This window comes from Nicotiana tabacum, chromosome 18, assembly GCF_000715075.1.
Source record: "Nicotiana tabacum cultivar K326 chromosome 18, ASM71507v2, whole genome shotgun sequence".
NCBI classification, from domain to species: Eukaryota; Viridiplantae; Streptophyta; class Magnoliopsida; order Solanales; family Solanaceae; genus Nicotiana; species Nicotiana tabacum.
In genome coordinates this window covers 6532883-6604971 of record NC_134097.1, presented here as the reverse complement: position 1 = coordinate 6604971, position 72089 = coordinate 6532883, and the positions used below count along the sequence as shown (strand labels likewise).

The 72089-nt window shown below is 38.2% G+C and overlaps 2 protein-coding genes across 4 annotated transcripts; both read right to left on the bottom strand.

Moving 5' to 3' along the window:
* Positions 1-40968: 40968 nt before the first annotated feature.
* LOC107761192 (uncharacterized) lies at positions 40969-49664 on the bottom strand. 2 transcript variants are annotated; one of them, XM_016579382.2, is made up of 13 exons: positions 49277-49664; positions 47910-47972; positions 45742-46185; positions 45177-45248; positions 44905-45030; positions 44600-44815; positions 43621-43668; positions 43001-43162; positions 42672-42833; positions 41979-42072; positions 41775-41893; positions 41640-41684; positions 40969-41494 (listed from the first exon to the last, which is right to left on the bottom strand). In XM_016579382.2, the coding sequence occupies exons 1-13, from the start codon at positions 49619-49621 to the stop codon at positions 41261-41263; spliced, it is 2130 nt and encodes a 709-aa protein (XP_016434868.2). In that variant the 5' UTR covers positions 49622-49664; the 3' UTR covers positions 40969-41260. The 2 variants fall into 2 exon arrangements, with proteins under 2 accessions (XP_016434868.2, XP_075092661.1); XM_075236560.1 differs by having other exon boundaries at positions 45742-46048; positions 49277-49660.
* Positions 49665-54051: 4387 nt separating this feature from the next.
* Positions 54052-68859, bottom strand: LOC107761191 (replication factor C subunit 1). 2 transcript variants are annotated; one of them, XM_016579379.2, is made up of 24 exons: positions 68672-68837; positions 68452-68532; positions 67218-67331; positions 65061-65636; positions 64915-64982; positions 64610-64685; positions 64476-64537; positions 64251-64387; positions 61804-61967; positions 61519-61707; positions 61284-61405; positions 61006-61213; positions 60748-60840; positions 60591-60644; positions 58891-59060; positions 57934-58024; positions 56830-57011; positions 56681-56720; positions 56175-56299; positions 55455-55527; positions 55288-55380; positions 54956-55199; positions 54544-54591; positions 54052-54429 (listed from the first exon to the last, which is right to left on the bottom strand). In XM_016579379.2, the coding sequence occupies exons 2-24, from the start codon at positions 68452-68454 to the stop codon at positions 54272-54274; spliced, it is 3090 nt and encodes a 1029-aa protein (XP_016434865.1). In that variant the 5' UTR covers positions 68455-68532; positions 68672-68837; the 3' UTR covers positions 54052-54271. The 2 variants fall into 2 exon arrangements, with proteins under 2 accessions (XP_016434865.1, XP_016434866.1); XM_016579380.2 differs by lacking the exon at positions 60748-60840 and having other exon boundaries at positions 68672-68859.
* Positions 68860-72089: the final 3230 nt, after the last annotated feature.

Sequence of the window (72089 nt, the reverse complement as noted above, 5' to 3'; positions counted from 1 at the left end):
ATCATCCAGGTAAAGAAAATGTAGTTACAGATGCCTTGAGTAGAAAGGCGGAGAGTATGGGTAGTTTGGCTTTCATTTCAGTAGAAGAGAGGCCATTAGCTTTGGATATCCAGTCCTTGGCCAACAGACTTGTGCGGCTAGATATTTCAGAGCCCAGCCGAGTTCTTGCATGTGTCGTAGCTCAGTCTTCACTATTTGAGCAGATTAAGGCTCGCCAGTATGATGACCCACACTTAATGGTTCTTCGAGAAACGATACTACGAGGTGGTGCCAAGGAAGTTACTATTGGTGCGGATGGTGTTCTGCAACTCCAGGATCGTCTGTGTGTTCCTAATGTGGATGAACTGAGGAAAAAGATCCCGGAGGAGGCACACAGTTCTCGGTATTATATTCATACAGGTGCTACGAAGATGTATCGTGACTTGAGGCAGCATTATTGGTGGCGACGAATGAAAAAGGACATAGTTGAGTATGTAGCTAGGTGTATAAATTGCCAGCAAGTTAAATATGAGCACTAGAGGCCAAGTGGCCTACTTCAGCAGATGACTATACCAGAGTGGAAATGGGAACGAATTACTATAGACTTTGTAGTTGGGTTGCCGCGGACCTTGAGGAAGTTTGATGCAGTTTGGGTGATTGTTGACAGGTTGACCAAGCCGGCACATTTTATTCCTGTTGTGACTACGTGCACTTCAGAGAGGTTGGCCCAGATTTATATTCAGGAGATAGTTCGGTTGCACGGTGTGCCAATTTCCATTATATCAGATAGAGGCCCTCAGTTTACTTCACATTTCGACATGAGCTTCGCAAATGCGAAGGAACACTCGCAATTGCGAATCCCTTCACAGTCCCGCTGTCTTCGCAAATGCAAGGAAAGTATCGTATTTGCGACCATTGATTCTTCGCAAATGTGACTAAATAGTCGCATTTGCGATCACTGCCCTTCCCCGACTCCCTTCGCAAATGCGAAAGAAAACTCGCAATTGCGAGAACCGCTGGCCTAGGCTTTTCTTAGCAATTGTGATAAAAACCTCGCAATTGCCATACCTGCTTGGTTCGCATTTGCGATGCCTGATCTCGCAATTGCGAGATCATAGGCCTGCAACAAGTTCAGTTATACCATCAAATTTTTCTAAGTTCAAAACATCTCGTGGCCTATCCGAAACTCACCCGAGCCCTCGGGACTCCAAACTAAACATGCACGCAAGTCTAAAAATATCATACGAACTTGGTCGCGTGATCAAATCGCCAAAATAACACCTAGAACTACGAATTTAGTAGCAAATCAAATGAAATTCTCAAGAACACTTTTTAAAAAAAAATCTCGACTGGACGTCCGAATCACGTCAAATCAACTACATTTCTCACCAAACTTCACCGACAAGTCTTAAATATCATAATGAACATCTACCGGGCTCTGGAACCAAAATACGGACCCGATACTACCAATGCCAAATATCAATCAATTCTTAAAAACAATTAATTTTTAAACTTTTAATTTTCATCTAAAATTCATAACTCAAGCTAGGGACCTCCGAATTCAATTCCGGGGATACGCCCAGGTCGCATAATTTGATACGGACCCACCGGAACTGCCAAAACACGGATCTATGCTCGTTTACCAAAAATGTTGACCGAAATCAACTAAAATTAACTTTGAGGGCATAAATTCTTATTTTCATCAATTTTCAACATAAAAGCTTTTCGAAAACCTGCCCGGACTACGCACGCAAACCGAGAAAGGTAAAATTGAGATTTTTAAGGCTTAAGGACGCATATTCGAGTTCTAAAACATAAGATGACCTTTTGGGTCATCACATTCCCCACCTCTAAAACAACCGTTCGTCCTCGAACGGACATAGAAAAGTACTTGGGCTGATGAAAAGGTAGGGATATCTACTCCGCATATCGGATTCGGACTCCCAAGTATTTGCCTCATTAGGATGACTGATGTTGGGCATATTTCGATATGTGTTGATGTTACTTTACCCATGTTTTAACCGCTTTTTGATGCTATTTGATCTTTAAAATGCCCAACATGGTTTAATTATTGGTTTTATAACTAATTGAGTTGTGTGTGGTGAATTAGGGTGTGTGGAGTGTAAAAATATGAAGAAAAGGTGCTCTAGGTAGAGGAAGAGAGATTGGATGCGTCGCATCCAATCTAGAAAAAGATCAGTTCGCGCACCCTTAGCAGTGAAGTCAGCCCATAGCATCCGCCATAGCATCCGCACCTGGGCAAAGCTGAGATGGAGGAACTAGGGGTGGATGCGTCGCATCCACCCTCGCATGCAAAGCTGAGAAATAGAGGACAAGGTGGATGCGTCGCATCCACCTTCGCAGGCAAAATTGAAATGGAGGACGAGGTGGATGCGTCGCATCCACCTTAGCATCAATCCCTGAAGCCGATTTGGACTAGGAATAGGAGAGCTTTGGCCCACGACTTTTGTACGCAATATATAAGCTAAAAACGCCTCTTTTAGGTTATCGAACATATTGGGAAGGGGAAAAAAAGCCACGACAAAGCTGTGGAGGCCGGAATTCATCAAGTTCCATCTTTCTCCCACCAAACTTAGTAATTTTTATGTTTCCGTATATGATTTGTTGTTTGGCTACCATGTCTATGTGGAGCTAAACTTCACGTTCTAGGGTTGTGGTTCTTTCATGACTATTGTTATTCGGATATTGATTTTGACTTCTTGATTTATCATATTAGTTTATTTATTCAATCTTGCACTTAATTATTTAATTGCTTGATCACCAATTGAATATTATCTACGAATCTAGAATTGAACTCGAAAGTAGGAATTCTATATTGCATATAGGATTGAGTAGGGCAAGTTCTTGAACTCGGGCATCGGGGAACGGATTCGTGGTTAGGATAGACATATACCTAATTGCCTTGCTTGGTTGATTTACAGGAATTATAAATGCGTTCTTGTTGATTCTAACTCCATAGACATATAGGCGTTAGGTTAGCTTGAATAGGCAAGTAAGAACTCGACAGATTCTTATGAGCATTAACCCTGTCAACCAATAAGCTAGATAAATTAGTCGGTCAATTCAATTGAAGAATACAATAGGATTGTTAGATAGCCCATAACCCTAGATCGTTTTCATTACATTGATATCATTAAAATCTGCTCTTTCTCTGTTCAAAGTTTATTATTTATATTTTTCTTATTTAATTAGTTGGAATAAAATATTTTTAGGTTTAATTCTTGTTTAGATAATTAGGATAGTCTAATTTAGTTAATAGCTAATCATAAGTCCTCGTGGGTTCGACATCCGACTTTTAGTCACTTTATTACTTGACGACCGCGTATACTTGCGTGAGTGTGTTTGGTCGCAACAAGTTTTTGGCGCCGTTGCCGGGGACTTAGAAATTAGCTACGTGACTAAGTTAAGCTTTTATTAGATATTTGTTTTTAAGTTTTAATTTTCAGTTTGCCTGGGTTGTGTCAACGCAGGGTCTTCTCTCGAATGCAGAGGAGTAGAAGTGCAAACAACCTCATTCCTCTTGATCCAGAAATCGAACGAACACTACATAGAGTGAGAAGGGAACACGAAGCTAGAACGAGAATAGAAAGAGAGTTGGACATCGCAGTCCAACCACAGCCAATAGATATGGCAGGCAATGAAGAGCGTCCGGTAATTGAAGCCGCAAGGCCCAATCTTGCGAATATGACTCAGGCTATTGTGAAGCCTGATATCACTGGGCATTTTGAACTCAAACAGTACATGGTACAGCTGATTCAGTCCACAGGACAATATGTGGGTCTATCTCATGAGGACCCGCAGAGACATATTCAGAACTTCTTGGAAATCACGGACACTTACAATTATCCGAACATCTCCAAGGACTATGTCAGGCTGACACTATTCCCTTTTTCACTGTTGGGGGAAGCTAAAGAATGGTTGCAAAAGGAGCCCGTGAACTCTATCCACACTTGGGATGATCTAGCAAGGAAATTCCTGATCAAGTTTTTCCCAACTAAGAAGACAAAGTTGCTGAGGAGCCAAATTCTTGGGTTCCAACAACGGGATGGCGAGACACTTCATCAAGCTTGGGAAAGATACAAGAACCTACTCAGAGACTGCCCACATCATTGTCAAACTGATGAGGTATTGGGTCACACTTTTGTTGATGGGTTAGATGAAGCATCAAAGATGAATCTTGACTCAGCTTGTGGGGGTAGTTGCATGGCAAGACCGTATAGTGAAATACAACTCTTGCTAAATAATTTCACTGCTAATGACCATAATTGGCAAGGAGAGGGGGATTCACGAAGGGGAATTAAACAGAAGGCCGCCGGTTTGATTGAGCTTGATGACTTTTCCGCCATGAGAGCCGATATAGCAAAATTGGCAAATCAGATGAATAGAATGACAACACAACAAATGCAACATGTACAGCAGATGTCTATTTTTTGCAAACTATGCGGAGACAGTCATATGATTGACATGTGCCCCACGAATCCTGAATCTATATACTATGTGGGGCAACAAAACAGAGGTCCTATGAATCAACATGCGCAATATGGGAACACTTACAACCCAAACTGGAGGAATCATCCTAACTTCTCATGGGGCGGAAGTCAACAGAATCAGTATAGGCCTCAAGGGAATTTTACTCAACCTCAGAAGCCACCCCAACAAATGGAAGAAAGTACGAATGACTTGCTGAAAAAGTTGTTACTAGACAATCAACAGCTCAGGACCGATTTCAGAAATCTTGAGAGGCAAATGGGGCAGTTAGCAGCAAACCAAAATACTAGACCTACAGGCTCACTTCCCAGTGATACAGAGAAGAACCCTCAAATTAATGCAGTTACACTTAGAAACGGGAGGGAACTAGAGGAAGTGCCAAGGAAGATAAAAGAAAAACCTATACCTGGGGGAGTTGACACCTAAGGCAACACAAGAGTCAAAGGAAGATGATGCAAGTTCAGAGCGAATGGAGGTTACAAGGCCACCACCACCTTTCCCCCAAAGATTGCAGAAAAGGAATGACGATCGCATGTTCAACAAATTTCTCTCCATGTTGAGTCAGGTTCAATTAAATATTCCATTAGTGGATGTACTTCGTGAAATTCCAAAGTACGCTAAGTACATAAAAGACATAGTGGCTCATAAGAGGAAATTGACTGAGTTCGAGACGGTTGCACTTACTGAGGAGTGCACATCAAGGGTCCAAAACAAGCTTCCCCAAAAGCTTAAGGATCCTGGCAGCTTCACCATTCCAGTACAAATCGGTAATATTGACGTGGGACGTGCTCTGTGTGATTTGGGTGCAAGCATAAATCTGATGCCTTTATCCTTGTTTAAGCAATTAGGTCTGGGAGCTCCGAGACCAACCACCGTGATGTTGCAATTAGCTGATAGGTCCATAGCCTACCCCGAAGGAGTGATTGAAGATGTGCTGCTGCAAATTGGAAAATTCATCTTCCCAGCTGACTTCATTATTCTAGACTTCGAGGCTGATGAACAAGTTCCAATCATATTGGGACGACCTCTCTTGGCTACTGGCGATGCAATAATTAAAGTGAGAGAAGGGAAAATGATTATGAGAGTGGACAACGAGGAAGCAGTCTTCAATGTCTACAAAGCAATCCAACTTCCCCGCCACTATGAGGAGCTCTCTATGATATCTGTGATGGAGGTGGATGAGAAACTTCTTGACACGAGTGTATATCTAGACGACTGTTTAGAAAAAGCAATCATGATGTTTGATAGCTTGGAGATGGATGATGAGGTTGAGGAGATGATGCATATCCTAGATACATCATGTGGTTACATGCAAGGAATAATCCCGTTTGAGCCCCTGAATAGGCCAAGTGGCCCCCCACCAAAGCCGTCAATTGAAAAAGCTCCAAATTTGGAACTTAAACCCCTACCCCCTCACCTTCAATATGCTTATTTGGGAAGTTCTGACACTTTACCTGTTATTATTTCTGCTCACTTGTCTAAATTACAGGAAGAAAAGCTATTAAGGGTGCTACGTGAGCACAAGCGAGCAATTGGGTGGACAATGTCTGACATTAAAGGCATTAGTCCAGCTTTCTGCATGCACAAAATCCTCATGGAGGACGGACACAAGCCAAGTGTAGAACACCAACGCCGACTAAATCCAATCATGAAAGAAGTGGTAAGAAAAGAAGTGATTAAGTGGCTTGATGCAGGTATTGTATTTCCAATCTCTGATAGTAAATGGGTAAGCCCCGTTCAATGTGTGCCGAAGAAAGGGGGGATAACCGTAGTAGTTAATGAAAATAATGACTTAATTCCTACAAGAACTGTAACTGGATGGAGAATTTGCAAAACTGAACAATGCCAGCCGAAAAGACCACTTTCCCCTTCCTTTTATTGACCAAATGCTTGATAGATTAGCTGGCCAGGAATACTACTGTTTCCTGGACGGTTATTCGAGGTATAATCAGATTGCTATAGCCCCAGAAGACCAAGAGAAAACTACATTTACATGTCCTTATGGCACGTATGCGTTCAAGAGAATGCCCTTCGGTCTTTGTAATGCACCTGCGACTTTTCAAAGGTGTATGATGGCTATTTTCACTGACATGGTTGAAAGATTTGTAGAAGTATTCATGGACGATTTTTCTGTGTTTGGATGTTCTTTTGATAGTTGTTTGATGAACCTTGATAAAGTGCTAGCTAGGTGTGAAGAGACGAACTTGGTGCTAAACTGGGAAAAGTGCCATTTCATGGTACGTGAAGGTATAGTTTTGGGGCACAAGGTTTCAAAAGATGGTCTACAGGTGGATAAAGCGAAGGTGGAGACGATTGAAAAATTGCCCCCGCCGACATCCATCAAAGGCATTCGCAGTTTCTTGGGTCATGCAGGTTTTTATCGTCGTTTCATTAAAGATTTTTCGAAAATTTCTTCCCCTTTGTGCAGGCTTCTAGAGAAAGATGTTACCTTCAAGTTTGATAATGCATGTCTGAAAGCATTTGAGGAGCTGAAGGGAAGATTGGTGACTGCACCAATTATCATTGGCCCCGATTGGGCACAACCATTTGAGTTGATGTGCGATGCAAGTGACATAGCAATTGGAGCGGTGTTGGGGCAAAGGAGGGATAAAATCTTTCACTCCATTTATTATGCAAGCAAAACTATGAATCCAGCTCAGATGAATTATACAGTGACTGAAAAGGAGTTGCTTGCAGTGGTGTGGGCGTTTGACAAGTTCAGATCCTATCTAGTGGGAACCAAAGTCATCGTCTACACAGATCATTCAGCTATCAGATACCTATTTGAAAAGAAAGACGCCAAGCCGAGGCTGATTCGTTGGGTCCTCCTCTTGCAAGAATTTGACTTAGAGATCCGAGATCGAAAAGGGACAGAAAATCAAGTGGCCGATCATTTGTCCAGATTAGAAAGTCGGGACCATGTAGCTGAAGGAGGGTCAATTAAAGAAACATTTCCGGATGAGCAAATATTAGCAATCACCTCAGGTGAAGCCCCATGGTATGCAGATTATGTGAATTTTATTGCAAGTGGGGTGACGCCACTAGAATGGACAGCTGACAATAGAAGAAGATTCCTACATGATGTAAGGTTCTACGTGTGGGATGAGCCATTCCTATATAGGCAGTGTGCAGATCAGTTGGTGAGAAGGTGTGTTCCTGAGGAAGAGATGAAGGCTATACTACATGACTGCCATGCGTCACCATATGGAGGTCATCACGGCGGGGATAGAACCGCCCAAAAAGTGCTACAATCAGGTTTTTATTGGCCAAAATTGTTTAAGGATGCACATGCCTTCGTTAAAAATTGTGATAGATGCCAAAGAACTGGAACTATCACGAGGAAGCACGAGATGCCCTTGCAAAATATACTGGCGGTAGAACTTTTTGATGTTTGGGGGATTGATTTTATGGGACCATTCCCATATTCTAACGGACACAGATACATCTTGGTGGCGGTCGACTATGTTTCTAAGTGGGTAGAGGCCATAGCTCTTCCTACTAACGACGCAAAGGTTGTGGTAGGCTTTGTAAAGAAGCACATCTTCACACGTTTTGGGACCCCAAGAGTGTTGATAAGCGACGGGGGAACTCACTTTTGTAACAAAATGCTGAATAATATTCTTGCAAAATACGGAGTCAAGCACAAAGTTTCCACTGCCTATCATCCCCAAACGAGTGGTTAAGTAGAAGTTTCCAACATAGAGGTCAAGCAGATTTTGGAAAAGACAGTAAGTATGAATAGAAAGGACTGGGCCGGGAAGCTGGATGACGCATTATGGGCATATCGCACTGCGTACAAGACCCCAATAGGCACTTCTCCGTACAGGTTGGTTTATGGGAAGGCCTGCCATCTGCCCGTCGAGCTTGAACACAAAGCATATTGGGCGATTAAAAAGCTAAATATGGAGATGGACTTGGCCGGTGAGAAGAGATTGCTACAACTCAACGAGCTTGATGAGTTTCGATTGCATGCGTATGAAAATGCCAAATTGTATAAAGAGAAGACCAAAAGATGGCATGATAAGCATATCCAACATCGTGAGTTTGAACCAGGTCAAGAAATTCTACTGTTTAATTCAAGGCTAAAGCTTTTTCCAGGAAAGCTTAAATCTCGATGGTCGGGTCCGTTGAAGTGGTTAGTGTGAAACCTCATGGTGCGATAGAATTGTGTGATAAGGGGTCCAATACGACATTCTTGGTAAATGGCCAAAGAGTAAAACACTATTGGGGTGGTGACATTGCACGTCACAAGACCACAATGGATTTAGTGGAGGCATGAAGAACATGTTGCGTCGTACCGCGACGTTAAATCAGGCGCTTCTTGGGAGGCCACCCAAGTTAGTTAGTTTATTTTTATTTTTATTTTTATTGTTTTTGTAGGACATAGATCTTAAAAAAAAAAAAAACGTGGCGGATGCGTCGCGTCCCTCTCAGCAAAAAAAAAAAATATATATATATTTTTTTTTTGACGGGCCAATTGCTCAAGGCAGTGAAGTCTGCCTATCGCGTTCGTGTCGCGTCCAAAAATTTTTGAAGGAAGACAAGGGGATGCGTCGCGTCAAAGCTCGGACGCACAGGTAAGTAATATATATTTTAACACATCTTAAGATAACGAATTCGTAAAAAACGCTTCTTGCGACGCATCCACTCGTCTCTTTTTGGCGACGCCTACGAACGCAGAACAGAATTCTTTAATCGAAATTGTAACGCATACAAACGCGACAGGTACGCATCATCCTCTTCGTTCTTCCGTTGGATTCTCTCCTAATTCTTCTCTCTTCCCTCCCTCAATGGTAGCAACAAGTAGGTTTTGCAATTTCAAAATTTTTTAGGGCTGTCGTTCTTGGTCGTTGTAATGGTTGCGAGATGATAAACTATAATTCCCTTCATCTCGTCAAACTTTGGGAGGGTAGTCGCATTGCTCAACTGATAGAATGAACTAGGCACACTTGTTGCATACCACATGTTCGACGAATTGTCCCTGAGGAAAAATTAGGCGTCGGTGAAGTCTGAGTAACCGAGCAACATTGGTGTATGCTTGAGAATAAGTGTGGGGTCGAGTGAGGGGCTATGTGAAATTGAATTTTTGAAGAGAGTTATCACATACTTGCTGAAAGTCATGAGCTACAATTCCATGAAGTAGTGAATGGCATGACTTTACGAATAAATTGAAGTCTGCAAGCTGTTGCAATTGCTTTCAAGCTGAACTTCGCTGTTTCATCTGCTAATTGTTGAATTCTTTGCATTGCAGGTACTTAGATTCGTAAAATGACAGCAGTGAGTAAACCATCCAAGCAACAAGACAAAGATGGTAACAAGCAACCGCCCAAAAAGCCTACCGGAAGGGCAGCGGGCGGTCCAAATCCACAGAAAAAAAGGAAGCGGACGGAGAAGGAAATGGAACTGCTGCCTAGGCAGTTAAGTGATGATTCAGAGCAAGAGGAGGAGGAAACATTAGTCAGGAGGACAGTGAAGAAGGGTATTACACCAAGCAAAGGAATAGAGATAAGAGAGCCTGTGACATACCAAAGAAAAGCTTCGAAAATGAGTGATCCGACTGATAAAGGGAAGGAGAAGATTACTACAGAATCTGAATCCGATTCTAATTCGGACAATGACCACCTACAGGTCAACATGAGTGATGAAGACGAGGGTGAACCCATAGACCGAGTTAATTGGGAGAAATACTTTGTTAATGAGAAGGCATTCCGAGCCTATAAGAAGATACTGGTTTCAAAGAAGTATATTCCGGAAAAGCCGATAAACATCGGACCACTTAAGACAAAGTACTCAGAGTTTCTAAAGTCAATTCGAGAGGTGCAAAAATGGGGACCCATTCTGAAAGGTCACGGCAAAGCCAACCTTACCATTGTTAGAGAGCTCTACGCCAATTGGCGTCACGCAAGGGGAAACATTGGGCGAGTAAGAGGGGTAGATATTGATGTGTCAGCTGAAGCTCTGAATAACTTCTTAAGGGTGCCACACACACTTACAGACAGGTTTGACTCCATATGCAAAACACCAGATTATGCACACATTAAGTCTGTCCTATGCCCTACCAGGAAGGATGCAGAATGGAAGCATGGGAGTATGGAGTACCACTCTATAGCCAAGGAATTCATGAGTGCGTTAGCACGTGTGGCTCTAAATTTCATTTGTAACCGCCTGCTGCCATGCCAACATAAAACTGATGTCCCTCGTTACCGCGCACTCGTATTATATGCTTTATTAGAGGGGATACCACTCAACTTCGGAGCCATCATGCATGATCAAATGCAGCGAACCAGGATGAATTACAAGTGGAGGCTGTTCTTTGCTAATACCCTAACGGCTTTTTTAACAGAGATGGGAGTACTATGGGACAAGGAGAATGACGACATTGAGGCTAAAGCTCCAGGACCATATGATGTCACTCATGTTCTAGAGCCGAACAAGGGAAGGTCTTCTAAGCTCACCATTCAACAATTATTTGAGCATATGCAAGCAGATATGCAAGAGAACAGGGCTGAGCTGATAGCGACTCGTGTCGAGTTGAGTGCCACCAGGGATGAGTTGAGACAGACTCATGCAGATCTAAGCCGAGTTCAGACCGAGCAGACCACGATGATGAAGGAGATATCATTACTCCTCAGAGCTCTGGTTCAATGTGCAGGTACAGACATCTCCCAGCTGATTGCATCATCCACTGCCGGACCATCCACTCCTGTTCCTCCCATAGTCACTGAGGCTCTACTCAACAGGCCTACTGAGGTCGCTGTAACACCTGATACAGAATCCGCACTAGTTGTTGATGATAGGAATGCTGTGGATGCAGATGCCCCTCCACAGACTGCGGATGAGCCCTCCACCTTGACTTGAGGGAGTTCTTCTCACCCTACTTTACCTTGTTTGTGTGCGTTGGGGACAACGCACAGTCCTAAGTGTGGGGTGGGGGTGATTCATGTTTTGATGTATGGATGAATGTACTAAAATATTCACTGGATTAATGGCATAAAATAGCAGTAAATTCATCTATATGGAGTAACTATCAGTTTATCTATCAGTTTATCATTATCAAAAAAATATATATATATATATATATATATATATATATATATATATATATAGTATCTTTGTAGATAGTAATAATCCCCTGTGGTTTTTCTTTGTGCCTCGGTTCTTTTCCATGGGATGTAGTTTGAACCGGGTAATTTTGTTTTCTTTTTAGAGTAGAGTAGGAATGTAGGGAATAAAAGGAGGAAGAATGATGAACCTAGGTGACCTTGACTTGGTTGATAATGGCATATTTAGGCTTTTACATATGTAATATCTTCCCTTCTCACTCTGAAATTATTGATGATGCCTTGTTAAAATGGATAGCATGTTTTGTGGCGCCTATTTCTCATTTACATGACTTATGTTCACCTTGTGTTTAATACTTAATATCTCGTGGCTCCGTGAATACTTGCATTGCTTGAGAGTCGGAATGTGATCGTCCTTAGTGAGTCATGTGCCATGTGTGGTGAGGTTTTTTGTGTTGTCCATGTATTGTACTTGTGTCTAGAACTTGCCCGGTATGTGAGTTGAAGCGAAATTTTAGGTGATGCTCGGTTTGAAAAATGATTTTAGGCTTTCTTTGATCTTTTTGAGCTTATTGCTTATCACAAATAAAATCTATCCCTAGTTAACCCTTTTGAGCCTGTAGACCTTTTATTTGGTACCCACATTACAAGCCTATACCTTTTTTATTCTTAATTGACATTGTTTTGATCCTTTTACCTCTTAAAGCACTTTAATTGTTAGATGAGCGCTAAAAGAAGTAAGAAGGGACTAAGTGTGGGGTGACTTTTGAGTGGAACCAATGAAAGAAAGAAGGGTGCACTTATTTTGTAAAATAATACACCACTAGCGGAAAGTGAAAAAAAAAAAGAAAAAGAAAAATATAAATGAATAAATTGTTATCTTGTTCTTGCTAGTGGGTATGAACTAAAGTAGTGCTTAAAGAAAAAGGGACTGTTTTGGGGGTGATATTGTTTGTGAAATTGAAGTGGGGTTGAAGAAAAAAAAAATGCTTAAAGTAATTTTGTGATGTATTAAAGTGCTTAGGAGGTTGAGTCACTATTCCTAAAATATATCCTACTCGTCCCTTAGCCCACATTACCACCATGAAAAAGTCCTAATTGATTTTAGATCGAGCGAGCTTACATTAGTAGAGATTTACATTAAGGGCAAGCCTATGGTACCAACTACATGCATGTGACTTCTTTTGTGAGAGTGAGCGATTTTCTTTGTGAGCATGAGATTCGAATGTGTGGATTGATTTCACTCTCTCTGCTTTTGTTGTGAGGGCACATGGTTTCACGAGGGATAGGTAACGTTATTAGACTTCTCTATGATGTTGGGTGTTCAAGCCATGAGTGCATTGTGACATTGAGTCGGTTTTTGAGGTTAGGATTGTTGTGAGCATGTTGTCTTTGTTTGAATATTTTTAAAAGAATGACACAAGTAAAGGTAAGTGCATATGATGCATATTCTAGAGCCTAGTTGTGGCAAATGACCATGGTCATAGGTGTAGTATGCTTTGAATGATAAGAGCTTAATTTTGTTTCGTCTACTATAGTGATGGTTTGTTCGAGGACGAACAAAGGTTTAAGTGTGGGGTGGTGATGTTGGGCATATTTCGATATGTGTTGATGTTACTTTACCCATGTTTTAACCGCTTTTTGATGCTATTTGATCTTTAAAATGCCCAACATGGTTTAATTATTGGTTTTATAACTAATTGAGTTGTGTGTGGTGAATTAGGGTGTGTGGAGTGCAAAAATATGAAGAAAAGGTGCTCTAGGTAGAGGAAGAGAGATTGGATGCGTCGCATCCAATCTAGAAAAAGATCAGTTCGCGCACCCTTAGCAGTGAAGTCAGCCCATAGCATCCGCACCTGGGCAAAGCTGAGATGGAGGAACTAGGGGTGGATGCGTCGCATCCACCCTCGCATGCAAAGCTGAGAAATAGAGGACAAGGTGGATGCGTCGCATCCACCTTCGCAGGCAAAATTGAAATGGAGGACGAGGTGGATGCGTCGCATCCACCTTAGCATCAATCCCTGAAGCCGATTTGGACTAGGAATAGGAGAGCTTTGGCCCACGACTTTTGTACGCAATATATAAGCTAAAAACGCCTCTTTTAGGTTATCGAACATATTGGGAAGGGGAAAAAAAGCCACGACAAAGCTGTGGAGGCCGGAATTCATCAATTTCCATCTTTCTCCCACCAAACTTAGTAATTTTTATGTTTCCATATATGATTTGTTGTTTGGCTACCATGTCTATGTGGAGCTAAACTTCACGTTCTAGGGTTGTGGTTCTTTCATGACTATTGTTATTCGGATATTGATTTTGACTTCTTGATTTATCATATTAGTTTATTTATTCAATCTTGCACTTAATTATTTAATTGCTTGATCACCAATTGAATATTATCTACGAATCTAGAATTGAACTCGAAAGTGGGAATTCTATATTGCATATAGGATTGAGTAGGGCAAGTTCTTGAACTCGGGCATCGGGGAACGGATTCGTGGTTAGGATAGACATATACCTAATTGCCTTGCTTGGTTGATTTACAGGAATTATAAATGCGTTCTTGTTGATTCTAACTCCATAGACATATAGGCGTTAGGTTAGCTTGAATAGGCAAGTAAGAACTCGACAGATTCTTATGAGCATTAACCCTGTCAACCAATAAGCTAGATAAATTAGTCGGTCAATTCAATTGAAGAATACAATAGGATTGTTAGATAGCCCATAACCCTAGATCGTTTTCATTACATTGATATCATTAAAATCTGCTCTTTCTCTGTTCAAAGTTTATTATTTATATTTTTCTTATTTAATTAGTTGGAATAAAATATTTTTAGATTTAATTCTTGTTTAGATAATTAGGATAGTCTAATTTAGTTAATAGCTAATCATAAGTCCTCGTGGGTTCGACATCCGACTTTTAGTCACTTTATTACTTGACGACCGCGTATACTTGCGTGAGTGTGTTTGGTCGCAACAATGACCTCTCCACTACACTCGAATTGAAGGGAAACTCTTTGATCTCAACTGGTGAACTTGCCGGGCTAGAATTGCCACCGGCTCCTCCTCGTAAGTCAAATCCTTTCCAACTAGACAGAGCTGAAATCTAACACATGGGACGGATCGCCGTGATACTTTCGAAGCATGGACACATGGAATACCGGATGAACAACTGCTAAACTAGGTGGCAACGCAAGCCTGTAAGCCACCTCTCCCACTCTCTCCAGAATCTCAAAAGGTCCGATATACCTAGGGCTCAACTTGCCCTTCTTTCCGAACCTCATTACACCCTTCATGGGTGATACCCGAAGTAACACTCTCTCTACGACCATGAATGCAACATCACGAACTCTACGGTCGGCATAACTCTTCTGCCTGGACTGAGTTGTGCGAAATCAATCCTGAATAATCTTGACCTTATCCAAGGCATCCTGTACTAAGTCTGTGCCCAACAACCGAGCCTCTCCCGGCTCGAACCACCCAACTGGCGACTGACACTGCCTACCAAATAATGCCTCATAGGGAGCTATCTAAATGCTCGACTGGTAGATGTTGTTGTAGGCGAACTCTGCAAGGGGCAAGAACTAATCCCACGATCCTCTGAAGTCTATAACACAAGTGCGGAGCATATCCTCCAAGATTTGAATAGTACGCTCGGACTGCCCGTCCGTCTGAGGATGGAATGTTGTGCTCAACTCAACCCGCATACCCAACTCACGCTGTACTGCCCTCCAAAAATGCGAGGTAAACTGCGTACCTCGATCAGAAATAATAGACATGGGTACACCGTGAAGATGGACGATCTCAGGAATATAAATCTTTGTTAACCGCTCCAAGTAATAGGTAACTGCCACAGGAATGAAGTGCACTGACTTAGTGAGCCTGTCCATAATAACCCAAACTGCATCAAACTTCCTCTAAGTCCGTGGGAGTCCAACAACAAAATCCATAGTGATACGCTCCCACTTCCACTCAAGAATATCTAACCTCTGAAGCAAACCACCAAGTCTCTGATGCTCACATTTTACCTGCTGGCAATTTAGGCACCGAGCTACATAGGCAACTATATCCTTTTTCATTCTCCTCCACCAATAATGTTGCCGCAAATCTTGATACATTTTGGCGGTACCTGGATGAATTGAATACCTGGAATTGTGTGCTTCTTCAAGAATTAATTCACGAAGTCCATCCATATTAGGCACACAAATATGACCCTGCATCCTTAAAACTCCGTCATCTCCAACAGTAACCTGCTTGGCACCACCGTGTCGCACTGTGTCTCTAAGGATAAGTAAATGAGAATCGTCATCTTGTTGATCTCTGATGCGCTCAAACAAAGAAGACCGAGCAACAGTACCTGCTAGAATGCGGTTGGGCTCAGAAATATCCAACCTACACGAACTGGTTGGCTTAGGCCTGAACATCCAATGCAAGCGGTCTCTCACTAACTGGAATATTTGCAAGGCTACCCATACTGACTGACTTTCTACTCAAAGCATCAGCCACCACATTAGCCTTCCCTGAATGATACAATATGGTGATATCATAGTCTTTCAATAGCTCCAGCCATCTCCGCTGCCTCAAATTGAGTTCCTTCTGCTTGAACAAATACTGCAAGCTCCGATGATTAGTGAATACCTCACATGGTACGCCGTAAAGATAGTGCCTCCAAATCTTCAGCGCTGGAACAATGGCTGCCAGTTCTAGATCATGAACAGGATAATTCTTCTCGTGAACCTTCAGCTGCCGTGAAGCATATGCAATAACCTTGCCACCCTATATCAATACCGCACCCAAACCAACACAAGATGCGTCATAATATACGGTATAAGATCTTGAACCTGTGGGTAATACCAATACCGGTGCTATGGTCAAGGCAGTCTTGAGCTTTTGAAAGCTTGCTTCACACTCATCTGACCACCTGAATGGGGCACCCTTATGGGTCAATCTGGTTAACGGGGCTGCTATGGATGAAAAACCCTCTACAAATTGACGGTAATAGCCCGCCAAACCCAGGAAACTACGTATCTCTGTAACTGATGTGAGTCTAGGCCAGTTCTGAACTGCCTCAATCTTCTTAGGATCCGCCTGAATACCCTCTGCTGATATAACGTGACCCAAGAAAGCAACTAAACTCAACCAAAACTCATATTTTGAGAACTTAACATATAACTGGTCGTCTTTCAGAGTCTGAAGAACGATCCAAAGGTGCTGATCATACTACTCTCGACTGTGGGAGTAGATCAAGATATCATCAATAAACACAACCATAAAGGAATCCAAGTAGGGTTCGAACACCCGGTTCATCAAATCCATGAATGCTACTGGGGCATTTGTCAGCCCAAATGACATCACTAGAAATTCATAATGCCCATACCGAGTCCGAAAAGTGAGTCTAGGCCAGTTCTGAACTGCCTCAATCTTCTTAGGATCCACCTGAATACCCTCTGCTGATATAACGTGACCCAAGAAAGCAACTAAACTCAACCAAAACTCATATTTTGAGAACTTAACATATAACTGGTCGCCAAACTTAACTGCTATGGATGAAAAACCCTCTACAAATTGACGGTAATAGCCCGCCAAACCCAGGAAACTACGTATCTCTGTAACTGATGTGAGTCTAGGCCAGTTCTGAACTGCCTCAATCTTCTTAGGATCCACCTGAATACCCTCTGCTGATATAACGTGACCCAAGAAAGCAACTAAACTCAACCAAAACTCATATTTTGAGAACTTAACATATAACTGGTCGTCTTTCAGAGTCTGAAGAACGATCCAAAGGTGCTGATCATACTACTCTCGACTGTGGGAGTAGATCAAGATATCATCAATAAACACAACCATAAAGGAATCCAAGTAGGGTTCGAACACCCGGTTCATCAAATCCATGAATGCTACTGGGGCATTTGTCAGCCCAAATGACATCACTAGAAATTCATAATGCCCATACCGAGTCCGAAAAGTTGTCTTAGGAACATCGGATGCCCTAATCCTCAACTAAAGGTAGACAGATCTCAAATTAATCTTTGAAAACACCTTGGCACCCTGAAGCTGATCAAATAAATCATCAATCCTCGGCAATGAATACTTGTTCAACTGCCGATAATCTATACACATCCTCATCGATCCATCTTTCTTCTTCACAACAACACAGGTGCACCCTAGGGCGAGACACTAGGTCTAATGAAGCCCTTATCAAGCAAATCTTGCAACTTCTTCTTCAATTCTTTCAACTCTGGCGGGGCCATGCGATATGGCTGAATGGAAATAGGTTGAGTGCCCGGAGCCAAATCAATGCAGAAATCAATATCCCTACCGGTTGACATTCACGGCAGGTCTGCAGGAAACACCTCTGGAAACTCATGAACAACCGGCACTGAATCTATGGAAGGAACCTCCGCACTAGAATCGAGGACATAAGCCAAATAAGCTAGATACCCCTTCTCGACCATATGTCGAGCCTTCACATAAGAGATAACCCTGCTGGTAGAATGGCCAAGATTCCCTCTCCACTCTAATCGATGCAACCCCTGCAAGGCTAAGGTCACCATCTTGGCGTAATAATCTAATATAGCATGATAAGGTGATAGCCAATCCATACCTAGTATGACATCAAAATCAACCATGTCAAGAAGTAGAAGATCTACATGAGTCTCAAGACTCCAAATGGTGACCACACACGAACGATAAACACGATCTACAACAATAGCATCTCCCACTGGTGTGGACACATACACAGGAACACTCAAAAAATCACGAGGCACAACCAAATAGGAAGCAAAATAGGATGACACATAAGAGTAAGTAGATCCCGGATCAAATAGAACTGAAGCATCTCTACTGCAAACTGAAACATTACATGTGATAACAACGTCAGATGACTCAGCCTCAGGCCTTACTGGGAAAGCATAACACTGGGGTTAGGCCCCACCACCCTGAACTACGTCCCTGGGACGGCCTGACCTCCACCTCTAATTGTATGGCCTCTACCTTTGGCTGCCTGACCCCTGCCTCTGGCTAACTGAGTAGGTAGTGCAGCAACTGGTGCCGGAACCATGGCATGAGAACTCTCAGGCTGTCAGTTGCCCGTTTTTCGAGGGCAAAATCTAGCAATGTGCCTCGGATCACCACAAGTATAACATAACCTCGGCTGATGTGTTTGCCGAACCTAAAACTAACCATGTCGACCCGAATAACCACCTTGATAACTCTGGAGTCGAGGTGCACTAATAGGAGCTGGTGGTGCACTGTAGGCTAGCTGGTCGGAATAATTCATTTGAGGGCCACAACCACCTGAGGCACTGTGGGATGCCCGAAGCGCTGAATGAAACGGCCTGGGAGGATGGCCTCTACTAAAATTACTCCTGCCTCTAGATGAGGCACTGCTGAACTCACCGGAATGACGAGGTCTCTTGTCAGACCCCTGACCTCCCTAAGTAAGAATCATTTCGACTCGTCTAGCGACATTAGCAGCCGCCTAAAAAGAAATCTCACTCCCAGTTTCCTTAGCCATCTGCAATCTGATAGGCCGAGCAAGTCCATCAATAAACCTCCTCACCCCCTCTCTCTCTTGGTGGGAAGCAGAAGAATGGCATGACGGGCCAAATCCATAAAACGGGTCTCATACTGAATAACAGTCATACTGCCCTGATGGAGACGCTCAAACTGACGGCAAAATGTGATAGGCAGAAACTTCTCTATGAAGAGTTGAGAGAACTGGTCCCAAGTAAGAGCAGGCGACCCAGCTGGTCTGGTCAACAAGTAATCTCTCCACCATTTCTTGGCGGAACCAGTCATCTAAAATGCAACAAAATCGACCCCATTGGTCTCCACTATACCCATGTTTCGTAGAACCTCATGACAGCTGTCAAGATATTCCTGGGGGTCCTCTGAAGGAGCATCACTGAAGTGAACATGAAAGAGCTTGGTAAACCTGTCTAATCTCCATAAAGCCTCAGAAGATATAGCTAGCCCATCTCCGACCTCTGCCGCAATAACCAGCTGAACTAATCCGACTGGTTGAGCTGCTTGAGCCTGATACTGGGGAGCTATCTACTCCGGAGCGGGAGTGGTAGGAGTCTGGGCTCCTCCTCCAGCCTGAGAGACTGTTGGTGCCATGGGAAATATGCCAGTCTGGGCCACACTCTCCATAAGGCCCACCAAACGGACCAAAGCGTCCTGAAGTACTGGTGTAGCAATGAACCCCTCCCGAACCTGAGCTGGTCTGGCAGTAACAGTCTGGGCTGGAACCTCCTTGTCAAGCTCTATCTGAGGCTCCACTGCTGGGGCTGCTTCTCGGGCCCTAGGCTGAGCCCTGCCCCTGCCTCGGCCTCAGCCTCGACCTCTACCCCGCGTAGGAGCTGCCACTGGAGGCTCTAGCTGCTGCTCAGCTGAGGAAGCGGTACGTGTTCTCGCCATCTGCGAGAGAATAAGAGTATAAGAGTTCAATTAGTATTGAGAAAGTAAATTCGCATGACAGAGAAGAATAGAAGTGAAACTTGTTCCTAAACTTCATAGCCTATGGAAGATAAGCACAGACGTCTCTGTACCGATCCTCCAGACTCTACTAAGCTTGTTCGTGAATCGTGAGACCTAGGCAACCTAGTGCTCTGATAGCAACTGTCATGCCCCGAAATTTCCCACTGACGGGACCGTAATAGCGCCTAACATTTCACTTGCTAAGTAAGCCAATGTTAGAGAATCATTAACCTATTCCTTATTTCCATTCAGAAATTAATAATAATTAACTAAGATGATATATATTAAGTGCGAAATATCATAAAACTGTATTAATTACTACCACCCGGATCTGGAGTCACAATTCATGAGCATTCTAGAATTTACTACAAGTAATAGTCTGAAATAAATACAACTGTCTAAATGAAAGAAACAGTAGAACATAAAAGATAGTCGGGGACTTCAAGGTCTGTGAACGCCGACAGATCTACCTTTAGTCTCCGTATATCGGACCAATAGTAAAATCTCGATCAACCCGAGCCGGTATCAAAATTTGCACAGAAAGTGCAAAGTGCAGTATCAGTACAACCGACCCCATGTACTAGTAAGTGTAGAGCCTAACCTCGACGAAGTAGTGACGAGGATAAGGTAAGGCACCTACAAATCAACTTGTACAATTTAAGTGTATATACAAATAACATAAATGAAGAACTAAACAGGAAATGTCGGGAGGGGAACATACTGAGTGGAATAAGAGATGAAGAACTACAATAGAATGATTACCGGAGCAGTCAATATACCATGAATCAACAGGAATAGTGAATACAGTAAAGAAAAATGCACGGCATCACCCTTCGTGCTTTTACTCTCAATCTCACCATAAAATTAATAGTAACGGCATGGCATCACCCTTCGTGCATTAACTCTCATACCATGGCACGACATCACCCTTCGTGCATTAACACTCACAATATGGCATGACATCACCCTTCGTGCATTAATACTCACAACATGGCACGACATCACCCTTCATGTATTAACACTCACAATATGGCACGGCATCACCCTTCGTGCATTAACACTCATGATATGGAATGGCATTACCCTTCGTACATTAACACTCACAATATGGCACGACATCACCTTTCGTGCATTAACACTCTCCCTTACCATAATGCAATGCATAAATAACAAAAGAGAGATAGAATAACAAGTACAAACCTTACTTCAACATTTGGTTCCATAACCTCAATCTCAACTTTGAAACAAAAACTCAATTATCACCAGAAAATTCGTAAACATGATAAGAACGATAAATTGAACAACACTAGTATAACACATAGCAATTAGACATAGGAATGAGACAATATAAGAAAAACTAAGAAACATGAAAAAACAGGTAAATTGGCGGCGCATAAGTACTCGACACCTCACATATACACCGCTCACATGAATTTTACTTAGCAAGTAATCTAAGGTTCCTTATTCCCTCAAGTCAGGGTTAGACACAACACTTACCTTGCTTTGAAGGCCACTTAATTCTCAATCATAGTTTTTTCTTTGAAATTCACCTCCAAACCACTCTTATCTATTCAAAAATGACTCAATAATATCAAATATTGCTTAAGAAATCAATTATATTACATAAATTAAATTTTTCCAAATTTTCCTCCAAGAAGTCGAAAAATCGACTGTGAGCCCACTTAGTCAAAACTCGAGGTTCGGACCAAAATCCTTTTACCCATTCACCCCCGAGCCCGAATATGTAATTAGTTTTGGAATCCGACCTCAAATTGAGGTCTAAATCCTCAAATTTCGAAATTGCTAAGCTCTAACCCAAAATCCTAATTTCACCATAAAATTTCTAGATTCTAGGTTGAAATCTTGTTATAAGATGTAAAAGATTGAAAGAAAAGAGTTAGGAATCACTTACCTATGATTTGGGGGAGATTTGTACTTTGGAAAATCGCCTCTTACGGTTTAGGGTTTTGAAAATATGAAAAATGGATGAAAAATCCTGTCTAATACCCTTTTACTCAGCTGCAGGTGTCGCAATTGCGACCTGAGCTTCGCAAATGCGAAGGAACACTCACAATTGTGAATCCCTTCACAGCCCCGCTGCCTTCGCAAATGCGAGGAAAGTGTCGCATTTGCGACCACTGATTCTTCGCAAATGCGACTAAATGATCACAATTGCGATCACTGCCCTTCCCCGACTCCCTTCGCAAATGCGAAAGAAAACTCACAATTGCGAGAACCGCTGGCCTAGGCTTTTCTTCGCAATTACGATAAAAACCTCGCAATTGCCATACCTGCTTGGTTCGAATTTGCGATGCCTGATCTCGCAATTGCGAGATCAAAGGCCTCCAACAGGTTCAGTTATACCAGCAAACGTTTCTAAGTTCAAAACATCCTTTGGCCTATCCGAAACTCACCCGAGCCCTCAGGGCTCCAAACCAAATATGTACGCAAGTCTAAAAACATCATACGAACTTGCTCGCGTGATCAAATGACCAAAATAATACCTAGAACTACAAATTTAGTACCAAATCAAATAAAAATCTCAAGAACACTTTAAAATTTCTATTTTCTCTACTGGACGTCCGAATCACGTCAAATCAACTCCGTTTCTCACCAAATTTCACCAACAAGTCTTAAATATCATAATGAACTTGTACCGGGCCCCGGAATCAAAATACGTACCCGATACTAACAATGCCAAATATCAATCAATTCTTAAAAATAATTAATTTTCAAACTTTTAATTTTCATCAAAAATTCATAACTCAAGCTAGGGACCTCCGAATTCAATTTCGGGCATACGCCCAGGTCCCATAATTCGATACGGACTCACCGGGACTGCCAAAATAAGGATCCGGTCCCATTTACCAAAAATGTTGACCGCAGTCAACTAAAATTAATTTTTAAGGCATAAATTCTTATTTTCATCAATTTTCAACATAAAAGCTTTTCGGAAACATTCCCGTACTGTGCACGCAAATTGAGGAGGGTAAAAATGAGATTTTTAAGTCTTAAGAGCATATATTCGAATTCTAAAACATAAGATGACTTTTTAGGTCATCACAAGGACGAACGTTTGTTTAAGAGGTGGAGAATGTAATGACCCAACCGGTCATTTTAACTATTAGAAACCCGTTCCCTAAAATAAAACTCCCCAAACATGCTTTTATTAATTTATGACTTGCGGAGATGGTTGGTTCGGAATTTGAAAGTGTGTGAGTTGAAATCGGAACACTTGGTTCCTTAAGTTAGCTTTAAATGGACAAGTTTGACTTCGGTCAACATTTTGAGAAAACGACCCCGGAATCGGGATTTGACGGTTTCAATAGGTTCGCATGATGATTTTGGACTTGGGCATATGTCTGAATCGGGTTTTGGATAACCCGGGAGCATTTTGACGCTTAATAGTAAAAATCAACTATTTTAAGGTTTAAAATTCTTTAAATTTGGTTTGGGGTAGGTTTTTGATAATTGAAGTCCGTTTGGAATTCAGAGTTTGGGAATAGTTCCGTATAGTTATTTAAGACTTGCATGCAAAATTTCGTGTCATTCGGAGTAGTTTAAGTATATTTCGGCGCATTGGAAGTAAATTGAAGAACTTGAAATTCGTAAGTTTGAATAATTTGGTTTAAGATATGATTCTTAGATTTGATGTTGTTTTACATATTCCAAGAGTTCGAGCGAGTCCGTTTTATGATTTCAAACCTATTGGTATGTTCGGGCGGGGTCCCGGGGGTCCCGAGTGTCAATCGGACGAGGCTCGGACCAAGTTGGAAGTTGGGAGCCAAAACTGAAGCTCCCAGCAACTGTCAGAATCGCACATGCGCTTGGCCAGTCGCAGGTGTGACATTCGCAGATGCAACAGAAGCTCGCAGGCACGGCTCTCGCAGATATGAGATTTCTTCGCAGAAGCGAAAAGCCGGGGGGGGGGGGGGCATCGCCGAAGATGCGGAATTTTGGCGCACCTGCGATCGCGCATGTGCGAAGAAGTGTGCGCAGATGCGAGTTTGGCCAAGGCTAGTGAGACTCGCACCTGTGAGGTTTTTCCGCAGATGCGGTACACCTTCCGTGGGTGCGAAAATGATTATTCGACAGAATGTGTTAAAATCGAGGATCAGTTATTTTGAGCCCATTTTCTTCATTTCTTGGGCGATTTTGAAGCTTTTTGATAGGAGTTTTCAACTAACAACTTGGAGGTGAGTTAATTCTACACCCTTTGAGTTAAATACATAGATTATGGGTAGATCATAACTAGTAAATCTTAGAAATCAAGGGTTTAGATAAAAAAACTTAGATTTTTATAAAAATGGGATTTTAACCACAAAAATAGTTATGAAATTGGATAGAAATTTTATATTTGAGTTCTTGAGATTATGGGCAATGTTTCCATCCGAAAATTTTCGGAATCCGGGCACGTGGGCCCGGGGTGAATTTTAGAAATTTTACCATTTTGGATAGGGTAATTTATTTAATAGATGAATTTTGAATTATTGAACATATTTTAATTATTTTATACAACTTTTGAATAGTTTCGGATTTTTCGGCATCGAATCGAGAATTTTACGCGACGCGATAATCAGAAAGTGGACTTTGAGACGAGGTAAGTCTCTTGTCTAATCTTGTGAGGGGAAAATTATCCCATAGGAATTAAATTGAATTATTGTTGCTAATTGCGGGGGCTACGTACGCACGAGGTGACGAGAGTCCATGCGTAGCTACTATTAATGCTAAAGTTCGGGTAGTATAGGACTCAATGCATGAATTACTTGTGTAAATTGTATTCTTTATTTAATTAATATTAATTGATATATATGAATATATTGTAAATTGTTAGATAAAGATATTAAAGGATGAAAATCTCATATGATTGATTTTCTATTTAAATTAATTAATTATTAAAAGAAATAGTCCTTCCTCCCGAATTTATCTATAATAAATATACTCTCCTTCTGGAGGTACATAAGAAAATGTCTACTTTTCTTGTGGAGCGGGCCGAACGCCTCGGCAGGATAGATGCATCTAAAGATCGTGTCGCACGTCCCTCGGCAGTGTACACGACACTCTGGATCGGGTTGTACGTCCTCGGCAGAAATCGTGCTTAATAATAATAATTACACGATACTTTAATAGTTATTTCAGCTTGCGAAGTTAATTGATAAATTGGAGAATCCTTGAAATTTAATGAATTATTATTCATGCTTGTTAAGGAGTTAATTGTTATTCCTGTAAATAAAATTAATTGATAAATTAGAAATTATTTGAATTTAAGGAATTTAATTAATATATTGAAAATTTTTGCATTTGAAGGAATTTGATTATTTCCGCTGCTTAAATAAATTATTGTAAATTTTATAAATCATGCTAATTTATATATCCTAGTTGTATTTCAATTATTATTATTGACACATAGTGAGTGTCAAAGTCGGTCATCTCGTCTTACCACTTTGAGATTAGGCTTGATACTTACTTGGTACACGTTGTTTACGTACTCATACTACACTTGCTGCACTTTTTGTGCAGGACCTTAGGCAAGTACTAGTGAGGGACCTATCGTCTTACACCCACGTTATCCAGGAGTATAGTGGTGAGCTGAACTTTCTAAGCCGTTCTGCAGCTAGTAGTGTCTCTCCTTGTATTTTTTCATTCTGTCTATTTTTATTTCAGACAGTTTTTGAGGTTTTGTATAATCTACTAGATGCTCATACACTTGTGGCACCAGGTCTTGGCACACACATTGGTAGAATTTGGTGTTTTATTATTTTTTTGGTTTTAAATTTTGTCAATATATGCTTAATTTATTAAGTTGGCTTGCCTAGCTGTAGTGTTGGGCGCCATCACGACCAATAGGTAAAATTGGATCGTGACAAACGCGAACACTTCCATGCGTTCGCGATGAACACTGCCCTCTTCCCTTCGCGAACGCGAAGAGTAATTTTCATCTGCCTCCAGTTTCTTCTTCGCGAATGTGAGCCCTCATCTCGCGAACGCGAAGAAGGATACCAGAAGCAGATTTCTGCAGTTTTTCCCAAGTCCAAAAATGATCCGTTAATCACCTGAAACCAAATCGATCCCTCGGGGCTCTAAAACAAACATGCACCCAAGTCGTAAAACATCATACGAACTTGCCCGCGCGATAAAATCACCAAAATTACACCAAGAACTACGAATCGGACACCAAATTAAAGCAAATTTTCAACAAAACTTTAAAACTTATATTTTTACAACCAGACATCTGAATCACGTCAAATCAACTCCGATTCTCACCAAATTTGGCAGACAAGTCATAAATATTATAGTGGACCTATACCGGGCTCCGAAATTAAAATACGGACCTGATATCAATAAATCCAACATCAGTAATTTCTTAAAAATTATTAAGCTTTCAAGCTTTTAATTTTTCATAAAAATTCTATATCTCGATCTAGGGACCTCAGAATTCGATTTCGGGTATACGTCCAAATTCCAAATAACGATACGGACCTACCGTAATTGTCAAAATACTGATCCGAGTCCGTTTGCTCAAAATGTTGATCAAAGTCAACTCGGTTGAGTTTTAAAGCTCTATTTCACATTTTAATCCATTTTTCTCATAAAAACTTTTCGGAAAATTGTACGGACTGCGCATGTAAGTCGAGGAATGATAAATAGTACTTTTCGAGGTCTTAGAACACAGAATTACTTATTAAATTTAAAGATGACATTTTGGGTCATCACATAACTCCTAAAAAAAGTATTTTGATTAAATTATCCCTAATTAAAATTAGCATATTGTTAACTAGACATACTAGGATATGTAAATAAGAGCAAATTTAAAAAACTAAAGTTAATTCATTCTTGTTTATGTAAAAAGAACACTTATTTTGAATCAAAATAAAAAGATCAAAAGATCACTTATTATGAGGAACCCTTGATACAAATGTAAAAGTTAAACTCATTAGTCATTCATTTTTAAGTGGATAATATGAATTTTATTCATATTTGACCCATTTTCAAAAAAATTATTATCCAACCCATTTTTTAATGAATAATATAAATGAATAACTATATGTTTTTATCCATTTTGCCACCATTATATACATGCATGACTAAAAAACTAAACTCTTTATATGTATACTTTAAATAACGTGCTAAAACCCTTTTTTCTAAAGTGCTCTTTAATTTGCGTTTTTAATCAAAGCGATTAAAAGATGCAACTTCCACGCAAAAAGGAAATTAAAAGTTAATAAATTAAAATTAGTCCTCTGGCAGTTGAGGAAAGATCCAAAGGAAGTTCTTCAAAGGGAATTTTGACAACTACTCCAACACCTACCACTTCACTTTTACTAGCTAAAAAACTATTTAAACTAACAATACTTGAAAGTGGATAAAGCAATGGATAAAGATACAAGTAATGTACACTGTATATTATGAGAAAATCATAAATAATCAACTTTTCAAATATATAAAAGAGTAGTAAAATGATCCAAATAGACAAAATGATGGGCAGTCATGTGCTTTGATGATTTCAACTCAATTATGAATGACCAAATCAATTTAACTTATATTTTTCCAATGCTTTTGCATGTCTCTTTACTGCCTCAAACATGTTCAATGGCTTCTTTAAAATTATAACTTATTTAAAATAAAAAAAGCTTCTACTTTGTCCTACTTCACATCATTTGAAGGCTAGATGGATGTAATGACAATTATAGATAAATAAAAATATCTACATAATGAATTCTCTTTTATATGTTCCGTCTTTTAGTCTATTGTCTGTGAGCTTCTTAAAAAAGCCTGAACTCCAGTGTTATTTTCGTCTATGATTGGTATCTTTTCAGGACTCGAGAACGGAAGGATTCTTGGAAGTGGACGTAGAAAGGCAGGATGTCCATGACGTAAATGTGTCGGATGAACCAAATCCTCATTGAATTTTATTTTTTTATTAGATAGAGCTCGTAGACAAGAGTGATTGCTCTAGTGGTGAGCACCCTCCACTTCCAACCAAGAGGTTGTGAGTTCGAGTCACCCCAAAAGCAAGGTGGGGAGTTCTTGGAGGGAGGGAGTCGAGGGTCTATCGGAAACAGCCTCTCTATCCCAGGGTAGAGGTAAGTTTTGCGTACAAACTACCCTTCTCAGACCCCACCAGTAATACTCGTCTGGTATGAGGAAGACAATAAATAATGAATGAATTTGTAATATATAAAATTAGAATGGTTTCATATGAGAATTATCATGTGGAGTTTGTTTCTTTAAAGGAAAAATTAAAGAAAATGCTTGTCTTGTTGTCTTATAAGTAATTGTTAATTATTGATTCCCGCCGTTCTACTAATTTTATTTTGGTTCTTTGAAGATTATTGTTGTCCATTTTATATGCCTTTGCTAGAAATGGCCGAACACTAAAAAATAGGTGGAAAACCAGCTTAAGCTGGTTGTACTTTTAAGTTCGTTCAATTCACACAGGCAGGGTGATTGAGGTGCGTGCTTCGCAAGTTTTTTACTTTCTTCACACAACAAAACAAAGGCATGATAGTACTGTACTCAACTGCTCGTGCCGTATGGCTCTTCTACATTCTATAATCTATAATATGCTTAGTCGCTGCTCACGCACGGAGCTCGCCGCTGAACGTGCAAAGTAAAATAGCGGTAGATCAACTGGGTATAGATCGACCCCTAGACTCGGATTTTCACGCCTTTCAAAACGGTCCATATGCTTAAGTTGTGAGAAAACTACATAGCGTTATGCTCTTTTTTTTTGCACCATATTGGCACGAAAAATATTACGGTGCAAGCGAGGATGAAAGTTTATGACACTTTTCGTACTTCTTTACGTTATTATTATTGATACAACGATATTTCGGTACAAGTGAGGATGAGAGTTCATGGCATAAAAAGTGTTTCCGTACAGTCAAATATATAATCATTATATCCACGTTAATACGATACTCTTCAATTATAGTTTCTATATATATATATATGTATTGGCTATGAGTTTTCTCCTTCCTTTTTAGTAGTCAATATATTAAAAATAGGACCAGACAAAGAGTTAGTAGCGTATATAAAAATTGACTTTTGAATGAAAAATAAACCCCCAAAAAGGAGAAAGAGAAAAAAATAAGTCGATTCCATTGGGCTTTGTTAATCTGGGCCGGCCAGCAGATTTTCTCGTGAAAATAGTACGGGCTAGCCAGTTTTTGAATTGATAATCAAAAAATAGCTAGTGTTTGCAAAGTCATTAAAAAATAGTCATTGTTTTGCTGAAACACGAAAAGTTCCAGCATAATATGCGGGTTTATGGAGCTCCTGCGTATAAATTTCTAGCATATTATGTTGGAACTCCTACGCACGGAAAGTTCCAGCATAATATGCGGGATTATGGAGCTCCTGCATATTATGTTGGAACTCCAGCACATTATACTGAAAGCTCATATGTAAAAAATTCGAACTCCAGCATATTATGCCGGAATATTTTTTGATTTTTAAGGATATTTTTATTCTGATTTTATCTTTACATGAAAAAGTAGCTAAATTTTAAATACTTTTGAAACTGATTTTATCTTCTACCGATTTCTTTTGGACAAGTTATACATTTAGCCCGTCAGCCAAAAATAATTAAATTCCGCTGGCCAAATATATAAAAATTATGCATAACAACTTGCTGTGCACTTGATTTTAAACTGATATTATAAAGAGTATACCATTATTATCTTGCAAAAGAAACATTTGGCTAAAAGAACATCAACATATCATTTACATTAATTTGACATAGAAAAGGAAGAGCAACCTTAGGATATTTTTAAGGTTCTTAAAATATTTAAAATAATAATAATGTGTAATTTAACTTCAAAACAAGTTTTTTTGCTTTGTTGACTGCACAGGGAAAGAAGAGAAAGAGGTGGAGTTAAGAGTTGCAGCTTTGTCTAGTTTTAAGGTTACACTTATCACTGCTGTGTTCCCTTTTAGTCGTCACACTCTCGTGAATTTTCCCAAAATAGTAACTTATTGAAAATGAATCACTGTACAGTTCTATGTTGTTGGATTCAGTTGTGTCCCGTGAAACTTCCAAGATTACAGATTTTTTAATAAAAAATATATAGTCCTATATTCAAGGAAACTACAAGTAATTAAATGTAGTTTAAGGTTTATAATCGTAATAATCTAATGTTTAACTACAATAATCACCAAGAATGTGGTGAGATAAGTTGAAAATCCTCTATTGATAATTAAAGATTTCGGGTTCAAGCTCTGAGAACGAAAAAATTCTTGATTAAAAACGTCTTACCCTTAGGATAAGCCTATCCTATGCGAATTTGAATTAATAGGTAAGTGAGTTTCGAATACTCCATTAACAACAACAACAACAACAACAACAACAAACCCACCCAAGTACTGCTCGAAAAAGCTAAAAGCTTCTCTCACCTCTCTCTAAAAATACCTACATGGACACAACCACTACACCACCAATTATACCACCGGACAAGAACAACCAAATTGATATGGAAGAAACAACACCACACTCCTATAAGGAAATGCTATTCGACAAGCAGGAAATAAACCAAACGGAGTACTACGATGAGGCCCCCCCCCCCCCAGTCATCAAAGATGATAAAAGAAAAAATATTGAAGGCTCAATCGCCCTCTCACAAGACGACAAGAACCGCCTATATCATCCATGGCGCTTCTCAGTTATCATAAAGGTTTTTGGTCGTAGAATGCCTCACCATTACCTTCGAATTTCGATCTAAACTAATTGACCTATGGAAACCATCCGAATAGTTAATCTTGATTGACCTAGGATGAGACTTCTTCATTGTCAAATTAGGTCTAGAGGAAAATATGGCTAAGGCACTACACCTAGGGTCATGGTTCGTCTCTGGAAATTTCCTATCAGTACGTAAATGGGAACCAAAATTCGTCCTACAAGAAGCTATCCTCTCTTTTACAGCCATATGGATTCGCCTACCCCAACTACCAATAGAATTTTATGACAAATAAATATTGAAAAAGGTTGGTAGAAAACTAGGCAAATTACTCAAAATTGATTCGTGCACCTCTTCCACGTTGAGAGGAAGCCATGCACGCATCTGTATCCAAGTACACCTGGAAACCCCAGTGGAAAAATCAATAATCATTGGTGACCATAAGCAAGCAGTGATTTATGAAGGTGAAGGTACGTTATGTACATCATGTGGAAGAATTGGTCGCACAACAAAAAGTTACAATTTTAAAAACTTCCAACCACCGCTATCACAAGATGCCCCTGAAAATACAGGGATAAACACCAGGAAGGGGAGGACGATGGATGGAAGACAGTCACCTTTCCTAGACGAAAGAAAATAAGTCAACAAACGATGAAGGGGAGTAACAACGGAAACGAAAACAATCAGTCTCATGCATTAAAATCAAAAAAGATCCAGGTAAAAATGTTTGATGCAAACTCTGGTAAGTTTCTCGAAACCAAAACCTTTCAATATAATTCTAAGTCCAATAATATGCTATCCAATAATTACAATAGGCCCAGCGGCCCTGTGAATAAACAAAATCCCATCCCTCACTCCCCAGTAGCCCAACACACGAGGCCCCGACCCTAGCCCCAGCCCCAACACAGTGCCAAACGCAAGGCGGGAATGGGGCCTGATGGAGCTGACACCACAAATCAAACTGGGCTCGTTAATGATGCCTACAAGGAGACCCCCACCAATAGCCCAACCTCAGATGCATACACTACTAAAACTGTAGCATTGGGCAACCAAGCCAATACCATTTCAACAACTAGGGTCCATACCCAATTAGAACTATCCAACCCAAATACCTACACATCCCTTACTCCTCTCCCAGCGGAGTACTCTAATGGAGAAAACTCACCACACTCATTAAATACTCAAGTACCTCACCTGAGAACCCACCCAATCTCATGTGATATGACACATTCCGTCCACTCAAACAGATACCACATTAATTCCGAATCATTTTCTCCAGATGCATTAACGGATGACCTTTCCACAGACCTAGATTTGACACCAAACACCATTATGAGCAGGCTCGTTAACATAACCCCACCATTACCCAAACAAGAAGAACAAAAAACATAAAAATGGAAAAAACACAGCTTCCACACACCATCGTGACATCGCTTCCACTGCCACCGGACCACTCACCGGCATCATGGATGGAAGTTGCGCTTCAAGGACAAGGACTAGCCTACAATTTCACCCTGAAAAATCAACCAGTAACCTAATTGTGCAAAATCCTGCGCATCTGGTGAGGGTAACGGTGGAAGCCCTCAACAGGGTCTTGGCAGCCTTTGGACCATGCTTGTGGCAGGCGATGACAAACAATGGTAACATGCAACCTAATATGGACCCACCAATGCACAACACCCTAATCTCCCAAGCATTCCAGTCAATCACCTTCTTCTTAGACCCAGGAATGGAGGGCCCAACAACGTCTCCAGTATTTATGACTATCGATCCCCAAACCCATCAAACTCTATCAACTTCTGCTCCAATAGAGAAGAACCAGTCATCACTATTGGAAAACATCACAAGGGAAATCAACAAGACCTTATGAAAAGGAAAAGCCCTCCTAAAATAGAAGGAACAACTTACGGCCCCATATGCACAGACTCTCTCCAACTGGACTTAGTTAGAGCAATCAAGTTCAGTGTGGAGAGTAGTGAAGTGCTTGTGCTTATATATCCCAGAGCCATGGCCAAGTGTGGTCTGAGCCTAGTCTCTCACCACACCCAGGGTGTGACCAAACCACTCCTCAATTTGACCCTAGTTTTAAGCATGAATAAAAAGAACCCAAAGAAACCAACAAGGTCTTCTCAGGGAATGGAGAAGCCTCACAGAAACCAGTCCTTCAACCGCCAACCACCCCTGATGAACTACATCATATGGAATATTAGGGGTGGAAATAGTGTGGATTTTAGGAGACACTGTAGCGACATGGTTCGTCTTCACAAGCCAGCTCTGTTGGTTTTGTTAGAAACGAAGATGGCTGATCATAAATAACTAGCGGAGGAGCTACATTATGATATGCTTATCCAGTCTCCGGCAGTTGGCTTGTCTGGTGGGATTGTTATGATGTGGAAAGAAGATTGTGTCACTGTCGATGATGTATACACTAACCCTCAGGGTATCCATGCCATGGTTAAGGTACTCCCTTCCCATACCCCTTGGTTATTTTCAACTATTTATGCTAGCAACATTTTAGTTGATAGGAAATTGTAATGGGAAAGTCTAGTTACTATATCTAAAAGCAATACTGAGAACTGGTTTGTAGGTGGAAACTTCAATGAAGTCTTAAAAGCTAGGGAAAAATTTGGGGGTAACCCCATTAACTTAAGTCGTAGTAATCTATTTTGGAACTGCCTTAATGAATGTAAACTAGTTGGCTTAGGTTACAAAGGCAGTAAATTTACCTGGACTAACAAAAGATACAAGAATATGAGTAGTGTGATTTTGGAAAAGATAGATAGGTGCTTTGCCAATGACTGCTGAATTTTCCAGTACCCCAAGGCTATTGTTAATCACCTCCCTAAGACCCACTCAGATCACTGTCCTGGTCAAATAATGTTGAAGGGGGACTCCTTCAATAATTCAAACAGACCTTTGAGGTTTGAATCAATGTGGACTAGCCACCCCTCCTTCCCTAGTATCATCAATGAGGCCTTCACTAATAACTCACCCCTAATCCAATCAATAAAACATTCAAAAGCATTGTGACCTAGTGGAACATGCACACATTTGGCAACATCTTTCACAAAAAGAGAAGGATCTTAGCCAGAATTGCTGGGATCCAAAAATCATCAAATTACCAGTTCAGCAATTACCTTCTAAACTTAGAAAGTAACCTGACCATAGATCTTGACTCCATCCTCAAGAATGAGGAAGACTTCTGGAAACCCAGGTCAAGGGTTAATGGGCTAACCTAAGATGATGGCAACACTAGATTCTTCCACACCTCCACTCTTAATAGGAGAAGAATAAACATGATCATGTCCCTCAAAGAGGAAAGTGGAAATTGGCTCTATGACCAAGCGGGCATTAAGGCCTCTATAATGCATTTCTTTAAGAGCCTATTCACTTCCCCACACACTCAAGCTCTCATTTCCACTACTAATCATCTGGACATGACCCATATCCTATCATATTGTCAAAGATACAGCTTGGATAGGTCCCTTGAGGTTAGTGAAATCAAAATGGCCATCTTATCCCTTAAGCCTTTCAAGGCACTAGGCCCGGATGGGCTCCACCCTTTCTTTTACCAAAGGTGTTGGAGCATTGTGGGAAACTCAGTAATTGATTTATGCAAACAATGCTTCAACACTCACTCCATGGATGAGACCATGAATCAAACTCTCATATGTCTCATTCCCAAGTGTCCCCAAGCCACCATGCTCAAAAATTTCAGACCAATAAGGTTTTGTCACACTATCTACAAGACTATCACTAAGATCATTGTCAATAGGATCAATCTCCTTTTATCTGCTATAATTAGCCCTAGCCATGCTAGTTTCCTATCAAATATAAGAGAATCTGATAATGCAATCATGGTTCAAGAATATATTACTCATTTTGGAAAAATGAAAGGGAGCCAGGCTCATATGATGCTCAAAATTGACTTAGAAAAGGCTTTTGACAGGCTGGAGTGGTCCTTCATTAGGGACACACTTGCATGCCTTCAACTTCCCTCCTAAGCTAACTAAGTTAATCATGTCCTACATTAGCTCATCTAACATTTCCATCCTAGTGAATGGGGGGGAAACAGATACCTTCAAGCCCTCTAGGGGCATCAGACAAGGGAACCCAATCTCTCCTTACCTGTTCATTATGTGTATGTAGAGGCTCTCTAGGACAAATAATGGCTCCCTATCAGTATCAGTAGGTCTGGCCCAAAATATTTTCACCTCTTCTTTGCAGATGACCTTACTCTCTTTGCAAACAAAAAATATTAGGAACTGTACCACAATCTACTCTATCCCGCAGGTATTCAATGAGGATTTTGGCCAAAATATCAATCTCACAAAGTCCAGGGTTCTTTTCTCATCTAACACAAAGGACACTATGAAATGCTATACAATTACTATGTCCATCCAAGCTACAATATCCTTTGGAAAATACCTAGGATTCCTTATGTTCCATAAGATACTAGCTAGTACTGACTTCCAGTTCATAATAGATAATATGCAATTCAAGCTGGCTGGCTGGAAAATAAATTGTCTAAATATTACTGGAAGAATAATCCTTTCCAAGGCCTCACTTAGTAGTATCCCAAGCCACATCATGCAATACATCAAATTGCCCACCAAGACTACCAAGCAAATTGATAGCATTCAGAGGAATTTTATCTGGTGTACAACTCCAAACAGGAAAAAGTTGCACCTGGTTAGCTGGGACAAAGTCACTAGGCAGAAGTCCTATGGAGGGCTGGGTTTGCAAAAAGCTGAGCAAAAAAATAAAGCTTCACATGTTGGGCTGGCTTTGAGGATCTACCATAACACCTCCAGGTTATGGGCTAGAGTCCTGATCTCTAAGCATTGTAACTGGAACCATACCCCCAAAAAGCCAAAATCTTCAATCTGGCAATGTATTCTCAAGGGCTGGGATACATGTAATAAGGCCAGTAGATAGGTTGTCCACAAAGGTAATAGGGTGAGCTTTATGAATGATGCATGGATCCCAAATCAGCCAGCAATTAGGGACATGGTTGAGGGCCCTCTAACCGCTAATGACATAGCTGCCAAAGTGGACTCTGTCTACAATTCTGGGAATTGGGATTTCTCTTTCATCTCTATAGACATTCCTGAGAACATCACTAACCTGATCAAATCAACTTTCATACCTACCAACTCTGTCAAGGAAGACATGTTAATATGGGAGTTGACCCCAAGTGGGTCTTTCACCACCAAATCAGCCTATACCCTTCTTAGAAGTTCGTGGAAAGAAGAGAAAGTCAACTTCACTTGGATATAAAAGTTAAAAGTCCCTAACAAAATAAAAAAACCTTACCTTGTTCCTCGCACAGGATAGGTTTGTCGACTAGAGCTTTCCTGCACAAAATTGGGGATAATAACCCTCAATGTTGTTTTTGCTCAGCTAGTCCTGAAACCAGTGGCCACATCTTCTTTGAATGCCCCAATACAACTCACTTCTGGCACAAAATTCTATCCAAGGGATCCATTGAAAGCCAGCAGTTTAATCCCATATTCTCAGCTCAACTATGACCATTAACATGGAATAAGGTGAAGAAGCTCTCCTTCAACAACATCATTCCTTGGGAGAACATCATCCCTTTTTGTTTTTTGGAACATCTAGCTAGCAAGAAACCCTAACCTATTCAATAATAAAAGAGATAATATCAGTGCTAACCACATCATCTCCAAAGCAACAGAGTACTACATATTAGTGCAAAATGGTGCTATCAGGAGGCCATTCCATACCATAGTTAAATGGGAACCCCCCGTGGAGGGGTTACTATAAACTAAATATGGATGGGGCTGCCAAGGGCAACCCAGGCATTGGGAGAATTAGTGGTGTATTTAGGAATCATAGTGGGGATAGGATTATGTGGTACATGAAAAATTTATCACATACCACCAACACCATGGCAGAACTAAAACCACTGCTAAAGGGACTCCAACTAGCACAACAAAAAGGCTGGATTCCACTAGAAATAAATACATCTTCGGCTAAAGTAATAAAAATGCTACTCACAGGCAACACAACTAACGATATGGGTTATTAATGCAAAGGATAGACAAAATGATGGTGAGGCACAACTACAGAGAGCAGAATAGGGTGGCCGATGTACTAGCAAAGGAGGCAGCAAATTCAAGTTTTTTTGGTAGAACTACCATACTAGAAATTCTTCTGATGTTTGCAAATGATGTATTTTGGGCAGACATCATGGGAACTGAAGTAGTTAGGAATTTCTGAGCATGTAATATTGATACAATTGAACAAAATATGGTCGTCTTAGGAGAACTGCAGTACCCCAATTTAGACAGTACTTTGCAATATATTTCCTAGTCTCATGTTATTTTTATAATATAGTCCCCTACTTAACCCAAAACAAATATCAGTATAATCACATATGGAATCTGAAAAGGGTAGTGTGTATGCAGACCTTACCCCTAACTGGTGAAGATAGAGATCTTGTTTCCACTAGATCCTCGGCTCAAAAAAGGAAAAAAAAGAAGAAGCGGTAACAACAACAGAATAATACGATACTGAAATGAACGAAACAAGAGATAGTAATAGAGATCTAGAAATAGGAAAATACAAGAATAGTACTAATACTAATGGAAAGTAAACGAGAAAACCTCGACTACCTACTCACCTTCTACCTTAATTCTTGACCTCTACACCCTCTTATCAAATCAAAAATAAAGTTCAACCACAATTTTTGCATTAATTTTCTATAATTATCATGTTTATTGTCCCATCCAATGGGATTTTCTAGTAGTGCCAAAGACATTCACACTACTAGAAAACTGTCTAAAACCGTTCATAAATACCGACCGAAATTGGTCGAAAAACTGGAAAAACCGACTGATTTTTGATCGACTTTAATTCGTCGAAATTAGGTTGATCGGTAATAAATAGCGATCGAAGTCGGTCGCAGTTTTTGACCGATTTCGGTCAGTCAATAAAATTTCACAAGCGAACAAAAAAGAAAAAATTTGCCGAAAAAATCAACTGAAGTCGGTCGGTCGGTATTTTAATTATACAATTAAAAAATGCACCGTTTGTGAATCGAACCAGGGTATGTACCATGGCAAGATACTATTCTACCACTAGACTATTGGTACATTTTGGTTTAAGACTATCTTTTATTTTATTTGTATTCTTTAATTGCATTTTCGCGCGAAAACCAACCTATTTTGATCGGTTTTTGAATATTCATTTTAAATTTATTTTATATGAAAAAACGATCGAAGTTGATCGGTTTCTTAAAAAATAAATTTCGTGGGATGCCAAAATAGTTTCTCGCATTTTTGCGCCAAAAAAAAAAACGATCGAAGTTGATCGATTTTATAAAAAAAAATTAAAAAATAAAATATTTTAAAATACCGACCGAAATCGGTCGGTTTTAACCGAATTTCTAGTAGTGTCAGAAGGCCCGTTCTTGATGTTATTAATGTACAACGAACATATAGCAAAAGAACAACATATATATATACATTTGAACCATTTGCCTATTGACCTTAATAATTGCCAATTTATTTGTTCTTTTGTCAAAAAGAATTGGCTTGATGTCCACAATTTGTTATATATGACCAAGACATATCATAAGTAATGTAACTTTCAGTTGATAAAGTCCTATCTAATAATTTATTATATATATACCCCATTTTCAATGATATATATATATATATATATATATATATATATATATATATATATATATATATATATATATATATATATATATGCAATATATACCCCATTTAGTACCATATTGCAGAAAATATTTTCTCGAAAGAAAATTAAATTTTTTCAGTTGTTCTCTGGGTATGAAAACTTTATAATCAGGAGATATGGTGATATGAGTAGTAATTAGTGGCGGAATCGGGAATTTTATTAAAATATGTTAAAATATAAAAAAGTAACGCACAAAAAAAAATAAGAAAAGTCAATATATAATGTATCAACCAGGAATATAAATAATTTTTCCCTTGGCATAAGGTGGATCTGCAATTGGTGGTAATACTCCACTCTTGACCGGAGGTCTAAGGTTCGAATTTTGCAAATGAAAAATTTATTATAGGAGCATATTTTTCCCCTTAAATATGTCTTTTGAGACGCCAATCTTAATTAATCCGACCAACAACTTTCGAATCCTATATGGATAAATAAATAAAAAAAGTATGAAAACTTTAGGTTAAAAGACACTTCGAAAAGTAATTGGTCCAAAACCATGATGATCGTCCATGGCTAACAACTTACATTTTATACCTATTTTAATGATTGCATACAACTTGCAAAGTATAATTAATTGTACTTTTCCCAAATTTGTGCAAAAAGAAAGAAGAAAAAGATGGTTTTACTTTATGGTCAAAGAGCAATGAAATAGAACCAATTCATTCCTATATAAATTATAAAATGATGGATGTATAAATTCACAACGGATCGTATCTGTCATCACTCACAAGTAGTAAATTTTCCCCTTTTCTTTTTTGTTCGCTGGAGTTTCCTTTTTCTCAATCAATTCGGTTGTGTCAACCTTGAGATTGTTCTAATATTTTGTAGTGAATTGTTCGGACAATTTATAAGTTTAACGTTTTCATGGGAGGAATTTGTTTCCATGAATAAAGTATTCATTTTCGCTTGTAGCATTTTCAATCACCAGTCTTGTTACTTCAAAAAATGTACAACGGACACGTAGTGGCGGAAGGAGGATTTTCACCAAGGAAATTTAAAAAATTAAAAACATAAATACGCAAAAAAGTTAAGGAGACAACATCTAATATATGTATATGAAAAAAATTTAACCTTATATAAGCAATATAATTTTGGGGCGAAGGAAGTTCGACTGAACCTCCTTTCGCCACATAACTTTGCTCGGGGACACGTACGAACCCCCTTCCGCCCACCTAACTTCGCCCCGGGACACGTAGGAACCCCGTTTCGCCCACCTAGCTTCGCCCGTCCCGGGACACGTAGAATCAAACTTATAAGTTTAGAGATATGGTGGAAATTTACTAGACATAATGAATGTACTTTGCATTTTCGCACTATGCATAAACGAAAGTGTGGACACAACTTTTCAGAAAAAAAAGAAAAAGTTTAGAATAATATCCAGAATTTTGTTCAAATAATCTTGAGATCAGCTGTCCGATAAAAATGGAACGATACTAATATTAAAGATTTTGTACTTAGCCACATGTTAGTCGTTCTTAGACTAAAATATGAGCCCAAATAATTGGCATTCATGTGCCAACTTTGTTTTAGCGGTTGCCTTTTCGGTTTTAGTACTTTACCACTTTGACCGACTTTGCTTATTTTTAAATCTTCTTTTTATTTTGTTGTTTATATTGTTTTATTGTGTCATTATGTTCAAGAAAATTCCAACCCACAATATATATTTGATGTTTTATGCATGTGGCTTCCTTATCATGTTTATATTTGTCTATTAGAGATGATATTACTAGATTCTAATTGATGAACTTTGTTTGATTCCTACCGTGTTGTTTAGTTGGGAAACAAGTTATTCAAGATAAATTATCCCTAAATTGTTATCACATCCTCATATAAGGATAAAAATAATACTATAATTTCGGAATAATTAATTCCGAAATTAGTTATACCGCAATTTTATCTCAACCGAACGTGGGATAAACTCATCTCAAATTTACTCCCGAAATTAATTATTCATTATCTCTCGTATTAATGAGCACTAAGAAACATCGCAATTCCTGCTGTCATGTATATTTTACATTTTTTTTTAAAATGCCTAGGGATGTAGAGTAATGATTATACTTATAAAATTAAATATCAAGTAAAATTAACACAAATTTTGAAATGAATCAACGAAAGGTAGAATTATTGTTGAACAGAGGTTGTAAATTGGTTGGTTCTATTCAGAATATTGTGGTGTGCTTTTATTTCATGTAACAGTACAGATGTTCATTAATTGCACAAACGAACAACAATATTCGATACATTTCAAAAGAGAGCATACATTTATTTCACTTTTTATCTCCATTAGAGCAGAATCATCTAAGGGCCCATTTGACCATAAGAAAAAATTTACTTTTTTTTGGAAAAAAAATTCACTTTTTTCGTAATCAATGTTAAGCCATGAAAATTTTAAATTTCACTTAAGTTGAATTTCAAATTTTTTCGAAAATTTAAAAAACTCCAAAAAACTATTTTTAAAAAATTTTCTTTTCAACTCACCCACAAAGATTCAAAAAATAGCTTCAAATTGTATTCATGTCCAAGCACAACTCTAATTTTCAAATACACTTTGAATTTGTTTTGGCTTTTTTCGAAATTTCACAATTCTTATGTCCAAATGCCCGCTAAAACTATCACCTGTCTACTGTCTACTGTCTATGTTGCTCCTAGCAATTATCAATTTAGAACAAATGCCCAAGGAGAAAAGGAACTTTAGCGAGAGCTTAATACACCGAGCTGCCCTTTTACATATCGACTAAAAATGAAGCACCGCAACTTGCAAGATCGCGGTAAGCGCCCTGTGATTTAAACAATGTGAGTGTGAAAACAAAATAATGGTGTCACTTGTTAGTACTTTGCAACTCCAGCACTCTGAGCCTTCCCTAAAACCGACTCGATGCTGCCATGAAAAAGACCTAAACTTTTCGCTAATGCAAATCCACTGTACATGCCATCAACTGCTGCACTTACTATCCCACCAGCATAACCCGCTCCTTCTCCGATAGGGTAAAGTCCTTTTAGTGATGTGCACTCGTAAGTATCAGCGCTTCGAGAAATCTGGACAGGTGAACTAGTTCTTGTCTGCAATGAGGAGGAAACAAAATTACAACTTTGGTTCCAGAATCAAGAAAATGTGCAAGTTATTAACTCGAATGCTTAGTCCAAACATCGGGATGTAAGATTGGATTTGATGCTTAATGATTTTACGAAGAAAGGCGTGCATTACCTCTACTCCATGAAGAAGAGCACTACTGGAAATAAATCCCGGTAACTGTAGTTCCAAGATCAACAGATATGGCGTTAATTTTCAGAGACGGACATTATATATACGAGACATCATATGCTCAAGACAGGAAAATACCTCTTTGTCAAACTTTAAAAGTGATTGTTGCAGAGAGCTGGTTATGTGAGTAGGGAATAATTCGTGGAGATTCGCTGCTCTTACTCCTAATCTATAACTGGAAGCCGGCAATGATGTCACTGTAAAACAAATTTTAAGCCACATAAGTATTTTATACGAAATATCTACCCCACCAATCCTCTCACCACCAACAAAGAGGTCTACCTGATAATTTGTTGTCAAGAAAATCAGTCACCGTTTGAACAGGTAGCACGAAATTGCCCCCGCCCATTGCAGCCGCTTTGCGTTCAAACATTCTCTGCAATTATACAACCGAAATCAAAATACATGAGTAGCATTTTAAATGGCAAAAGGAAAAGGTAACTACATTAGACTAGTGGCTTAGGGGTAATAAAACAGTTACTTTGCAAGGAAAGAATATAGAAAACCAATGTCCAACCAAAGGTGACAATCCACCGATTGAACTAAGTTCTCAAAGACGAAAACTGTAGTTTATATACTTTCTTTTTCAAATAATGTTATGGTTTCTATTTTCTCACATATCAAGATAATGCCTATTATTCCACACACAAAAAAGTTGATTTCATTTCTTTCTCAACGTAACGGATAAGTGGAACCTGCTTTCGAACTCACTTTCACATGCAATACAAAAACCTTCCATTCTCATCCTAACTAGTGCATGCCAAACAAATCAAAGTACACGAAGTAATTATGCAATCAGCTCAATAGCTTCTCCTTTGAGACAAATGATTTTTAGGTTGATTGTTGTTCCCAAAATGTTAGTAATTATTTGCTTCGTTAATTCTCACAAATTTAATGTGACCATCCGGGAATCCAAAATAGTTCCTGCATAACATTTTTATGTCTAAACGACTAGTATGGACACTTAAGAAGTACCTGAAATTCAACACCAGCGAGAGGTCCGTGCAAGTCCAAAGCACCAAAATCCTTTGACGAGACAGTAACAACAAGTGCAGCATTTGCCCATTTAGATGACCGTCGAGAAAAGGACATGCCATTTATACAGAGCTCTGATGGATCTGTACTAGTTAGAACAACCTGCCAAAATCTTGTCCAGTAAATTATATCGAAATGTACATTGAAGTCAATTGAAAAATGGATTTGTGGTGCAAGAAACGAAAATTCAATGTAATTACTAATTAGAAAGTTGGAAAAGCAACTATAATATTTCATTCAGTAATTATGAACAAGAGCAATTGTTGTACCTGGCCACCAGGACACATACAAAAGGAGTAACAACTGCGATTTATTGGTCCAGAATTTGAAGGCAAGGCAATATCTTCAGCATTCACATATTCAACGACCTTGTAATCAGCGACAGGCACTTTTCCACGTCCACTTAGAACTTCATTGGCTAATCCAGAATACTGAAAATATTTGGACCAAAAACAAATTAATTTCATGATAAATTGCGAAAATATACTTCATCTAAGAGGGGAAAATGTAACTCATGTACTTGCTCATAGACAATGAATAAGCATAGGAAATTGAAGAACAAAGCATCATATTTTGTTATGTTGACTTCATCTAAAAGAGGAACTTTAAGGTCGCAAGTACACCACGGCAAACTCTTGAATTACCCTTAGTTTGTAAACACTATAATACAAAATAAGCTATTGCCCGCTGAATCACTACTGTTGCATCATTTAAGAAACAAGGGTTTCTTTACTCGACATTAATACAAGGGACTGGCAACACCGAGCGTTTCTAATGTTGTTATAGGAAAATATAATCAACCAAACATCTCGTCATCATGATACAACAGGAAAAACAAATACACTTTATCACTAGTAGATTAACGATTGAATTGTATGTAGTGAATAACCTGTATGCTGTTGATTAATTCTTGAGGATGCTCAACCCGCAGGCCAACCTGTAGTTAATACAAGTTATTAGAAGAACGTAAGTATCTTTGCCAATGATGAGATACCAACAAGGTTATAGCAAAAATCAATACCACGAGAGTCAATACTAATGAACCAAAAAAAAGCGAAAGACATCAAGGAGAGAAAAGAACAGACAAGCTCATACACAACACAGAGACGGGATGACATCCGCAACATGCGGTACTCTACTATTTACAAGACAATAAAGCAGTCCGTGAAATTTTGATTTCATGGTGGATTTTGCACCTATCGTAAGACTCAAAAAGAAAGGAAAAAAGAAAAAATTGTTGATCAAAGTGAGGGTTTAGGTCTTTAGGATAATAGGATAAGATGAATACTCTGCATTGTGGAATTAACTCCATTAGTGAATCCATTTGGACTGACCAACAAACATCGATCGTAAAATTCTACTTCTTGTATGGGAGTTCCATTTTATAAGCATATCCAAATCTTTATGTAGGACGTTGTAGAATGATCAGATATCCATATAAAATGGTATCAATTGATTCAATATCTGAAAACTAAATTTATACAATCAAATTCGACTACGTTGATGCTTTTCAATAAAGTTAACAGTTAGGACTTAGGAATAATACTTAATACCCACATCTGGATAATATCGCCACTTCTCACCACAATTTTCTTTTTTTGAAAAACAAAATTGGTGTTATCACAAATGTAGCAAATTAATTTTCTGCCATTAGTAAGACCACTAGAGCACCAGTTAGTAAACCCTCTCCCTTCCAAATTCCTGTCTCAGCCCAGAGAAGAGGTCTAATGCCTTGTAATTGAAAATATAAAGCAGCAAGCCAAGCCATATAGCATTATGCATATGTATACAGAGATACAAATATTCTTATTAAAGGAAGGAGAAGGAAGATATAAACTAGTAAATAATTCATGCGGACTGGAGCTCACAGCAAAATCTTTCTCAACCAGGTTGACACCATGAGAAAGAAGCATCTGATATGTATCACGTGCAGAATGCCCAACTGCGAGAACCACTGCATCATACCCCAACTTCTGGCTCGTGAAGTGTGAGCTGTTATTGCTTGAGTCAGAAACCTTGACTCCCACCACATGTTCATCTTTGACAAGTAAATCATCTACCCTTGTTCCAAACATGATATTGACCTGACCATACCAATAAGAAAACAGAATTTCTCACAACCCTAAAACTCTCACATTTCTTTTCTTAGAGGCATAAGTTGCAAATAACTTACACCCAACTCTTCCAGGTAACGCCGGAAGTTCTGAAGAAGTGGAACCAATTTATCAGTTCCTAGATGAGGTTTTCCATCAACCAAAATTTTCTGTGGAGCTCCAAAATGGACCAGTGTTTCCAAAACCTGGAATTCAAGATGAAGGGTGAAATGACAAGGATAACTGACACAACTAACGCGTATGAAGGAACACATATTAATGAACACATAGAGAACTATAGAATGCATAGGTAAGAAATCAGAGTATAATCTTCCAGGATTAAGCAACTTACTGCTAAAACACTACCGCTGTTTCTTCCAATTCTAGTAACTAGCTTCCCATCGCTCCAAGTACCTGCACCACCCTGTCACACATAAGTCCTTTGTAAATAAGTAGCTAAGGAAACCCAATGGCTGTAACATCTACAATCTATTTGACCTCATAAACCAGAAACAAAGAACCAGTAAGATGCTGAAACCTGCATACAAATCTAAATCAATGAAAGAAGTTACTTAATTCTAGCACTAAAACATCTCTTTCCAAATCATTAAGTGAGAGTCAGCTTTCAAATTGCATATCTGAATACTGCCATTCCAACGATGAAAATTAGTTCTGGAATAGTATTTTCAAATCAGTAAGATCAAAATCAGTTATCAACTTTATTTGGTATTCTTGCCCAAAAATATTTGCCCATTATACATTTCTAATGTCATAGATACTTCCATGCGCCGCAAACAATATAAGTCAAGAATTGCTTCAGACAGATAGATGCACAAAACAAACAGAGGCAGATTGCAGAAATTGATCTCAAGAAGCTGGAAAAACCTTTGAAGGAAATAAGTGAATCGGGATATAACCTCCCCAAAGCAAAAGTTGCTCTCCTCTTGCAATATCCGTCGAACAACTAGCGCACCAATATCACGGCCCCTTTTCTCAACGGCTTGTCCCCTTTCCATCAGTGTAACATCTGCTCCAAATTCAGCAAGCACAAGTGAAGCAAACAACCCCGCAGGCCCACTACCAACAACTGCAACTTTTGGTTTTCTATAATTTGGATACATATGTGATCCGTTGCAGAGATTCGTATCTCCCCTTTCTGAAGTAGTTGCATTCTCACCCAACTTTCGGCAATCGTGTACTATGCTCATTATATCACCAGAAGTTCTGTCATGAGGCAAATGTTCAATTAGGCCAACCTTGGGTTCCAATTCAGAGATGAATTCCCAAGTACGAGGCTCTAAATTTATTAGTTTTTGGACATCCATATCCACTGAATACACAAACTTCGGTTCCTTTTGCAACTGCAATAAGGTTAACGAAGCAGTTAAATACATACATGATACACCCATGGTGTTCAACTGTAGCTATTACAAGTTTTATTTGAATGCCAGTGCTACCAAGTTACCAAGTAGACCCAACACTATCTTCAAGAACACATACCATAGTAAGCTCAATTGCATATTGAGTATTAAACAGGTAGCATAATGTATTCGGAAATTAAAGTAGATACATGCATGTTTCTCAGTACAAGTAGCTTTAGATTTGGATATGTTCTCTTTTCCCAATCACAAGCTTGAACTGCTATAAATAAATGAACGGATAGATGGTTGGACATTTGGATAACTTTTTTTCCAATGTGATCATGACTTTTTTTTTATGATGAAGTATATGTTTCATTAAGAAGGCATCAAGAAGATGCAAAGTTACAAGAGGCATATTTGCTAAATAAACAAAAAAATACAGGAGAACAATGTTTGCCCCAAAACGAAGTCTCAATCTAGGACAAGAAAGCTAATAAAGTCCAACAGGTGTCCTGTACTATTTGCGGGGGACAACTTTGTCCAACAAAAAATATTGAGCAGGCATTTAGATTTGAGCAAGTGGTTTGGGTTTGAGGTATCATCAAAGCATCTTCTATTCCTCTCGTTCCATAAACACCAAAAAATAGTTGCAGGGATCATAAGCCAGATCTTCTTGATGGCCTTATCAACCTCCCAAAAACTCCAGCTCATATGTGCCTCTCTCAGGCTCTGTGGCATGACCAAGCTTAGGCCAAAAATACAAAAGAACATGTTCCATAGGTATGGGCATTGTAGAAGTAGGTGATTAACTGTTTCCTGGTGTCTCCCTGTTGACCAGCTGAAATCCCCTTCTGCGTAGGTTATCTTGTGTTAAGCAGGCTTCATGAAGGGCAATCCAATTGAAGCATGTCACCTTCACACGTAATTTTGTCCTCCATATCAGTTTCCAAGGCCATGAATGCAATACCTGATTCTGATTGTTAAGTTGCTTGTAGCAATCTTTAACAGACCTTTACAACCCCATCTCATGCTGTCTGGGACATTCTCATCAATGTTGTAGGACTCTAATCTTGCTAGCACTTCCATCAAGTCTTCCATCTCCCAGTCTTGAACAGATCTCCTGAGATGCACATCCCAATTATTATTTGCCCTGTTATGAGCAATTGAAGAATTCTTGTCCAAGGCAATGTTGAATAAGCTAGGATAGTCCTTCATGAGAGCAGTGTTGCTTAGCCATTTATCCTTCCAAAACTTAATGTGACTTCCACTGCCTGGCTTGAAATGAATATTCTGAAAAAATCCATTCCCCAGTTTGCTAATATACTTCCAGGGCCCTACTCCATAGGATGCATTGACAGTTTTGGTGCTCCAATTGTCAATGTGATCATGACTTCTTCGGATTGAAAATCCGTACCAAATCACATTCCTGATTATGAACATTTTTACAATGAACAGAGTGACCCTAATACTTTTGGCTCTTACATATTCATAATCCAGATATGTCGCTTAAGTATGGTCTTCGTCTTAAACTTTAGAACAAATTGTAAAGCTAATAAGTTATCTAGAGCACCAAATGGTGGTTATATTGGAACTTAAGATGGTTGAACATCTAATATTACAAAATTGACATGCAGATTACTTGATACAGAAGCAAACAACCCAACCCAAGCTACCCAACCCTGACACAGAGGGAATGTTTCAAAAGAATTGCTAGGGAAACAAACCTTCCGAGCATCAAAAGATTTTCTAACAACTTTAAATGCTTCTTGTGGCAACATTGAAGCAACCTACAAAACAGAAAAGAAGAGCACATTTTAACATAAATGCAGAGAACATACTCCGAAAATTTCTAAGCTTGAATATAATAAATGCAGATTACTCCGTCTAGCTAAAATTAATAGTGTTCCTTCTCTTTTTGAATTGTGCAACATCATATTTGTAGTTGTGCCCCATGTTTAGAGCTTTTGAACTAGACTTATCTCTATTTTTGGCTCATTTTTTAATTGGTCTAATTATATATTGATTGGTCAAAATTACACAGATTTGCAAGTAAAAAGGCGATGTTATTGAATGTCGACTCAAGAATCATCATGGATCAAGTATGCTCTTCTAAATAACTGATTCATATTATGCATATTGTCAACATCGTGATGCTAAATGATCCTAAACTCATATAACAGAGTTTTGTATCAGATTGGTGAATGTTTACAGTCTATGAACATTAAAGTCAGGGGCGGAGCTAGTGTACTGCGTACGGGTTCGACATAACCCAGTAGCTTTGGCTCAAATCCTATATTTCGTTAAAAAAATCCACTTAATATGTATAAATAATTTATCACAGAACCCAGTATGCCGCCTTTTCTATAATCAAGAATCCACAAACTTAAAATCCTAACTCTGCCTTTGAATTTAAAATCTCTTACATTGTTCGCTTTCTATAAGGTAGCCTATTATTTACACTTCCAATAAAATTGTAATACTAATATTTTACTCTGGAAAAGTCCACATTCTTCATAAAGCAAACATTATTTTCACTTATGGTCCCACTTTTTCAAGCAAAAATAATTGATCCTATACGTATCCTATTTAACTAAACAGATTGGTACTCCCGCCATCCCAATTTATGTGATGGTATTTGAATAGACACGAAGTTTAAGAAAGAAATGAATAATTTTGAAACTTGTGGTCTAAAAATAAGCTATAAATATTTGTGTGGCTATAATATCGACATTTTAAAGTTAAATTACTACTAAATATAGAAAGTGTCATTATTTTTAGGACCGACTAAAAATGAAAGAATGTTACATAAATTGGAACATAGGGAGTACTATTTAAGTTGAGACTAATTGAACACAAGCTCAAAAACCAATTCTTGCTCTGCAATTTTACTACTTTCCCTTACCACAACACTAAAAAAAATCATACTAAACAGATTGGTCAAATGGACAACCAAAATCAAATTAAGCTATATTTACGGTGAAACTAATTGAACACAAATTAAAAACCCAATTTTCATTTTGCAATTTCTACTACTTTCCCTTAACACAACACTCAAAAATATAACTATAAAGTTAACTTTTTTTTTTTTTACCGGAAATTCAAGAACTTTAGCAATTTCTTGTAGCAAAGCATCAGAAAGACCCAAGAAATCTTTGCCAGGGTCTTTATGAACTGAAACATTGAGCTTAGATAGCCTCCAAATCCCTTCAAATTTGTTTTTAACATCAACTTGAGCTTCTTCTTGTTGCTGTTTCAGCTTCTTTTTCTCTGATGGGTACCTTAATTTTCCCCTTCTTTTTACCCTCTTTGAACATTTAATGCAAAAAGGGGTTGACAAAAGTGGAAAAGATTTAATTTTTGGGAATGTGAATTTGGGGTTTGAGTTCAAGAATGAAAAATTAGAAGGGAGTGAGATTTTGAAAGAAGCCATGTACATGGTTGAAGAGTTGGAGGAGATAAGATGAGTGGGTTGTGTGGGGAGAGGGGGTTTTAGAAGGGGTTTTGGTTTTACTATATACGGATTATGTAGAAGAAATTTTCCCAAAAGTGGGAGAATTATAGATAGGGAATATAAATTCATTGTATTGTAATAAATTTTTTATACCACTATAATTTAATAGCTTATTTATTATTTATTTAAAATTATCAATTAATATTTTTTTTTTTTAAAAAGGCAGCCCCGTCCAAGGAGGGTCGAGAGAAGTCCCGTATCCAAGAGATATGATATAGACAGTTTACCAAGTATAAATGACTATTTTTACGACTCGAACCCGTGAAATTAGTTATAATTGTTTAAATAACCTAATTCTATACAAAAAAGATACAGTTCACTCAACGATTGCCTTTGGGTTCCGAACTCCATATGGGAATAGGAATCCGTTTTCTGAAAGATCCTGGCTTTCGTACTTGCTATATTGTGAGACGGGGGCCAAGGCTCCGACATGTCGATCTGGGAGCAGCCTTTTCTTTTCCTTTGTACTATTTGTAGTTGATAAAGAATAAGCTCTGGAAGCCTTTCGTACCTCCGCCTTTCCCTTCTAGTCGTGGTCACCATTTTGTTATCACCACGTAAGACTACTTCACCAAGTGGGTTGAAGCAATACCAATAGCCTTAAGATTGGAAAGTCGCTTTTAAGCCCAAGTGCAACCAAACTAAAGATCCGAGCCATAGAATTTCTTAATTCTAACACATTCCCAGATTCATTCAATAATCCACGAACTATCGGAAATAGGATTGACTACCGATTCCGAAGGAACTGGGTTCGCCTTCTTTCTTCCTTCCCTTCCACACGGAAGGATCACTTTTCATTTTCTCGTCTTCTCAGCTTGACACCTACTTTAGAACCATCCTTTTCTAAGTACGACAAAGCTTATAGAGGGGTGGTCTTACTATGATAAGTGAAGCCAGGGTTCCCTTTGTTCGGTGTCCGGGGAAGAGAAAGGAATTTATTCGGGAAGGTCTTTGGCACCAAAGAAAGTCGAGAAGCTTGGGACGCAAGGTGGAGCCACTTTGAGGTTCCCTCTGAAATGAGGGATGTAAGGGAGCCACTTTGAGGTTCCCACCTTGGTCTAATTCCATGCCTTATGACGAAAGGGGAGTCGGCGTGGCGTAAAGTGAAGATTGGGGGTGTGTGTAGACTATCCTTGGAAGTGTCTATTCTACCAAACCACGGGACCTCCGCCCCCTGGGAATACCTCTTCTGTGCGTCTTTCTCGTGGCGGGAACAGAACAATGGGCATCAGACTTCATGTAGTTCGAGGTCCTTTTTTGAACCAGTTCGTGACAGGTTCCCTGTTTTCTTCAAATCAAGGACATAACTCGGACGAGTGGGGAATATCATAAACTCAAAGAAGACCAGGGTCAGCCGACCTAGAAGAAAACATAAATAGGTGTTTTCCTTCCTCTGTGGAGAGAAGACAGAAAAAGGATGTTTCCCCGCTTAGGAGGTATCCGCCCCAGATAAACTACCCACCTCGCAGTGCGGTTCGAAACTAAATCCTAAACTTCGGAGTGGCAAAGGAGAGGGATATGGAAAGAATGAAGTAATGAAAGAGAAGCTTCCGACCTATCCTCGATCTCTTTCTCGATGGGGAAAATAGCTAAATGGTAAAAAGGTCTCCTCGGCCGGAGAGCCTCCAGGACAAGGAGACGGAGTCTATCTATCTGCCTAGCTTTGGTAGATTTCCTTCTTCGTTTTCGATGAAAAAAAAATATCGATCTCCGAAAGCGTTTTTCTTCCCCCGCCGCACCTCCCTCCCGATCCGCCGAATCCATTGCTGACTTCACCACGATCGATTCGGTGAAAGGGTTTTGCAAAGTTTGTTTTTTCATACAGGCAGTCATAATGCCACCCACGTCTTTTTTTCTTTTGAACAAGAATCCACTGTCTTGAATGAGTCAAATTATCAGTGAGATTCTGGTAATTTAAAAACTAAGGGCTGATTCCCCCTTCCGAAAGTGCCACAGCTCCTTCTATCATAACCCCTGAAAACTGGGCATTCGAAGCATCAATCTCATATGCATTGGGGTGATCTCATGGAGGGAAAAGCCCTTCTAGACATGGTCACCATTTTGTTATCACCGCATAAGCCCAGGCGCCGGTCTCTAGAAGCTTCTGGAATGTTCAATTTGTATGGCCTCAGTGATGAGAATATTTTTCCCTTTCCTAAGATCCTGGACGTGGTACTGATCCCCATGGGGGTGGTGAAGGGAGAGCCCTAATTGGTAGAAAAAAGCCCACAACCCCTTGGGGTTATCCTGCACTTTTTTTTTGTGCTATTTCATCATAGGATGTCGGAACTTGCTTCTTAGCGCTACGTGGGAAGAGAATTCGGGGACAAGGAACCAGCCTAGCGAACTCGATTTCCCGAAGAAAAGCCCAAAGTGCGGTACACTGAACACCAACCCAAACTCCCTACCCTCATAAAAGATTTACTTAGCTCGCTCCTTGCTCGCGGAGCAAAAAGAAAAGTTTATCGGATTTCCATCGATGACGCGAACCACGGGAGCGCCTAGCGCCCAGAGGAGCAAAGGCTCGGCCAGTGGACTTTTGTGTTCGAACCTCGAATCCGGACCTGTTCGACAAGACCAGATCCATCAACAAACCTAGGTCCAATATTTGCGTGTACGAGCTAGCCATCAACAGACGGACGCTCCGACAGGACCTGGAGCCCGAATAAATCTTCCGATGAGGAGTTTGAAGGGCCCGGAAGAGGAAGTCCTTGCCCTCCTCCCACACTCAAAACACCTCTTTTGTACCTTCGCCTTTCCCTTCTAGTCGTCTCGGTTCACTCTTCACCATAGTAGTGTCACATAAAAAGCTCTTGTGCTAAAGGCTCTCTTACCACAGGTCGCCATTCCATCCTTTTTCGAAAGGGTAGATGCTTTTCTCCTCGATTCATCGAGATTTCAAGTTGACATCTCGAACATAATCCTGTTGAAGTTAAACTTACAAAAATTTGGAGAGAAAAAAAAAAAAAAAAACATAGGGGCAAATCAAGTTTACAAAATGGAAGAAATCACTTGTTTATCTTTCACTTTTGAGCTCATCACATTATACTCTTGGGTGTATCATTTTCTGATTCACACTCTATGCTTTTATGATTACTTACTACTATCTGCATCATTTTTTGAGATGCACTTTGTCCTATGATTACTTATTTGCCCCCTAACGTATATACATTTTTAAAATTATTTTAACCATATTCTTTACAATATTATAAAATATTTTATCTGTTGTCTCTCCATAGTATCTTCAACTAGTTTTTCATCCAAAAAAGCACATCTAATTAAAATGGACTTAATGAATTTCTCATGAGGGGTAACCATTTTTTTCTTATTACAGTTTTTCTCTAGTTTTGAATATTCTCATCTTCTCTTGATAGACTTGTGTGAGTTAGCCTAATATAGAAATGGTCATTGGATCGCCCAAAGACCCTCTCAAGTCTAAAGTTTGCATATCCGCACTCGGTGTTTACTCTAAATCATTCTAATCTATCATAATTTAGTTAAAACTAAGGTGAAATGTGTATTAATTTCTATGGTTAGTTGTAAGCGTACGTGCAGATATGTGTCATATATTACTTTGGTTCAATGGCGGAGCTAAGTGGAGGGAAGGGCATCCAATTCAATCTCCTTCATCGAAAATTTATATTGTACAAATAGCACAACGATTCATTTATTATATGTAAGTTGTGGAATTCCTTTGATACAAGGGAAAAGTCTAGCAAAGTGGCAAATGAATTCATGTACTGCTTTAGATCACAAGATCAAATATCATATGTGACATTTTTTTATTCTTTTAAATCCTGTTGTTTAAATTCTGACTCTGTAACCGCTTAGGTTGATGTAAATACCAAGTGTAAATTTTTATCATTTGAATATGGCCTACTAAATACCAGAACCAAGCAAACTAGCTATCGAGAGCTTAACAACTTCAGGTATTAAGAATATTCGTCGAAATTTAATTTTGAATCATCGTAAAGTAAAAACTAACTGCTTTCTAGTTTTTTAATAAATCCAAACCCCATATTAGCTGTTTTCACATGTATATCAGCACCTATTTAATCAAGCCTTTCAAGTGACGATTTTGCCAATGTGACCAGGAAGTCAATGGTTCAAGCCGTGAGAACGGCATCTTGCAAGATTGTACGTACCCTTATAGTCCGGCCCTTCCCCGGACCCCGCGCATACCGGGAGCTTAGTGTACCGAGCTGCTCTTTTTCAAGTGACGTTTCAGGCCCCTTTGATTCAGGGTTAAGAATTAAAACATGCAGTCAGCTGCCAAAACAATACGGGGATTTGAAGTTGGCATTCCCAGCAGAATTACTAAGTTGTAACTTAGCAGTAAACGAAGTGTCATAGGATAGTGGAACAGAATTAACGCGACACTGACACGAGATGCCAAAATTTGAATACAAAACAAAAATAAAGACAGAAAATAGTTACTCGTTAGTTTCAAGTAGGTTGAATGTACACCGATCAACTTAAGACCCCCTTTTCTTTACACAAATAGCTAAACAAAGTTTCTGATGGTTGTAACAGACAACATTAAGTCAGGTCAGGTCAGGAAGATGTTTTCGGGTTTCACCTCTTTCTCTTGGTAGCTCCAGAACCCCGGCCACCTCTCTTGCCCGAGGATTCAGCGCCTCCTTTCTCCCTGCTGCTACTAGAACTTCCTCTTCCTCTTCCAGCAGACGGCTTCTTTCCACCAGCACCCTTCAGATCTACATTTACTTGGATTCCTGTTGTAAAGCAAAAGCAGATAAAAGGAAAGACGGGAAAGAGTGTTAACAGGTAGGTAGAAGACGGTCAGACGGTAAATACATGCAACGCAATTGTTCTTGAGCGTCACTAACCCTTCAAATTGAGACTCTGAAGATCTGACTCCAACTTTTTCTCAACATCTGCAGAGTTGACCGAAACAAGCAATAACATCATCAAATACTGCTCCAAATTATTCTAAAAGAATTACACCGTTCTATATTAGAGAAATGTCATCACTTTTCCCTAATGAGAAGTACTAACATTGAAATAAGAGCAAATAGAAAATGTTTACTGCAGAGGCACATAGGAAACACAAACTATAATGTGCATGATTTCTTCGCAACCGCTATTGCTACCAAATGTAGAACAACATTTCTTAACTATGGAGCTCATATCGATGGAATTATCTATCTTTAAGATTTTCCAGTCAACTGCTCTGGTAAAATTATTGAATGGCACATTATCATCCTCCCTTTTAATGGGGTAATTTGAGAAGGGGTGTACCTATATCCTCTGTCTCTGATGAGTTCTCTTCATCTTCAGCAATTGCTTCACCATTTTCTTCAGCTAAGCCTTCATCTAGTGGCTCCAGCATCGCTGCAACCCGCTTCTTGGGAGCTTTTTTAATTCCAGGAAGGGATATTAAATCTGCTGTGCGAATAACACGTGATTTGCTTCCTTTGTTGTATGCCCTTGTCAGTGCAGCTTTCACAACAGGCTGAACACCATCCAGTGGATTTGGATGTCCCTGGTGCAAATGCAGTCAAGTCAACACATGAACAGATTTTAAAAGTGCATCAGAGGAATTAGGAGAAGAGATTAAAACAATGGTATACCTTGAATTTTGATATCTCCACAATATTATCGAAGTCATCCTGGCTTATAGAGTATGAATCCATGAAATCCACAACGTTCTCGACAGCTTCATCCTGGCAATAACATTCATAGTTAACCATGCAAACAGATATACACAACGAAATTCGGGTTAAGGATGAATAATCACCTTAGGTAGCAGTTTTAATGGATCTGTCAACTTCTTTGTAAGAAGAGTAAAGTAGTCAAGTCTCAGGTTTGCCCTGAAATGTATGAGAAGATATATTACACAGCTACCACGAATGCATAAAGACTGTTTACAGGCAATGTGCAGGAAGAAGTGGTTGAAACTTTGACTGAGTTCCAAATTTTGGAAGAAAAAGTGTACACAAAACAGGAGAACCCTGCTATAGTAACACTTCAATAGTTTTTTTGTCAACTATTAATTCTTAAACAATTGATTAACACTAACCACGGAAGGGGGCACAGGCAGAAAAGGGGGAATAGGACAAGACATTGCATCGTGGAAACACCAGTCGCTTTAGAAGATTATGTACACAGTTGACTTCATCTATACTTATGCAGGTATTGAAAAAGAATTTTCACAAGTTCTGAATCTAGAACAATCGTCTGAAATCAGGACATGCGCTGTATACCAGATCTTATTATTTGTATTCTGAGAAATAACAAAGAATTAGAAACGAATCATAAGCTGGAGAAAATAAGAAAATACTGAATACATAACAATAAAAGAAACACATGCCCTAATTGAGTGGATAACTGAAGACACTCAGTCTTTGAAAATTAATGTAAGATTACAAGATACAGATCGATGAAATGAACATGTATCAGGTTAGATGAAAAATGAGAAGAAAACTAATATGTCAAACTGAACACGAAAGGAAAGTACCTTCCCAAATATGATTCACGAGAAGCGAGTAGGTGAACATGCAAGTCCTCCAAAATTCGGTAATTCTTTCCCATTGTAGAGTTCTTTCCTAGCCAGCCACCAAACCTATTAAAGTTGCGTTCTCCCTGCAAAATTTAACCCTCACTTTAATTTCAGTCGTCTCAAATAAGTCCTGATTGGATGAAAATTAAAATATATTCAAGTGAAAACTCCTGGAAAGCTAATAAATGACAGGCAAAGAATTAGAAACCATAAGATGTAAAATATACTGAGACCACATCTCTGGAAACAGCTCACAACTTTTCGACATCTAATACCAATACTGAACCACCTGTAATTATCTAATGTAGAAAACTACTAGTATAACATGATGATCTCTAGACAAACTTAGATCCAGCCATCAGATTTGAGAGAAAGGCACAACATATTGTGCTTAAAATGAAAGCAAAGCTATGCATTGCTCAGCCATCAGATCTTAGAGATGGAGAATAAGAAGCACCAGTCACCTGCTCAAGAGTCTGCCTCTGTCCATGCAACAACGAAGCACTACAATGAGGTAGGAAAAAAAACAAGAAATTATATAAGTAGCCAGCATTATAAGAAAAAAGTTTAACTTAAATGCAACTGAACTTGAGAAGCTTAGAAATTGTCTTACGGAATTATGCAAGACGAAAGGCAACCAGCTGGAGATAGTTGCCACTGCTGGTATCTACGAATCTGTACATTTATTAAATCACCATTTGCAATAGAGTCAGCAGCACGCGCGATTAGGCTCATCCGCTTTAAACCATCATCATCTTTGCCAAGAGAACTTGGCTTGTAATTGAGATAGTTCTCCTGCCATCACATGGGGAAATCATTTTACCAAATAATATGGAGGCCTACTCATAAAATATTTTAAACCATACTGATACTTTCTCAGAAGCTTTTCAATCCTACTATACCAATGTGAAATCGATACAAAGTCAATTTTTAGCCTTATGTTGTGTATGACTCGTTTAATGAGGCAATTGATATGGCATAGACGGTATAAACGACAACCAAGAACAATATCAAGTAACAGAAAGAGGAGGTACACAGACTGCTGACAAGCATGATCATGCCCCAAAAAAAAAAGGAAAAAGGAAAAGAAATAAAGTAAACCATCTGAAGCATACAGTCAGCTTTTTAGCATAGATCCTAATGCAACACTACCCAAACATCACACAGAAACAACGCCCTTCAGCACTTCTCAAGCAACTGTCTTCTCTCGAACACAATGAAGTTCTCAACATGTGGAAATATAGCAATCTAAAGAACACAAATGAGCATGTAAGACATAAATTATGGATGGAAGCAAGACCATTAAAGTAAACACATATCCCAAAGCTACCATATAAAGCAGAATTTCTAGAGGATAAGAACAACTAACCAAGAGAGCTTAAATATACTAGCTTAAAATAAGATACAAGATTACTGCATAATGGTTTTTTCGGGGCATGTCATTATAAGTTAGATCATCAGGTACCAAACTTGGAAAATTAATCCAAAAGAGAAATTAATTAGGAAATAAAACATGGAGTGTGAAAACTGAAAAGAAAAAAAGAAAACAGCAAAGCGATCAGTTCCAATTGATATTATTCTACTTGAATGAATACACTCCATTCTGCAAGGTCTCAAAGTGATATAGAGAAAAATAGACAGGGACATATAAAAGGAAAATTAACTCAGACGAGAGTAAATCTCAAGCACAAATAGTAACCTTATGGATCTAGAGTACCTGTATAAGAAGCGGGACAAGATCTAGGTCACTCATACTTAGATCAATTCTTCGATCTATTTTCAAGTTCTTGGCATTAAAATCAAACAGCCTATAAACACAGGAACAAACATAACTGGTCAGTAAAAAAATCATATTTATGTCGAGGCCTGAGCGTGAAAGTAATTATCCAATGTGATAGCAGTGAATGCTGTAGTCAGATGAAAGTACTAAAGTGAGATCCTTTCTTTTTTTAGTGAGATCATTCACTAGGCAATGCAAGCTATTTTATGGCAGAATTTGAAGTAAAAGCAATAAAAAAAAAGAGGAGTCCATATCTCAAGAATGTGTAATTTGTAACAAACTGCAATATCCAAAGCAAGTGACAAATATACAAATTCTATCAGAGAACAGTGTTCAAAGAAGCTGACTACTCAACTCTATACTCCCATAGGATAAGTTATAGGGGATCACTGCTTAGTTTCAAGCATACTGGTATGCTGAATCTTCTTAAATGCCCTCCGCATTCCCACCCTCGAAAGCAAGCAAAAGAAAATGCTTCTGCTTTCTTCTTTGTTAAACCTCACTCCTTATTTCCCATAATCCATTCTCACCCACTCTGTCAAAATGAAGATTCGCATATAAAGCTGAGTAAGGAAAATTGACATCCACCTCTTTCAACTTATTTCCCATGAGACAGAGTTATACAATATGGATCCCGTAATGAATTATGGACAACAAGTAGGAAGGTGGCTAATTAAATGATATTGCGGATTAGTTTTAGGTGCTTTTATTCCAAATATTACTAATTTTTGATTAAGCTGCTCAACAGCATATAAGGTAGTGGAATAGTCACTACCACATATTTGGACACAAAGCAACTACAAAATCCAACGTAGTTCAATCCATATGTGGGGAAAAATTAGACATCAATTTGGTAAAATGCTAAAAGAGAGGTTGAATCGAAGACATGCATACAGTTCGACAGCTTTGAAGGGTGAGATGTCTTCATCCTTTGAACTGCTTAGAAGGCGCTGTCTTATATCATCGTATTGGATCACAGACTTGGAGAGACTCATGTATTGCAATTGATTTAGAGCCATACGCATATCGCCACCAACACGTTCTGCCAATTCCTCAAGAGCAATCTATAAAAAGAAATAGAAGAAGAAAATCAATCATGAATCTCAGAAAGTTTGCAGATGGATGCCCAGACAACAACCAGTGTTATAAATAGCGCTCGCCTCAGCACTAATAGCGTGAGGCGAGGCGAGGCGAGGCGAGCAGCCTGCGCTATTTTGGTTCTGTTGCGTTGCGATTGTAAAAGGCGAGCGCCTTTGCCTGCGTAGCGAGAGGCGCTGGCGTTGCTTTTTGAAAATAAAGAAAGAAAAAGGCTTAGATATTTAAAAAAAAGACCAACGACTTAAAACATTAGGGCTTGCAGCGATTTCATGTTTCTTTCTTCTTCAACCTTCTAACAACAGAGCAGCCAAGACCACCCAGCCCAGGTAAGCTTCTCTTCTTCTTCGACTTCCTTTCTTCTTCTTCTTCTTCTTCTTCTTCTTCTTCTTCTTTCTTCTTTCTTCTTTCTCCTTTCTTTCTTTCTTTCTTCCTTTTCCTTCTTCTTCTCTTCTTCTAACTATTTTTTTTGCTCTGTTTTTTGTCGAGCAACAGTGCAGAGCAGAGAGTCTGTTGCTCTGTTTTTTGTAGTTTTTCTTCTTCTTCTGACCTTCTCTTCTTCTTTCTATTTTTTTTGCTCTGTTTTTTGTCAAGCAACAGTGTAGCAAAAAACAAAACAGAGAGTATGTTTATGCTCTGTTTTATTTTTTCGTCTTTCTTCTTCTTCTGATCTTCTCTTTATTTTTTTTGGCTCTGTTTTTGATTGAGCAGCAGTACTGCACCCTGTTTTTGCAGAGGCAAAGGCAGAGAACTTCTAACTTCAAACCTGAAATTTCCTCCTTTTTCAGTTATAGAGTAGAATTAATTGCATATTGTGAATTGATATATTTATTAATCTATTATTGTTATTGAGTTTTTAGTTATATATATAATATTTTAGTTTTTTGTATAAATTGTCGCTTCACATAAAAAAGGCGAGCGCTTCGCTGCGCGCCTATCGCCTCAGTGAAGCGGGCCCTCGTCGCTATTTGTCGCTATTTGTCGCCACACGCTATCCAAAACACTGACAACAACAAAGGACATGTTTTCCGAATGTTTTGTAGGTGCACCACCAAATTATACATGCTACCGACAAATTTAAGCAGGAAAGTACTCAAACAAATATATATTGACACAAATACACGTCACTATTTCCACAAGAAATAGAAATTGAGATGTTTTAATTGAACAACTAGGGATTTACTTGCATAAAACAACTCATATTTTTGGACATTCCTTACTTGATCAGAAAAAAATGAACTCTTACTTTCTCCACAACAAAATTCATAGGTCTTCATCTTGGTGTTTCAGATCTGGATTACTTTACTACATGCACTTCAAGAAACCAGCCATATCAAACTAAGTACAACAGTCCACAAATGTTGACAAGTGAAACCAATTTTCACATTTTATCGGGGATGATGGCTTTTGAATGCGATAGGATAGTTCCAAATATTACTAAATACATTTTCTTCAACATGTAAGAAGAACTTATGCAAGTTGTTGAAAGAGAATAAAACCTCATTGACTTGAAGGCCTTCAGCATTTGCCACTTGCTTTAACCTCTTTGCCATCTGTCAAAACATACTCTCACTATTAGCTGTAATAATTTCAACAAAAAATTTCACCTCTTATATCTACTATAAAAGATCCAGCAAGGAACACCAGAAACATTACTGGAGCTAAGGGTAGCTTGGATCTTGTCCATAACAGGACACTGTGGAAGGTACACTGACTAGCATAAGTATATTGCATATATTCATTAGTGTACTGCATAATTTGGAGAAATTCAGCACTAAAATATAAATCAAGTAAAGATAACTAAGTGCAAGAAGAATATGCCATCTAACAATTCCTTCTTTACTTATACCATCCTATTATTGCTCTTACCCAAAGAAGGAATTGTTAGATGACAAGAATAACTGTGGAAATGACCTGCTGTTTAGTCGGTTTTCGGAAGACAATTGGTAAGCAATAATTGACAAGGCTCTTCAATTTCTGACTGTAGCGATCATTACAAATGCAGATAATAGGAATTTTGGATAACTTGATGCTAGCAATAAGATCGGCAACACCACCTCTATCTCCAGCAGACATGCCATCAACCTCATCCATAATCAGAACAGTCTTCTGATGGTGCGATCTGCAATCATCAACATGGATTATGGCATATCATACTTCTGATACAAACATTCAAGAGAGTAGAGGTTTACCTGCCAATATTAGCACCTAGTGATTCATTGCTAACTAGTTCTTTTATGGAATTAGCAGTACTACCACCAATTCCTTTCTCAATTTTTGAATCAGCCTTTCCACGACTATCACTAGCATTTACCTAAACAAATAAAGGTACTGTTATATTAATCCAACATCCAACAGGAAAGAAAGAGTAAGTGAAAAATGATTAGATGACAGTTCGAGAATTTTCACCATTTAAAAGGAAAATACCTCGATAGTTTGGAAACCCAGTAGCTGACTAACCACCTTTGCTGATGTAGTCTTCCCTATACCCGGCATACCACTCAACAGAACTGCCTTTTTAGCACCAGAGTCATTCTGTTTTTTCCCCTTCCCCTTACTAGCTGCATTTAGAAAATGCTCATCCCAGCTCTCCAGCCAACGCTGAATCTGTTCTACCTGATCGTGCACCATATAGAAAGTAAAGTTACTCCAGGTGATATCTTTTAATTCAGAAGTGTAGCCATTAAAGAAGAAAGCAACATAGAAGAATACCAGTGACTTATTCCCTATTATGTCTACAATAGCTTTGGGCCTGTATTTTTCTGTCCATGGTAGTGAAGACTCTTTAGCTTGGCCTTTCCTCTTGGCAGGAGATGCACTAGGTGTCAATTCTTTGGCAGCTAAAATCTTTGTGGCAGTGCTTCCAGTTCCATCACCTAAAAAATGACATTGCCGCATTTTAGGCCATGAAGGCTCAAAGTCAAGAATGTGAAAGTATCACTTCAGTATAAGAGGCACCAGAAACACAATGCTCAATTGTCTAACGGACTTGACATTCCCCATTTTTCACGGTTTCACCAATCTAAAAAAAGAGATCAGATGCATTTTCTCCTACTGTACATGGAAGTAAGCTAACATCACTCAGATGTCTAGTCTATGTACAGGCTGCTCCCTTCCCCGTCCAGGATGCCAACCACGTTTCCGTTTCTACATACACCACTCAGCTATTTAGTGTTTCTTCTATCCGATTTTGTGTGGCACACTTTCCATGTTAATTTATCTTGAAAAATCACATCTCTGTATTTGGAAACTCATAAATCTTATCATCACCATTTTACCCTTAATAGCATGACTTGTTGGGACCCAGTTGATATAAAGTTCAAATATTTATGAGAGGAATATGAAAAGACAAATGGATCTCTCACCACCTCACTTAATTATTTGATAGTCGGGTAATTTAGGTACTTTCAGCTTACGTCTCAACAATCTTCCTTTGTTTCATAAACTTTGTGCTCGGTCAAACAGCCCCCCACAAAATAAGATGGAGGGATTATATATTAACTTTCAGCACTTATATCCCTATTACCTTCAATACAGGAGCCTAAATTGATGTATATACTTTTTTTAGAAGGAAATACTTTTAGTTCTGGTGCTTTGTAACAAACAAATTTTGTGGCAGAAATCCAGAGTTTTTAAAAGCAAAAAGCGCAAAAAAGCGACAAGGTCCACGAGCTTGAAGCGAAAAGCGAGAAGTGAAGCGCAAGCTTCTTTGAAGAGAAGAGCACAATTTACTAAAGATGAAACAATACCAAACATATACGAATTTAGTATTATAATAATCAAATTGCAATGAGAATAACTAATTTCAAGTATCCACTATACAATAAAGTTGATATTAATCCAACTACTCAAAGTTGTGATTCAAAGAATCAACCGCTTCTCATTTGGGTCATTTAGTGTGTCAAGTTTAAAGCCACACTTTTCCAAAGCGCATGGCTTCATCCAGAAAACGATAACCCCCGCTCCGCCATCACTTCTTCGGTATAAGCGACAAAGCGATGGCTTTTTTGTGCAATAGAGAGGAAGAAACATGAAATCATATTTTCATCCATTTTTATGATGGCTAAACAACTTTGGGATCTGCTTCTGGGGCTATTTTGGGCTTAAATGGGTGATGCCAAAGACTGAAAGACTTGCTATCACGTTGGGAAGGCAATGAAAGGAATGCTAGGTGCTTTGTGTGCAAAGCAAGTTCAATATACAATTTTAAGGACAGATGTTTGTGTTTACTGGCTTTATGGTGTAGGCCACAGGATGTATATGATGTGCATAAAATGATAGATTTCATTAGCTCATTAAGGAGTAACTTTATAGAGGAGGTCCTTTCTTTTGTTCTTTTGTAAAAGGGAGAGTCTACTTTTGTATACACCAGGCACCATATTAGTGCTGGCAGGCTATTATCATTAATTAACCTTGCCAACTTACTGACCAAATAGAAAACTGAATCATTAGGACGCAAAGGTGGATTTCCAAATGGAGTTAGTCCAGCGTTCTTCTAACATCGTAACCTTGCACCCCTGGGGTTTTGTTAATAACATATACCTATTGATCAACCCCAAAAAAAGATTGGTAGTCGTAGGAACATTATACCTTTTTTTTTAAATCAGTTAGTGACATTATACTTTTTGTACCTTAGTACAACTGACAGCACATCTCCGTGCCACTTTTGAAGGATTAATACTTAAAACAAGCTTTCACCTTTTCCTTGCAAGCCTTGACTTATCAATAAAAAAAAATTGCCATCTAAAAGCTTCTAGCATTGTCTTTTCTTATTGAATCAATTCTAAGAGTCTTAACTTGCACAGTCCTAATTAGAATGTAAATGATGGTTTTTATGGTCCCAGTCATTTATATGGCAATGGAAATTGCTGATACTGTTTTCTTTTTTTTGGATCAAGAAAAATATTATGCTATTATTTCTTTCTGTAAGCCATTCAGACTGTTTGGCATTCCCAAGTAATTCTTGTTTTCAAGAGTTCCGTCCACAATATACCCAACATTCTCCTACTTCTCTTCTTTTTGAAGTGCATACAGAACTTTAGAGGCACTGTTCAAAAATATCATAAACCCATTCATCTTTCATTTAAGAATGAGTACATCACCAGAAATAAACAAGTCATTGAAAATGAAAAGGGAAAGCAAATGAGTCTTAGAATTACTTGTATTTTGTGAATTTCTCTTTGCAGGAGAAACAACAGTGTCCACCGATTTCTTTGACTCGGGTTGTGTAGCTGGTTTTGATTTCTTTGATGACCGGATCATATTGAACAAACCATCCTCAGTGAGAAATGCAGTTCTAGTTGCAAAAGTATAGGATACCAATATTAGTTCAGGAACCAAATGAAAAAGGAAAATGAGAAAATGCATTGACATTGGAAACAAACCCGAGTTCCTTGGCTTTAGAGGATTTCCGTCCCTCGATGTCTTCATCGCATAAAAGATAATTCTGCAACAGAACAGCGTGAAAAACACCGTAAAACAATTAAGTTTAGCAAAAATTTATAAGCACGGACAATACCGTTTTCTTGCTAACAGATCCTGTGACACGACCACCATGGCGTTTAATCAAATCCTCAGCTTCTTCTCTTTCTAAACTGAAAGCATGAGAACCAAATGAATGTCTAGCTTTATATTTACAGATCCAATACTGAGAGAAGTTAAAAAAGGTAACATATAGACGAAAAGACTTGGCCTTCTACATAGTGCATCAGTTGCAGTGAGTCTTACATGCTTATAAGCAATAAAGATATTTATGCAAATACATCCCTGGGTTTATCCCCATAATATCTCTTCAAAAATTTACAAACAGACTCAATGAGGTACCTGTCCAGAGTTCCACTAATTACAAAAGTCAAACCAGCTAAACAGTTTGAGGCACCTTCAGGAACTTCCTGCAAAGTGGAAAGACCACAATTTTATTAACTCAGACAACTTCTTGTAAAAGAAATTAACTTCAGCAACGCTTCTACCTTTTCCCCCTTGTGAGGAGGGTCTTTTCTTTCACCAAAATTCATGAAACCGCCCCGTCCTCCACCGCCTCTGCCTCGTCCACCACTTGGTGCTGCAGATGGTCCTTTACCACCACGGCCTCGTCCACCAGATTTGGTGTCCTTATCAGCTGAGGCATCATCATCACTTTCATCAAGAGGGATGCCTTTTCCACCAGTCTGAGCTGCTCGTCCACCACGCCCTCTTCCAGTAGGTTTGAGATCAGATTTTGTATCCTTAAGATCATCGTCACTTTCATCACTGATCACAGACTTCCGTGCAGGTCCCCTTCCAGAGCCACTTGCCGACTTTTTGGTGGGAGTGGCACCTCTGGATCCCATTGCAGATGCAGGCAGTACAAAGTCATCGTCATCCTCAGCTTTGTGAATTCTTTTCGCAGCTGGTGGCTTCTCATTAACTGATGAACTTCCACCAGCATTTTGAGCTTTTCTTTTTGCTGATACTGCCTCTACTTTTTCTTCTTTTGCCTTCACCTTGTCTGTAGCAAAATATTTACTAGTTTTCCTTCTGCCGGCAGTCTCTTGTCCCTCTTGTACCTAGTGTCCATTAGATGCAATAAATAAGATTAACAAAACAAAAGAGGTTGTCGTCCGTAGGTTCTCAAAGTTCAGAAATTGCATTTGATAATCCAGTAGAAACATTCCACCATCTCAAAAACTCTACCTACTAGCTAAAAACCCCAACAATGAGAAAATAACAATAAAAAGCTAAAGATCAACAATATTCTACAGGACTTATTGATGGTGACCAACTTTTATTTTACTGCATAAGATAGAAACAAGGAGTTAAAGTTCAGAAGTTTAGAATTCTTAATATAGGTGAAAACACTAAGTTTTCATGGTAGTTCCGAATGATCTTCAGATTAGTTCATCTCCCCCTAATTTTCTATCATACTTTGTATAACCCTAATGGTTCTAGGAGCAGCTGAAAGAGCCACTACCTAGAAGGCGAGATTTGCCAAGAGTCTTGATGCTGAAGTTTTTATCAAGCACTTGACATGTAAGATTTTCCCAGAAATAAGTAATCAAGATATCCTTCTCTATCTTAAATGGTTAGGTAAGCGATGAACTAAATCACGTGCATACAAAAGGAAGAGCTCAAGAGCTGAAGCCAGCAGATACAGCCATATATGCAAATTATTTGCAGATTTTATAGTCATAACTCAAAATAGTTGGAGCCATCATTCAACAACGTGAAGAAATACATAAGGAGCAGAATTGCAGGTGAAGGAAAGGCCCCAAGTATAAGAGAGAAAGACAGAAACTCTCTAGAGTAGATTCCTTTCCACTATTTCCCCTTATCAAGTATATTTCTTTATTCGATATGTATATTGGTTATGGATGGGTAGAGTTAAAAGCTATAAAGGTAAAAAAATGTCAGCTTTCAATGATTTTCTGGAACTACTAGCGGTGTCCCAAACCCCGAATTGGTGTCAGTCTCAGTTCTGGTGACTAACTGCCCCTGAAATTTTGACAAACCCCACAGGGATTGTTACCATTCATTCTCTTTCTTTATAGCTCATGTTTGTCTTAAAGTGCTTCAGACCTTTCCTGACACTAGGATGGTAAATTACATGAACTTATTCAAGTTTTAACAAAGTTAAGAGCGGCAGCTAAAATGAAAAATTACACCTAGACTTGATATCATATTTCACTTTCCGTCTTTTCCAAGCTTTACACCTTTTTCTTCCCTTTTAAACGTGTTTAGCTATTTGCACCCAATCCACAAGAAGAAAAAAAAACATACCAAGTAAGGGGGAAAGTAAATCTATTCTGACTCATCTGTTAGATTCATAGATTTGTTGCTTTCATGTTTCAAAAAAGCCACTCTAACTAGTAATTTGTTTCTCCCTCAAATGACGCCATTCCATTTCTTTCTTTCGGTTGCTCGTTAAATAATTGAAGTAGAAGGCCATGGTCAAGGAAATCGATAGAAAAGAAATTAGTCTCAGGAAATCTCAAAAAGAAGCAACAAGCCAGCCCCACCATTCCAGGCAATCGGAACAGGTTCCAAGAAACAAGAAATAGGTAACAACATTATCAAACACTTAAACCATACGAGAGTGCAACGAGAAAGTAAGTGAAATCGGAAGAATGATCTAGATACAAAATACTTACCAGGTTTTCTGGAGAAGGCTTTTCTGCTGAAGGCTTTTCTGGAGCATTCTTGGACATGCTCCCATTACCCGTACCTTTGTCATGCTGCTTCATGAACCATTTTCTGATATCTGACTGTATTACACAGAACTATACTATCAAACCCTTAAAACCATGCATCTCAAATTCCAAATATTTGACAGGCACAAAATTCATCACATACTTCAATCTGGAAATCCCAGAAACTACAACTTAACACTTGCCATATGCTAAGTGTGTGTTCTTTTACTACTGTGTATGTGTCAACAGTACGTGCTTGGTATTGAGGACAAGTTGAATTGTCTCAAAGTACAAAAATATAATTGTGTATGGAGTTTAAGATACTAGTATTTATTATATAAGTAGTGGATGAAAATGCTGAATAGTACTTCGATAGTTAGTTAGGTGGAGAATTAATTTGATTTAATTAAGGATTTTAAACTCTGCCAGTGTGAGCTTGCTCACATTGTTGCCGGTCCCAAGCCCAGATAAAGGAAGAAGGTTGCGGCAGTCTAGCAGCCAGCACAAAACTAGCCAAATCATGATTAATCTTCATAATAAAGGGAAGATTTTTGGTGGAGAAATTTTTTGACTTTGATTTATTTAAGCATTTTAAACTCTATCGGCGGTCCCAATTCCGGATAAAGGAGGAGGGTTATGGTAGGTCTAGCGGCCAGCATAAAACTGGCCAAATCACAATGAATCCTCATAATACAATGGAACATGTACAGTGAGTATTCATATAGCAAACCTCAACTTGTTTGGGACTGAGGAGTAATTGTTTATATTCCCTCCACTTCAATTTATATAACACACTTCAAATCAAATGACACTTTTCTATATTTGAAAATAATTTAACTTTACACTTTCCATTTTACCCTTAATGAGAAGCTTTTATAGCTAACAAATGTTATGAACTCACAAAGCTTTTACTCTTTAAGCTTGTAGGACACACAAATTTCAAAAGTCTTTTTTTTTCTTCTTAAACTCGGTACCAAGTCAAACTCCGTCATATAAATTGAAACAAAGGGAGTATTTTAAAATGTGGGAAAAGTTAAAATTGGTAAAATACAGAGAAGATTAACATGGACATGCACATAATCAAGAAATGGACAGAATTCCATATAGTAAAATCTTACCCACTAAAATTATGCAAAACAATATTGTCAATTGAAACAAAAAAGTATCAATAAACTGAAACATGAGTAGTAAGTACCATTTTTGTGACTTGTAACAACACCCACAATCTTCAATAGGCAATGCCTTCTTCAATTTTCGATTTATTTCAAAATTCCACCTAAAAGAAAAATTGAACAAATGTATGAGCAATTTCGTTATACAAACCTCAAAAACGACATAACTGCATGAAGAAGATTTAAAAAAATGACACGAACATTATTCAATGCTGCGAAAAGGGAAAAGCAAGAGCATATTACCAAGCTATGAATTCGCCGGCGGGGAGTAACCGACCATTCCCGTCAACGTAGCCCCGGTGTAGGGTTTAGAGAATTTGAGACTTTGATTTTCGACAGGGGTTTTACTGGTTATTTTGAGAGAGTTTTTTGTTTTTTTTTTTGGCAGCTACTCGGCTGGGGTTACTCGGAGATGAGATTTTTACACGCCTAACATTAATTTTAGTTTATTCCATAAATAATAGTAATTGTTTTTCCAATACTAGCATATTGTAAAATTTATGCAGAGCATTAATGAGTGAACGGAAGACATAAATTATGGGATCTACTTTTAACCTTACTAGTTTTAATGTACGTGTGTTACATGTGTGTGTCGCGTCAATTAATAAATATATTATATGTAAGAAGAACAAATTATTAAAAAAATAGAAATTTATATCAAAATAAATTAAATATTTGCTTAAGGAAATAATTTGTAAAAGATGATTAAAATTTTAATTGATTTTAAATTTTACATATTAAGACTTCTGACATGGTTCAAACAATACATATTGATAAATAAAACTGATTTGAAAATCATAAATAGGTAAATATTAGGAAAATTAACACATGAAATAATTATAGGTGTGAAATAATTTAATAAAATATAATTTAAACAATCAAGAAAATATTTTTGTATGGAAATAAAAATAAAGGATCAAAATTAATCTTGCACGATAAAATTTTCCTTGTACGATATAGGCACAAAAAATTACACGAATATATAATATTTTTTGTCTTTCGTTAAAATGAAACTTACTTTTTACTTTTTATATTCTCTTATTTTTTCTTAATGTATTTTATTCTTATTTAGTTGATCTCGAACTCCTAAATATTAGGCAATAATAAAAAAATTACTTGATTTTAAAGTCCTAAATATTGGAAAAGTAACTTAAATTACATATTTGTCCAATGCGAAATTTATTTTTAAAGGGTAAAAAAGACGAATGATATTGTAGATGAGTGCAACTTCTGTACTAATAAATATGTAATTGTAATCGTTCATCATCATTTATCAATTGATGAGATTTCTGCCATTGACCAATTATTTGTTTGGTTGGAGTTACGTTCTTATTATTAAAATGAATCTTTCATAACATTAACAAACTCACCATCTTTCTACCTATTTAAAGGTTCTTGATTACTAATAAATATCTCATCCATCTCAAATTATTTGTCGTATTTCTATTTGATATGCCCTTAAAAAAATTAGTTAGAAGGAATTTAATTATTTTACCCTTATTTATATCTTTAATATAATCTATCTTTATTGAACATTTACTTTATTTATGTGCCATCTCCATCTTCAAGAACAATTACTACTAAGGATAAAGTGGAAAAAATTAATTAATTTTGTCTTGAACTTCTAAAATGACAAATAATTTAAATTATCTATTTTTAGAAATTACGATAAATAATTTGAGACGGAGGAAGCAAAAATTAATTCCCTTATATTAGTCGTATATTGGCTTTTTTTAACTCTAATTCCTCATCTAGCTTTACTTTTAGGATAATTAATAGTACTGGACAAAAAAAAAAATGGACGAATCAATACTTTAAATTAAAAAGTAGTATGTCTTGAACCCAAATCTAACGCTTAGTGGTGACATATTTAAACTTTGAAATTTGAATTCCTAAAATGTATTTTAACGTAAAAAAAATAGTTCTTAGATTTGATTCCTAAATATTAGGATTTTGAATTATAAAAAAAAATTCTAGTTTATTTAAATGTCCTAAATATTGAGATTTTCTACTATAATAAATAAAGTTTTAGTTGATTTCAAAATCCTAAATATTAGAAAATTAATAAAATAACTATTTTATTCAATGTGAGCTCTATTTTTAATGGGTAAAAAAGGCGAACGACATTTCGTTAAGGGCATTCGTGCTTCTAATCTAGCATTGATTGATGATTGATGAGTAACGGCTTTGACTTTTCGATTTTTTCAAAAATCACAATTAAGTAGTAGCTAATTTCTCTCATGTGGAGCCTTCAATATTATAATTGAATCTACAATAAATCTTTTCCCAAATCTTTTCAACTGAGTTTTTCTTTTCAATTATTTTCTCATCTTGACATTTATTTCTTTCTCTCTCACACAACTTGTATTATTCAAAGTATATTACTAGCAAATACCTTACCAAAAAAAAATCTAAAATTTTAATATGCCATAAATATGTGTATAGAAATTATTACAACAACATAATGTATACAAATATATATGTTATATTAGTGAAAAATATAAATGAATATTGATGATATATATTTAAATATAAATAAGAGTATAAGCAACATATGTACATATACATGATTTTCCTTAAAAAATACATGATTTATAATGTACATATATCTCAAATATACATTATATTTTTCACATAATATATATATTTTATTTCTTTCAGAATCTACGATATATAATTTCATTAGAGTTATGTTATATATATAGCCCATGTATATTTTTTTTTACCGGTAAACATTCCAATGTATGGAAAGTAGAAAATTTGTTATGGAAAGTTTTCAACATAAAAATAGAAAAATATATTACGTTATGGAATGAAATAGTTTCTAACCATTTAAATGTGTTAGGGAATGGATTGGTTTCAAGAGAAGATATATGAAAAGATATTAGAAAGTATTAGGAGTATATTTAGTAGTAGCTTAATTGTCGCTTGAAATTTATTATTATCATATCATAATTTATTGGAATCTGCTATATATAAAAATATTTTACTGCCATACTTGTTAATCATTAACCGATGCTATTCTTTTGTATTATATTTCTAATAGTCAGGCTAGTAATGAAAGTTTTAGAGTTTCTGCCAAAATAGAAGTAATTGGGCTTAGATCAGTGCAAAGGTCCAAGCCCAATAAAGACAAATTGGTATTGGATTGGGCTGTATGGCCCGGGCCTTTGGATAGAAAATAGAATGGGCTAGCAAGTTTTCAAACTGCTAATTGAAAAATAGCCAGAATTTGCAAATTCAATGAAAAATAGCCACTATCTCATGCGGAGATAAAATCTAGACAAAAATACCTTAGCTAAAACACAAAAAGTTCCAGCATAATATGTTGGATTATGGAGCTCTTGCATATAAACTTCCTACATATTATGTTGGAACTCCAATATATTATGATGGAATCTCATATGTAAAAAAAAATTGAACTCCAGCATATTATGCTGGAATTTTCTGATTTTAAGGGTATTTTTGTTCAGATTTTATTTTTGCAAAAAATATTTATTAAATTTCGATTAGTTTTGAAACTATAGCTATTTTTCAATTAGCAGTTATAAACCATGCTATATTTTATTTTTTCGCTCAATTGAAAGTAAAGAAAGAAAGAAGGACAAATTTTCTTTTTATCCCCTAAAGTTTTGTTTAAAATTTTAAAACCCCCGATTTC

Bases quoted from the DNA above. Each gene is read 5' to 3' on its own strand.
- LOC107761192 (XM_016579382.2), bottom strand. From the start codon at position 49,621: ATGTACATGGCTTCTTTCAAAATCTCACTCCCTTCTAATTTTTCATTC. The intron at 46,186-47,909 runs GTTTGTTTCCCT...ACCTTATTGCAG, and splicing joins AATCTTTTGATGCTCGGAAG to TTGCAAAAGGAACCGAAGTT. The intron at 41,894-41,978 runs GTAGACCTCTTT...TTTGTTTTACAG, and splicing joins TCTTGACAACAAATTATCAG to TGACATCATTGCCGGCTTCC.
- LOC107761191 (XM_016579379.2), bottom strand. The intron at 64,388-64,475 runs GTTTGTTTCCAA...TTTTGCAACTAG, and splicing joins TCTAAAGCCAAGGAACTCGG to AACTGCATTTCTCACTGAGG. The intron at 57,012-57,933 runs GTACTCTAGATC...ATGTGATGGCAG, and splicing joins TTGTCCCGCTTCTTATACAG to GAGAACTATCTCAATTACAA.